Source organism: Mustela nivalis (assembly GCF_964662115.1).
Source record: "Mustela nivalis genome assembly, contig: HAP1_SCAFFOLD_2172, whole genome shotgun sequence".
Lineage (NCBI taxonomy): Eukaryota > Metazoa > Chordata > Mammalia > Carnivora > Mustelidae > Mustela > Mustela nivalis.
In genome coordinates, this window is record NW_028134493.1 from 2,462 (window position 1) to 72,599 (window position 70,138).

Genomic DNA, 70,138 nt, shown 5'->3' on the forward strand with positions numbered 1-70,138 from the left:
TGAGGGTCGCCCTGTGGGCATAAACTCCTTCAGGCTCTCAGAGCGGGCCTGGGGTGGGTCAGCACCTCCTGGGGTGGGGACGGCCCCTGAACGGTGAGGGAGGGAGGGTGCGGGTGCTTGCGGAGGGAAGAGGTCTCCAGGAGCGGGTAATCTAACTCAGCTTCGGGTGAATTTCGGTCAGACTCCACGAAAGTGGGGCTTTTATGATCTCAGAGTCAAGGTCGCGTGAGAGTCAGAGATTGAGAACCTCAAGTTTCTGACATTTACCCTTCAAGCCACCGAGGTTTGGATGTCAGACAGAACAGGATTTCCAAGGGCACCTGAACTTGACTTTTTAAAAGATTTTATCTATTTTATGAGGGAGAGAGAGTGCACGCGTGCACGCACAAGTGGGTGGAGGGGCAGGGGGAGAAGCAGACTCCCCGCTGAGCAGGGAGCCAGAGGTGGGACTCATCCCAGGATCCTGACACAATGGCCTGAGCTGAAGGCAGAGGCTTCACCCACTGAACCGCCCAGGTGCCCCTGCACTTGAGTTTTGACCTTGGCCCCAGATTAGGGAAGGTTCCCCAGGCTGGGAGAAGGTAGGGCACGTGGGCAGCATCGACATGGCTCGTGGGGCAGCCATGCCCAGGGGGTTCTGTGTGTGACAGTCGAGAGACTGATGGTGTCTCAGTGACAGCAAAGTGCCCATCACTCATCATCGTCTCACCTGTGGAGGGGGCGCCATCACTTCCTGCCCTCACTGCGGCCACGGTGAGTCTCTGTCCCTGACGCTGGAAGACCCCTCCAGCTCCTCTCCCTCAGAGACCAGCTCTCCTGAGGAAAGCCCAAGAGCTTTGAAATGTGTAGAATGGCGGAAGGGCGGGATACGCAGCCTGAGTCACCTGTGCGAGGGTGACGGGAAGAGTCTGTGCCCTGCAACCTGCTGGTGTCCCCTAGGCTCTGCTTGCGAGCACAGGGACAGTTTTCCATCTCAGAAGCAGCCCCCTAGACAGACCCTGGGGGTCAGAATGGCGGGCCGTAGGCCAGGAGCTGGGGTCACTCGGAGCAAGGCGGCCTGTGCCACCCGTGCGTCTTGGGGCACAGAAGTGCTCAGACACTCTGGCTCTCCTGGTTACTGTCACCCGCGTCCCCACCTGTGGCATTCCGTGGGGGAAGAACGTGGGCAGCATTCCAACCTAGCCACAGCTGGAAGGCGCCCCTGGAGGTCCCCAAGGTGACAGCCCTCTGTCCCCAAAGCCCAGCCCAAGGAGCAATGCTGCCGTAAATTGCAAGGCTTTTATTGCTGGGAATCCTCTCATCAGACCCCTGGACGGGGCAGGCCTCTGAGATTACTGAGTCGGTGATCAGTTAAGGGACATCCGTGGGGCTCCTGGCAGAGATGGCTCCGTTAACACAAAGGACTGGAGTATATTTTATTCTGCAGAGAGAAAGGCAGGAAACCTGGTGAGGCCTCAAGGGGAACTGGAGGGCGCACTGGACACTCCCCAGGGACCAGCCTGTGGCTTTGTTTGGAGGACAGCTTCGATGGGGGCAGGCAAAGGTGGATTCCCCCCACCTCCTGCACCACAAGAGAACCCCAGGTGTGCCTAGAAGCTTCCTCCAGTGGAGCAGAGTGACGCAGAGGCATCACGGTGGTGGGATGGGGTGGAAAGAGGCTGCTGAGAAGGTCCTGGCAGGCTCAGGTGCACCTACGGGCCCTGGGGGTCTCCGGCTCTGCTTCGTCCTTCTGCCCCCGGACCCTCGCGGCTTGAAGCAGCAGCCTGTTCCCCCTCTTGGGAGAGCCAAGAGAGGACTCACTGTGCTTTTCCACTGGGGGCCTCTCAGGCCTGGGAAGGGCCGGAGGGGGCTTTTGGAAGCTGCCTTCTCCCCTTCCTTCTCCCCCTCCCCTCCCCTCCTCTCCCCTGCCCTCTGCTCTCCTGGCATGTGAGGCATGGAATGGCACTCTGGGACCCCGGGAATGAGGACAAATGAAGGTTTTAGGGGGGAAGGAATAGGGAACTTGAGGAGTTTAAGTAAAGGAACCCATGTTGGGAGACAGGAAGGACCCCGTGCTAACAGTTTATAAAGATCCAGGCTCACGCGCTGGAGAGGCTGGAGTCAGGGAGGCCAGCACTGAGGGCCTGACACTGAGGCCAGGCAATGCCAAGGACACAGGAGGGCCTGCCAGCTCCCAGACCGCTGGCCGGGCAGCACTTGAGCAGCCAGTGCCGGCCAGAAAGCCCTAGGGCTGGGCTGAGTCTTTCCTACACCACCCTCTCTGCTTCCCCATCCATGAAGCTTTTCTCTTTCTGGATCCCCAGGGAAGGGCGATGGTGGAGAAGAAAAATGGGTGGCCCCCCACCCCAGCCCGAGCAGACCCCCAGGTCTGCCAGGGAGACGGACACATAGAGCTGGACCCACCAGCACATTGATAGCATTTGTCCTGTCATCTTCTGTGAATTTCGCATCCACGCACTCCTTCAGGCTTCTGGCATTTTCCAAAATTATAGTCTCGTTTCGGTACTGGGCCACCTGCTGGACATACTCGTCAGGGGTGCCCTTGATGAACAGGGTGACATCGTGCTTCACAGACGAGCAAATTTTACAATCTGGAACACAAAGATAAGCTGACGCTCTGTTGAAGGACCTTCCCCGGGACACATTCCTCCTTTCCTCCCCCCGACAGGCTCAGAACTGCCCTGGGAAGGTATCAGAACCCCTGGAGAACCTGCGGCCCGAGGCGCCCACCTCCGCCTGAGATCAGGAGCAAGGCAGCGCAGAGAAGCAGGAGAGCACCGGCCGGCTTCATGGTGTGGGTGGCAGCTGCTCCCTGCCCCGCCTGGAGCCCTTTTATGCCCACAGAGGAGCAGGGCCGTCCTCTCCCAGGAGGCCCTGCCAGGCCTCTCTCCTGGTTGCAGCCTGGACTTGCCCGGGGGCCACGGAGGGAGGAGGTGTATGTGTAGGCGACACTCTAAGTCCCTGAGTCAACAAAGGACACAAACTTGACCTCTCTTCCCCATCCGAGGGCTCAGTCCAAGTGTCAGCTGACACCAGAGGTTTCAGAACTGCAGTTTCCTAGGTTGACTGGGAAAAGGGGCAAAAGTTTCCCACATCAGGCCTCCCGAATGATGGCCGATGTCAGCCTCTCATTACTTGTGACCTTAGAGACAGTTTGGTCAGAGCTGAGGGATTCTTCAGGAAGCCCAGTGCTTAGCTAATGGTCTCACAGCGAGGAAGCCCCTGCCTGCAGCATCGTCTCTGTCCTTGACCTGCTCAGTGGCCTTCCTTCAGCCAGTCCTTGGGGTCTGTATCTGGAGCCCTGAATCTTCCCCTCCATGCTGACCAAGCCCTGTCACCTGGTTTCTCTGGGGGCGCCTCAGTCTGCCTCAGAAACAGCATTTCCCCTACCAGCCTTTTCTCTTGAGCTTCTCTACACGGTCCACACCGCTCTGTCTCCAGAGGTGCAAGCGAGGAAAAGCCAGGCTCCTTCTCCGGCCTACAGTCCCTGTGTGCCTTGTAGGCCTGGGGCCTTTCCCTGCCGTTCTGTCCCCACTCCCTGGTCACCCTGCTGCTTCTGGACCGGGCCCAGGGCCGGCTGCTTGGTGTTCCAGATTGTACCCCTGCAGCAGGGCCTTGGCTCGAGCTGCCCCTGCTGCCTGCAAGGCTCTTCCTCCAAGAACATGATACGTGGCCTGATGGCTCAGGTCTCTTCAAATGTCACCATATCAGCGAGACTTTGCCACGGGGTTGACCCCTTGGAGCCTGGCCCCGCCCCACTGCCCTCCCCGACTTCATCTCCCTCCCTGGCTCTCCCTGGCACTCATCCATTGTCTTTCACTTTCTCTCAGATCTATAACGAGCTCCGGGAAAGGGGGGGCTCGGCTGGGTGTGGTGCTGCGTCCCCCGGACACGGACACATAGCAGGTGTTTCAAGAATGTTCGCTAGAGGAACGCAAGGCATCCCCTACTTCTGCCGGGCCGATCACCAAGAACGGTTTTGCTTGGGCTCGCTTTGGCAGTGCCTGCCTGGCCTTTCTTTACTCTGAATCATCGGGTCAGAAGAGGTTACTGGAGCCCAGAGCTCAAGGGAGGGCACGCGTTTTTTGACCCCAGTCAGAGCCTTATGCCAAACAGGATTCACATCCGGTAACTGCTCTTGGCGAAGAGGGTGTTGAGTCCCGAGCTCCCCCTGTCAGGTGGAGCCGTGGAACCGTTCCAGTCCTGATGCCCAGAGGCCATGCCTGTGAGGGCATCTCACGAGAGACTCAGGCCATTGCAGATGTCTCTCAGGTTCCTGGGCACCTGTTGGCCTGGGAAGGTGAGCACCATAGGCCCCCGAGTGGACATGCTTGCGGGACCGAATTTCAGTGTGGTGGGGACACCTGGGCAGGGTCTGATACCTTTCACTAGGCTCTTCCTTCAAGTTCTCCCCAGCTCTCGGAGGTGATGAAGCCAGAGTTTGGGGTGCTGGAGTAACACAGGATGCTGATGTCCGTCCAACCCCACTGGGTGCCACAAAACCATCTGAGATCTCTCCAGAGGCGGGGACATTTGCTGAGGTTGGGGGAACTTTCTGGACAAGGTCTTGCAGTATATGCAATCCTTTACTAATGCAAGTGGTTTTTTTTTTTTTTTTTTTTAATTCATTTTTATCCAGAGTAATTCTAGACTTACAGAAAAGCTGCGAAGATTTGTCAAAACCAAGAAGCTGACATTGGTGTACCACTACTGACTAAACTCTAAACTTTATTTGGATTCCACCAATTTGTCCATTAATGTCCTCTCTGTGTTCTAGAATCCAACCCACATCCTAAACACAGCATTGATTGTCATGTCTCCCCACTCTCTCCTGATCTGTGACAATTTCTCAGTCTTCCCTTGTTTGTGGTGGCCATGATGGTCTTGAAGACTGGCCAGGTGTTAGAGAATGTCCACCAAACTGACTTGGCTGCTCTGTTTCTTCTAATTTGGATTGGGGTTCAGACCTTGGGTTTTGAAGGAGACACCAAAGAGGGGAAGTGCCATCACATGTGGCATATGTGACATCAGTATGTCTCACCACTGGTTGTATTGGCCTTGATCGTTTGATTCATGTTGGGTTTGCTAGGTTTCTGCATGGTTTCCTTCTTTCCCTACTCTCTAGAAGTGAGTTACTAAGTCTAGCCTACTCAAAAGGAGGACAGGGCAATGAGCTCTGGTTCCTGAAGAGAGAGTATCTAAGTGTGTTATTTGGAATGCTTCTGTGAGGAGTATCTGTGTCTTCTCCATTTACTTGTTTATTAAATCATTTATTTAATCAGTATGGACTCACAGATACAATTTTATACTTTGGGTTATCATCTAATACTATGTCATTTCTATGGTTGCTTAAATTGTTCCAGATTTGGCCCCTGGGGAGCTTTCCTTCCAGAATTTTCATGGACTGTCTCGCCTTGTTTGTGCCAATAAACCACTTTGCTAGAGTAGAAGGTTGAATTTAACTCTTGAGGGAGTTTAAGCCAATGGTGTGCCCCCTCTGGTTGGCCTCGCCCTCTGGTCTGTAGAGCTCCAGCCCACGGTGGGCATGGGTGAGAAGCTGTACAACTCTGCAACTACTCACCAGTGTTTCTGGATGGGCTGTTAAGCCCAAGCTCCTCTTGGGACCAGGTTCACCTATGAAGGGGATGAGACAGGGCCAAAGCTGGACCCACTGGAAGTCCAGAAGGTGCCCAGGAATTTGCTTCTTTAAGGGCAAGAAGGGAACAGGAGACATGATCTTACGTTAGGAGTGTTATCAGTCCTTGAGGAGCACTGCAATGGCCAGGAGTCCCGAGACTTCCCTGGTAGGGTGTACTTCAGGGCCCAAGAATGGTGCCCATGCATCCCTGGGGCTCAGTCCAGAGCCTGCAGCACTGAAGGTGGTCAAGAGGGTCTAGTTGGGCTCAGCACCCCATAGGTATCTGCAGGACTTCAACGTAGGCACAGGAAAGGCTGGCCGATCTTTTGTCAACCTGTAGTGGCATAGACTTGTCCTTGACACCTCATGTGATTGGGAGTATAATGCACTCGAAGCTAGGATAGGTTGGTGGAATGAGTCGCAGGCCACAGGGGTCAATGCTGGGGCTGGGACAACAGAGCAGTTGGCTCAGGATGGAGTCACTTGGAAATGCCAGCTCTAGTTGGTCTTTGGCAAAGGAAAAAACCACATCCTCTCCAGGAGGCTTTCAGCCCAAGGGCTGAGGGAGCCACACGTGCCAGGTCCTGCCCATAGGCCCTTGGAGCACCTAGGAGGGGTCTGGGCGAGGCTCAGGGAGCTAGTAGTTTATAAAGCCGCAGAAACGCTGCCCTGAGCAGAACATTCTGGTGGCTGACACTATGAAGGGGACACTGCTTATGCTGGCCTTGCTGGTGACCCAGGAGCTGGGCATCGAGATGGGTGAGAGTTGGAAGGAGGGACAGATAGCTTCCCTGCCCCTTGTCCCGCTCTATCTCACTCCTTCATCCCCCATGGTGATCTCCAAGTAGCTTCTAGGGACAAAGTTACGGGGCAGCTGGGAGGTCATTGCCCAGGAGTCCTGCATAAGCCCCCCTGAGGTTTCCAGTCACAGAGTGGAGGGAGAGGTTTGGAGATGGAGGGGTCCGTAGTTGTGCACAAAGTAGGGGATAGTTCGTTGGGGGTAGTGGGGCTTACGGAAGGTCAGAAGCAGGCAGGCTGGTACGTCTCGAGGCAGCAGTCAGGGCCCCTCACGCTGTTCCCTTCTGCTGAGAGTGTCTTGGTTTCTCCATCTGGGATGTGAGCAGTCCTGGGAGTGGGGAAACAGGAGCTTCCTACCCTGGTGATGCTTTCATTGAGGTGTTTTCTGTTTGTGTCTTCAGTGAAATCTTGCCCCATTTTTTATTCTACCTTTGGTTCCCTGGCCATTGGAAAGAGGTATCCGCTGGACGTCAACCTTGATGTAGTAGGTGCTACTGAACCAGAAAAAGAAGCCTTAGAAAAAATCCAGGACTGCTACAATGAGAAGGGACTTGTGGCCAAGGGCTTGGATCTGATTGTCATGGTAATTTACCTTTCCCCTCCCCTCCCCCTCCGCCCCAAGACACGCAGGCAGTGTATTGTAACATCGCACAGACAGACAAAAGGCACAGTCAGGGGCCACAGGATGGATAAGAGCTATGATGCTTGAAAATTCTGCCCTACGGCACACAGAACACGCAGCCGCCCGCCGCCTGCACACCAGCCTCTTCTACCACATGTGTCCCTTTCATGCCAATTGACACACAGCTGGAAAATCAGGCACTGATATCCGTGCAACACAGAAAGTGTGTTGACACGTGATTTTTTCCCCCCTACTTTACAGGAGCCAGCACTGCAGGAGTAGGACTTGATTTCATTTGATTTGATTTTTTGAAGATTTTCTTTATTTATTTGACAGAGAGAGACACTGCCAGAGAGGGAACACAAGCAGGGGGAGTAGGAGAGGGAGAAGCAGGCTCCCCGCTGAGCAGAGAGCCCGATGTGGGGTTCGAACCCAGGACCCTGGGATCATGACCTGAGCCCAAGGCAGACGCTTAAGGTCTGAGCCACCCCAGGCAGGAAGGCAAGGGTCCTTCCTTCCGCTCCCGCAGCTGTGGGAGCGCGCTCAGCTCTGTTCCCGGAATGTTGAAACCCAACCACCTGCCCTTGGACTCTCTTCTTAGGAAGGGGCTCCCTGGCTTGGGAGGCTTCTGGTTTTCGGCCCATTTCACTGCTCTCCTCGATGGCTGTTCTTTGGCTCCGAGTCCCACTTCCATCTGCCTCATCTTGGGGCCTGAAGCCGGGAGGGGGCCCTCGTTGTTTCAGGCCTGGGCCCCTGAGGCAGCCGCTCCCCCGGGCTGGTCAGCGCAGCCCTGAGGAGTGGTCTTTCTCCATCATTGTTCTGGTTGCGTTAGATAGATTTGGATCAGTCTGTGTCTCCCTCGGTCTTTCCCGAAGTGCCGATTCTGCCAAAGGCGAGGTTTGTGAAGAAGCAGAATGTGCTGGGTTCACAGAAGCGCACAGGGCCCAGGAGACCGCTCACTGCCTCGGCATCCACACCCCCTACCCCCCACGGCCCCACACCTGCCACATACCAGGCAGGGGCAGGAGGCCTCGACCCAGCCTCAGCCCCCTTGCTCCTCGCTCAGGCCCAGCCTCCATCACAACCTCCTGAACCTCTGGCCTCCCTCACTGGGGGGTTCAGACTCCCTTCTGACATCTATGTATGGGCCACCAGGGAGTCCTCTTTATCCCGTTCTGACAGATAGCAGCTCCCTTTCCAGCCATCCGTCTGGGGGCCGGATGCTCTTGCTGGGGCTGGAGCTGAGGACGGGCTCACCCAGAGGATGGGCCGTGGGGTGATCCCGGGAGGACGGATCACTCTGCCTGGTGCTCAGGTCTTCTGTACACCCTCGTCTTACTCTCTCCCAGGCTACCATCACCACCAGCAACCAGTGCTTCTCGGAAGCCTTGGCCCCACTGAAGGATGCCGTGGCCTCTTTGGGGAGATGAATCTTTGCCCCGGATGCCCAGTCTGGGCTCTGTTCTTCACACATGAAGCTGGAATCCCGACACCGGTCCTCACCTCTGTCAGTCTCTCTCAGGCTCGCTGTAATAAAGTAACTGCAGCTTAGCTCGGCGTGCCCTGTGTCTGTGTGCTCTGCAGAGAGCGTGCGAGGCCTGGCAGGGGGTCCCGGGACATGGCCAAGGCGGGTGACACATGTGGTCATCAAGAGCGTGGGGACTGGAGTTGGGCCGAATCAGGAGTGGGTGTGAGTGGATTCGTCTTTCTCGGGCGAGTCTCTCATCTGTAAAGGGGATTCTGTGTTCAGACTAAATGACACATATGTAACCCCAGGATTGACCACTCTGGATGGGTCAGAATGTTGCCCACGTAGCCTTTGGCTGAGTCTGGTGCTTGCCCAGTTGCAGAGCGTTTAGCTCCTTAAATGTCACCCTGGTCACTAGAGGGTGGACTCTAGCGTCATAACCTGAGGAGGCTTATTGCAAGCCTCTCTGTCTCTGAGGGGCAGCCGCCCTTTTATGTTTCTTAGGTGGATGTCTCCTGAGAAGCCCAGCCTTTCCTTCTTTCTTTCTTAAAAGATTTTATTTATTTATTTGACAGAGAGAGAGAGATACAAGTAGGCAGAGAGGCAGGCAGAGTGAGGAGGGGAAGCAGGCTCCCTGCTGAGCAGAGAGCCCGATGCGGGGCTCGATCCCAGGACCCCGAGATCATGACCTGAGCCGAAGGCAGAGGCTTAACCCACTGAGCAACCCAGGCACCCCCGTTTATTATAATCTTAATGAAAATACCAAGAGGATTTTTTTTTGAAGAAAAAAGTATTTTTTAAAAATTGTTTTTTACTGAGGTATCATTGACATAAGATCTGTAGTGCTTTACCTACCTTATCAGAGAGGGAGGCAAACCAAAGAGTACTTTATTCTTATAAAATTGACCTTACATTTGCCATATGATCTGGAAACTTCTCTCCAAGTGTACACTCAAGAAAAATAAACTTTATGTTTACATAAAAAACTGAAATGTTGGTAGTAGCTTTGTTCAGATTTCAGTTTATCAAAACAAGGACAACCTAAGTGTCCTTCAAGTGGGGAATAGATAAAGTGTGTCACACTCACACACTGAATACTAGTCAGCAACAAAGGGCACAGACTATTGGTGTGTGCAACGTTTTGGAAGAATCTCGAGGGAATTATGTTGAATAAGAAAAACCGAGCTCAAAAACTACAGTTAAATGGTTTATTTAGATGTCATTTTTATTTGGAAAAATAAACAAGAATAGCTGAATAAAATTTAAAAAAAGTAGAGTACTTGGGGGTAGCAAGCCCTATGGAATACTAAAACATACACATCATGGGCAGATAAATGGACTCTCAAAGGAAGGCCAGACATAATCATGGGTTTTTATCACTTGCAAATAAATGAAGAAATCAGGATTATTTCATAAATGAAATGGTGTTGGATCAATTGATTGAATATTTGGGGAAATAGAACGGTTGGATCTCTTATAACTTGCTTCAAAATCAACTTTAGATAATTTAAAAACTTACATATTTAAAGGGTGAGACAGGGCACCTGGGTGGCTCAGTGGGTTAAGCCACTGCCTTCGGCTCAGGTCATGATCTCAGGGTCCTGGGATCGAGTCCCGTATCGGGCTCTCTGCTCAGCAGGGAGCCTGCTTCCCTCTCTCTCTCTCTCTCTATCTCTCTCTGCCTGCCTCTCCATCTGTTTGTGATATCTCTCTGTCAAATAAATAAATAAAATCTTTAAAAAAATATAAAGAGTGAGTCAGAAAAATACCATCAAAGTCTTAGAAAAGGGGAGCCTGGGTGGCTTAGTTGGTTAAGTGTCTCCCTTCGGCTCAGGTCACGATCACAGCGTTCTGGGATTGAGTCCCGTGTGAGGCTCCCTGCTCATGGGGAGTCTGCTTCCACTCTCCCTCTGCCCTTCCCCTTGCTTATGCTCTCTTTCTCTCTCTCATAAATTCTAAAAGTCTTAGAAAAGTCTTAGGAAAATTATAGAAGAATATTTCTATAACCTCGGAGTAAAGAAGACTTTCCCAAAGATAGGTTTATTTATGTATATTTATAATATACATATATATAAAAATATATATATATATATAAATATATAAATATATATTTATAATATATAAAATTATATATAATATGTTGTTATATATTATATATACACACAGAGTATAATACTTCTATAATAGTTTTTTTTACGTTAAAATTCTACTTAGAATAGAATTGACTCTTTAAAATAAAAGAATAGAATAATAATTAATATTAGGATGGATAACACATGTAGAAATAGAATGTATCATACAGAGCACAAATGTCAGGGGAGAAGAAATAGATGCCCACTGTTCTTATGGTATTTTTAGATCTTCTATATGAAGGGATATAATATTTCATGAATGTTGATTATGATAAGTTAAAGATGTATACTATAAATAAAACCACTTTATCATTTTTATTTTTTCATTTTAATTTATTTTTGAGAAAGAGAAAGGGTGTGCACATCATATGGGGGAAGGACAGAGGGAGAGGGAGAGAGAGAATCTTAAGTAGGTTCCATGCTCCACTCAGGCCTCTGTCTCATGATACTGAGATCATGACCAGAGCCAAAATCAAGAGTCAGACACTTAACTGACTGAGCCACCCAGGTGACCCTAAATAAAACCACTTTAAAAATCATTAAAAATTAAATGAATATGGGACAAAAACCTGAATTGTAAAAATAATTCAAAATTAGGCAGAAAAAGGAATAAAGAAATAAAAAATGGATGGGACAAATGGGAAATAAACAGCAAAGCTATAGATTTAAACTCAATCCCATCAGAAATCACTTTAAATATAAATGGTTCAAATGGTGAGTGGTGTAAGACAGGGGTTCAATTTCATTCTTTTACATTGTGGATATCCAATTTTTTTTAGCACCATTTATTGAAAAGACTATGTTTTCCCCAAGGTATATTCTTGGCTTCCTTGTCAAATATTAGTTGGTCATATATATAAGGATTTATTTCTGGCCTTTCAGTTCTGGTCTGTTGTCTATGTGTCTGTTTTCATGCTAGTGCAATACCATTTTGATTACAGTAGTTTTTAGCATAGTTTGAGATTAAAAAAAAGGATGATGCCCCTGATTTTATTCTTCATTCTCAGGATTTCTATGACTCTTTGGGTCTTTTGTGACTTCAAATTTCAGAATTGTTTTTTCCTATTTCTGTGAAAATGCCAGTGAAATTTTGGCAGGAATTGCATTGAATCTGGAGATGGCTTTGTGTCATATAAATATTTTAACAGTATTAATTCTTCCAGTCTATGAACATGGGCTATCTTTCCGTTTGTTCCTGTCTTCTTCAGTTTCTTTCATCAAAGTCTTACAGTTTTCAGCATACAGATCTTTCACCTCCTCGGTTAGATTTATTTCTAACTTTTTCATTATTTTTGATGTTGTTGTAAATGGGACTGTTTTCTTTATTTTTTGGTTGTTTTGTTGTAAGTGTATAGAAACATATTTGTTTTCTGTGTGTTCACTCAGTATCCTGAAATTTTATGAATTCTTCTTTTTCTAAGTGGCTTTTTAATTTTTATTATTTTTTCATTTTTTAAAAAAATTTAAATTTAGTTACTTAACATGTAATGTATTATTGGTTTCAGAGGGAGAGGTCAGTGATTCATTAGTGCTCATTGCATCGCATGTCCTCCTTAATGTTCATCACCCAGGTACCCATCCCCCCACCCCTCCAGCAACCCTCAGTTTGTTTCCTGTGATTAAGAGTCTCTTATGGTTTGTCTCCCTCTCTGATTTTGTCTTATTTTTTTTCTCTCTTACCCTATGATCCTGTTTTGTTCCTTAAATTCCACATATGAGTAAGATTGTATGATAATTGTCTTTCTCTGGTTGACTTATGTTGCTTAGCATAATACCCTCTAGTTCCATCCACGTCGTTGCAAATGGCAAGCTTTCATTTTTTTTAAGCTTTCATTATTTGATGGCTGCATAGTATTCATGTATATATATATATGTATGTGTGTGTGTGTGTGTGTGTGTGTGTATACCACTTCTTTATCCTTTCATCTATTAATGGACATCTGGACTCTTTCCATAGTTTGGCTATTGTGGACATTGCTGCTATAAACACTGGGGTGCAGGGGCCCCCTTGGATCACTGCATTTGTGACTTTGGGATAAATACCCAGTAGTGCAATTGCTGCATCATAGGGCAGCTCTATTTTTATCTTTTTAAGGAACCTCCATATGGTTTTCCAGAGTGGCTGCACCAGCTTGCATTCCCACCAACAGTGTAAGTATGCTTCCCTTTTTCTGAATCCTAGCCAACATCTGACTTGTTAATTTTAGCCATTTTGACGGGTTCAAGGTGGCATCTCATTGTGGTTTTGATTTGTATTTTCCTGATGCCGAGTGATGTTGAACATTTTTTCATATATCTGTTGGATTTCTGTATATCTTCTTTGAAAAAAATGTCTGTTCATGTCTTCTGCCCATTTCTTGATTGAATTATTTGTTCTTTGGGTGTTGAATTTGATAAGTTCTTTACAGATTTTGGATACTAGCCCTTTATCTGATAAGACATTTGCAAATATCTTCTCCCATTTCATGTGTTGTCTTTTGGTTTTGTTGACTATCTCCTTTGCAGGGCAAAAGCTTTTTATCTTGATAAAGTCCCAGTAGTTCATTTTTGCCTTTGTTTCCCTTGCCTTTGGAGACATGTCTAGCAAGAAGTTGCTGCGGCTGAGGTCACAGATGTTGCTGCTTGTGTCCTCTTCTAGGATTTTGATGGATTCCTGTCTCAAGTTTAGGTCTTGATGTATGACCTGTAATGGTGCAAGAAAGCGGTCTGGTTTTATTCTTCTGCATGTGGCTGTCTAGTTTTCCCCAACACCATTTGTTGAAGAGATTGTCTTTTTTCCCATTGGACATTCTTTCCTGCTTTGTTGAAGATTAGTTGACCATAGAGCTGAGGGTCTATTTCTGGGCTCTCTATTCTGTTCCATTGATATATGTGTCTGTTTCTGTGCCAGTACCATACTGTCCTTTTTTTTTTTTTTAAGATTTTATTTATTTATTTGACAGGTCACAGGTAGGCAGAGAGGCAGGCAGAGAGAGAAAGAGGGGAAAGCAGGCTCTCCACTGAGCAGAGAGCCTGATGCAGGGCTCAATCCCTGGACCCTGAGATCATGACCTGAGCTGAAGGCAGCGGCTTAACCCACTGAGCCACCCAGGCATCCCCATACTGTGTTTTTTTTTTTTTTAAACACATTCTTTAAAAGATTTTATTTATTTATTTATTTATTTATTGGTCAGAGAGAGAGAGAGCACACACGCACAAGCAGGCAGAGGCAGAGAGAGAAGCAGCCTCCCCACAGAGCAAGGAGCCCAATGTGGGACTCTATCCTAGGACCCTGGGATCGTGACCTAAGCCGAAGGCAGCAGCTTAACTGACTGAGCCACCAAAGATTCCCAGTATCATGCTGTTTTGATGATTACAGCTTTTTTTTTTTTTTTTTAAGATTTTGTTTATTTATTTGGCAGTTCACATGTGAGGCAGGCAGAGAGAGGAAGGGAAGCAGGCTCCCTGCTGAGCAGAGAGCCCGAATCGGGGCTCGATCCCAGGACCCTGGGATCATGACCTGAGCCGAAGGCAGAGGCTTGGGGCGCCTGGGTGGTTCAGTGGGTTAAAGCCTCTCTGTTCAGCAGGGAGCCTGCTTCCCTCTCACTCTCTCTGCCTGCCTCTCTGCCTACTTGTGATCTATGTCTGTCAAATAAATGAATAAAATCTTAAAAAAAAAAAAAAAGGCAGATACTTTAACCCACCGAGCCTACCAGGCGACCCTGATTATTACAGCTTTGTAATGGAGCTTGAAGTCTGGAATGCCACCAACCTTGGTTTTCTTTTTCAACATTCCTCTAGCTATTTTGGGTCTTTTCTAGTTCCACACAAATTTTAGGATTATTTGTTCCAGCTCTGTGAAAAGAGTTGATGGTATTTTGACAGGCATTGCATTGAATGTGTAGATTGCTCTAGGTAGCATAGACATTTTCAGAATATTTGTTCTTCCATCCATGAGCATGGAACATTTTCCCATTTCTTGGTGTCTTCCTCAGCTTCTTTCATGAGTGTTCTGTAGCTTTCTGAGTACAGATGCTTTGCCTCTTTGGTTAGGTTTATTCCCAAGTGTCTTTGGTTTTTAGTGCAGTTGTAAATGGGATTGGTTCTTTGATTTCTCCTTTTGCTGCTTCATTATTGGTGTATAGGGAAGCAACAGATTCTGTACGTTTATTTTGTGTCTGGGAACTTTACTGAATTCATGTATCAGTTCTACTAATTTTTTGGTGCAGTCTTTTGGGTTTTCTATACAGAGTATCTTGTCATCTGTGAATAGTGAAAATTTGACTGCTTGCTGATTCAGATTCCTTTAATTTCTTTTTGTTGCACAGTGCTGAAGCTAGGACTCCAGTACTATGTTAAATAGCAATGGTGATGGTGGATATTCTTGTCTTGTTCCTGACCATAGAGGAAAAGCTGCACCTGGCAGCCTTGGCCTGTGGTCTCCCCCAGCTGCCACGGCCCTTTTTGGTGGCCCTGAGCTAAGAGGGACAACATGGCCATTTTGAAATGGAAGCTCCCCACTCCTAGTGATGACAGTGCTATTGTATTGTCCTCACCAGTCCAACAGCATGATTTCTGAGTGAAATATGACACAATAGCAGCTTCCTGACCTTCCTTAAGGTTTAAAAATAATCTTGTGAGTCTATTAGAAATATAGATTCAGCATGTGTTCTTTGTTCTGGAAAAGAAGTAGATCCCATAGTAATCATGGCTTCCTGGCACCTGCTCCTGAGAGCAGGTCCAAACTATGATGCAGATATTATGTCACATTTTCTAGGTGGTTAGACAGGGGCTCGGAGATGATTCGAGTCACAGAGGATTTGAGTGTCAGAAAACTAAGTGGGATCCCCACGCTGACTCCAAATCCCTATTTTCTATACATGATACTATTTCCCTCTTATCTCTGGTCTTCTCCATCTGGAAACATCTCAAGTCTCAGATTTTCTTGTTGTGTGGTCAAGTGGAATGAATTCAGCCAGCCTTTTCACCTCTGCCCTCATGATCATTAGGAGTGGAGGACCTCTGAGTAAGATATGCAAAGATCCCTAGGAATAGAGACATTATTTTTCTGATATTAAAGTTACTAAAATAACTATCTTTTAAAAATTGATCCAGGCTCTGGTATGTTCAGAGTGTGCTGTAAGACAGGTCTGAAATAGTATTTAAAAACACTCAGCTCAGTCTCATCTACAAAGTGAGACAATGCTTGTAAACATTGCTAAACTATTCCCTTACCCACGATTACTTACTTCCCAACCGTCATAGTGTTTATATGGTATGACTATGACTTACATTAGTCAAAATCTGCAGGAAAAGATCTAAGACAGTGTATCCAAGCTTTAGGGGGGCTTCGTGTTTAAATTAGTGTTGTGACAATGAGCTACTCTATTTTATTCTGTAGTATTTTATTAATAGAGTATTTTATACTCTATTTTATTCTGTAGTCCAAGGGAACGGTGCCGGACATCTCTAAGATGTCAGGAGGTTCTAAAATTCTGAATTTAAATTATCTGTGTGTTTCAGAGATTTGGGCAGGAGAAAGGGAGGAGCCCAGCTTCTTTGAACACCTCTGTTACCTCCTTGACCACAGAACAGGTAATTTTCTGCATGCATCATTTTGATTTCTCGGTAGTACTTTTTTTTTAATTTTTACACTTTTAAGATTTTATTTATTTACTTGACAGAAAGAGATCACAAGTAGGCAGAGAGGCAGGCAGAGAGAGAGGGGGAAGCAGGCTCCCTGCTGAGCAGAGAGCCTGACACAGGACTCAATTCCAGGACCCTGAGATCATGACCTGAGCCAAAGGCAGAGGCTTAACCCACTAACCCACTGAGCCACCCAGGAACCCCTCTATTATTGTTATTATATTGTTAAAGGTGTTTTTGTCTCAAGTTCCTTCCTTTAGTAGTAATTAGAATGATAATGGAAATTTTTATCTTTTACCAGCCATGAGCCTGGGTCCTGGGCTCCCAGGGTAGCTGTCCTTTAACATAGGGCCCAAGCACATGTTGTACATCTGCTTCAAGAAGAAAAAGAGAACCAAAAAATGTCATTGCAAACAAAGATAAGAAAAACAAAAGAACCTCTCCTGCTCCCATAAGATTAAAGTCATACTGACTTGTGCATACTGAAGACATAAGAAAAAGTCTGTAACTTTCTGGAATGTTCTTCCTCATGATGATGTGTAACTCTGTATGTAAAACAAAACGCAACGAATATAGAAACCTGCCCCAAATGTTCCTCCCCCGGAGCACTCCCTTCCTTGTGAAGACTATGTCTCCCAGGCAGCTGTCCTTTTTTTTTTTTTTTTTTAAGATTTTATTTATTTCACAGAGAGAGATCACAAGTAGGAAGAGAGGCAGGCAGAGAGAGAGAGAGAGAGAGAGAGAGAGAGAGAGGAGGAAGCAGGCTCCCCACCAGCAGAGAGACCGATGCGGGGCTCGATCCCAGGACTCTGAGATCATGACCTAAGCTGAAGGCAGAGGCGTAACCCACCAAGTCCCCCAGGCTGTCTTGATGTGGGTTTGAATAAAACTCTCTTCCTTTCTCTCTAAAATGTTTAAAAGGGTTTGTTCCTTTAGTGTCAACAATAACTATGTTTTCTTGTTAAGTGAAAAATCAATGTTCCCGGTTCACACCTCCAACAGCACAGAAGGGCGGTTGTTCTGATTCATCCTGGAGCTTCCTTGGAGATCCAGCCTATGTATATATGTTCCAGCAGGAATCCTAGAAGGATGCTCGAAGGTCTGAGAAGCACTCTCCACTCCAAGGATGAGACCAGAAGGTGAAGCTCTTCCCCCTTAGAGCACTACTTTTTGTATCTTAAAATTGCCTTGGAACTGTGGGAAACCATTGCATTTCCTAAAGCCCAAGTCTGAGAAGGTCTGAGAGCAGCGGACCTTGCCAGGAGCCAGGAAGAGCACCGGAGGCAGGGCTGGTGCAGGAAGAGAAGGGGCAGGGTTCTGCGGGTGGTCTGCAGCCAGACGGGTCCCCGGAAGGAGCCGGATGTCTGGGGGAGAGGGGCCCTGCCCACAACCGGTCCATGCCTGTCCCGCCGAACCAAGTGTTCCAGCGAGGAGGCGCCGCCCTGGCCTCTGGGAGTACCTGCAAAAGCAGGGAGGTGCGGGTGTAAGGGCGGGTCGCCCAGTACAGGCAGGTGCAGCATCCAATGGGCTCAGGGCACCACCCTCCCCGAGGGATTCAGCACGTGCAGGGTGGAGCTACGTCCTCTGTGGGCGGACGCGGAGCTGCTCCGGGATGCAGAGGTGGGGCAGGTGATGCGGCTCTGGGAGAGACGATGGGCAGAGATCCTGAGTGGGTAAGTTCGGGCTGTGCGCCCAAGTGGGGTTCCTGGGTGTAGAGTCCGCGAAGGGCGCATGAAGCGAGTTCATCGTGGGCACTCAGATGGGTTTTCTTTTTCCCCCCTCTGCTGCCCCATGTCCGTCAACTGGCCGTATCCCCCAGACCTGGGAGCTCCAGGGCGCCCGCTCACCCAAGCCCTTGTGGGATGGGCTGCGGACATTTCAGAGTTTCCTGTGTTCCCCAGGAAGAGTGCATGTAAAGACAGCACACAGTCCCCAACTTCAGTGGGGTGCCCCTGTCCCCGGGCACAGTGCAGGTAATGGACCTTGGGCAGCACCTTGAGCTCTGCTGGGTGTCCCCTGTCCGCCCCCCCACCCCCCCGCCCCGCACAGGTGTGTCACTATCAAGTCCCAGAGTAGTTCCCCAGCTTCAGCATTTTGCATCCTGTCCCGGGGTTGGTGGTAATGGGCTGTCAGGGTCATGCACAAGGGTCTTCCTGGTTCCTGTCCCTCCCAGGCACAGGTGCGGTGCTAACAAGCCCCCAATTTCAGAGTCCTGCCCCGTGTCCTCGGGGATGGTAGTAATGGGCTGTCAGGATCCTGCAGGAGCGTCCTCCACGTGGGGGCCTGGAAGCTGGAGGAAACCAAATCCCCACTCTAGTTGCATGAGGAACACATGAGTTCAGGTGTTCATTTGGAAGAGTAACTTCGCTTCTCCAAAGAGGACAATGGCACTGGTCGGCTTTAGAATGAAGCCAATTAGTACTTAAGAAACCAGCATGTGTCTCCCCTTCTCCCAGGAGCTGGAGCAGGTGTGCAGGCCTTAGGTCAAAGGTGCCTTTTTATCCCCACCTGACAATACTTCCCCACTCTGGCTCCACGAGACCCAGTTTTGAAATTAGCCTCTGAGTCAGTCATGCAGCTTGTCCCAGGACATCAGCCTTCAGAGAAAGCAGCAGGTACGTTGGGCGCAATGTCACATCCGTGTCAGCACGGGAGGTAAAACTTCTTTAACCCCAAACATTGTGGGCTTTTCTCTGGTCTCTAGTGAAGCCACAAAGTCAGACCAAGCAGCTGTCAGCAGTCTAGAGTGGGTGCCCGAGTTCCTTAGTTGCCCTGCAGGGGGCGCATGGCAGGGGATCCCATTTTCTCTGCTTCATTTCTGGCTTACAAAGGTACTTGGAACATCTCTTTCCTAGACAATCACTTTGATTAGAAAGAGAAGATGAGATTTACCCTGTGTGTGTTTTTAACATATAATTTGTTCTTCATCTAACAATGTTTACTCCATTGGGCCGAGGCTGTGGTGGTGTGGCCGGCATCTAGAGTTAGGTGGCTGTTTGCAGTCAGATAGAGACTTGGATGGTGTCTTGTCATTTGTCAGAGACAAATGTTTCCTAACTGATCAGTCTTTTCGTCCAGAGAGTTACAATGAGGGCAGAGGAGACATTCAAAATAATTCCAAGGAACATTTTATGATTTAAAAGTTAAGCTTGACTTTTGAGTTTCACTCAGTGGATCATCTAGATATCTGGACGTGCTGTATTTTCTCTGTAGTTTCAGGGGTGGTGAAGTCAGAAGGAGAGTGTTTGGGAATTTTCCTGGATAGAAACATGCCTGTGGCTTCAGGAGGCTTGGCCTCAGGAACCCTGGGGTGAATTTCTGGAACTGCTTGCTTGTTGCTGCATGAGTCAGGTTACCCCACAGGTTTTTCCACTCCCTCCTTAGGGAATTGCTGGCAGGAAATGTTGTGCATAAAGCGGAACCCTCCTGCACTGTTGGCGGGAGTGTGGGCTGCTGCAGCCGCTCTGGAACCAAGTGTGGTGGTTCCTCCAAAAGCTACCAATTGAACAACCCTAGGATCCAGCAATCGCACTCCTAGGTATTTACCCAGAGGACACAAAAATGCACATTCAGTGGGGGTTCAAGCACTGTGGTGTTTGTAGCAGCATGAATAACAACAGTAAAACTGTGGAGGGAGTCCCAGTGTCTGTTCACTGGTGAACGGAGAAAGAAGATGTGGGAGACAGATACACAATAGAAAAGGACCCAGATTCCCAAAGAACAAAACCTCTGTCCGCAAGGATGCAGATGGACCTAGAGTGGGCACAGATGACCATAGCGGAGGAGGACAGGCACATGCGGAGGCAGACTCAACTTTAGAGCACAAATGGGGGGTTGCTGGAGGCAGGGGCACGAGGGGAAGGGGTAACTGGGTGGTGGCTGGGGGGAGGGCGCTTGCGATGAGCCCCGGCTGTTGTCTGCAGCTGAGGAATCACGAAATCCTCCCCCTGAAGCAAAGGAATGAACACTGCGTGGAAACAAACCGGATTTGAAGTCCAAGAAGGAAAGAAAAGACCATGTTGTGCTTCATGAAGAGCTAGGTAGAAACGGAGCGTTTTCCGCTCTCCTGTTCTGTAGATGATAGTTTTCAAACACCCCGGGGTGGGCTGCGCTAGTTTGTGGTTGCAGGAGGAGTCCTCGGAGAGCTGCTGTGAAAGGTTCAGATCTCAGAGCGCGTTCACGCTCCATTGATGCGCCGCCTCCTCTCAGTTTGCCCAGGAGGGAAGGTGAGTGCGGAGAAATACGACAGAAGAGGAAAGGAGGCGATCACCATTCAGGAGGGAGCCTTCTGCCGCTCGTGAAAGCCTTGGGCCAGTGTAATTTTGGAAGGGGCGAATCCTGGAGCTTTGCAGCAGACAGGGGAGCTCCAGGTCTGGGGAGAGCTGGCAGGAGTCCCGGAGGAGAGCGGAGTGCATTCTGCAGGAGGCTGTGAGCAGGGCTGGCCCCAGGGGTGGCTGTGTGTCCCCCAGGTGACAGTTGTGACAGGTCAGGGCCATGAGCAGGTTCCTGGCTGAGGACGGGTGAGGCACAGGTGGCAAGCGGCCAAAGCACCTTCTTCTGAGCCACCAGCCTCACCCAACACGCACATCTTCGTCTGTCCCTGTCAGTCTGGTTCAGACCCCTCCGCACTGCCAGCGCAAGACGCTGGTTTGTGCTTCCTTCCTTGCGTGTGGGTGACGTTTCAAAAGTTAGATGGTGGAAATGGCGGGTCGTCGGAACATCCGTTCCTCTTTTATTTCCTGCTCTTCTTTCTTTCTTTCTTTCTTTCTTTTTTTTTTTTTTTTAAAGATTTTATTTATTTATTTGCCAGAGAGAGAGAGAGAGAGAAAGGGAGAGAGAGAGAGCACGAGCAGGCGAGCACACAGGCAGAGAGAGTGGCAGCAGAGGCAGAGAGAGAAGCAGGCTCCCCGCCCAGCAAGGAGTCCGATGTGGCACTCAATCCCAGGACGCTGAGATCATGACCTGAGCCGAAGGCAGCTGCTTAACCAACTGAGCCACCCAGGTGTCCCTCCTGCTCTTCTTTCAATCACTGGAGTGAATCAGACCTGCTAGTGGAAGGGGCGATCTGTGTGTTTTTCTTCCCTGTTTTAATTAAACCATGGGAAAGCAGTCTTCTGAAATAGTCCAAGAATCCTTTGTGGGTGTTCATGCTTTTCTCTTCCATGAACCACTTTCTGATATTAGAAATTATTTTTGAGGTGCGCCTGGGTGGTTCAGTTGTTCAGCATCTGCCTTTGGCTCAGGTCATGATCCCAGGGTCCTGGGATCGAGCCCCACATGGGGCTCCCTGCTCAGCGGGGAGCCTGCTTCTCCCTCTCCCACTCCCAACTGCTGTGTTCCCTCTCTCACTGTGTCTCTGTTAAATAAATAAATAAAACCTTAAAAAAAGAAATTATTTCTAAAGTGAAGTGTAGGCTCAGAGCTGTAATAGGGGGTGGTGCCCTTTGTGAGGGGGAATGTGGGTTGTTCAGGAGCCCGGGGAGTGGCTGGTTGTGCTTGAGGTGGAATATAAGCCCCTCAAGCCCGTTAGCCTTCCTGGAGGGACGCTCACCTGGAGGCCCATCCTGGGCTCTGAAACCTGACCCGGTGAATCACTTGGGACATGAACTGAGGAATTCATGAAGAAACAGAATGAGCCCGGAGGGTGCCTGCATGCTCTGCCCTCGGACAAATCCATGGAGCAAAGGAGCTCATCCCCTGTGAGGCATGTCAGGATCCCTGAGGGTCTGGGCTTTGCTTCCTGGGAAGAGGTTGTGTCCATCCTTATTTGAACCAGTGTGTCTGGTTATGGAGACCCAGACCTTTATGTGGTCATGTCAGTATTTTTTTTTTAAAGATTTTATTTATTTACTTATTTGACAGAGAGTGAGAGATCACAAGTAGGCAGAGAGGCAGGCAGAGAGAGAGGGGGAGCAGGCTCCCTGCTGAGCATAGAGCCTGATGCGGGGCTCAATCCCAGGACCCTGAGATCATGATCTGAGCTGAAGGCAGAGGCTTAACCCACTGAGCCACCCAGGTGCCCCACCACATCATTATTATTCTTATTTAAGCAAGTGATCTAGACATTGACTTTGAAATGCAAATAAATATCAAAAGGAAAGCACAAGGTCAAATCTACGTATGAGGACTGAACGTGTGGTGCCTCTCATAAGTATGGGCAGCGTAGGGCTGCCTGGATGAGAAGGAGCATGGAGTTCTATTTGGATAGAAGCGTGCTGTGCCATGTGGTGTTCTATTCTATCCCTTTCCTCACTTCTCTGAGGGGAAAATAGAGTGGTGACTGGAGCTTGGTTTCTGACTTGAAGGAATGGGAGACTAGAGATTTGAAAGAGCAGGGTTCGTGCTGACGTGCTCCGTGCCCAGTGAGTGAGGGTCTGAAGCTTGGACTTGGAAGCATTGCTGTTCAGGGAGGATGTAGTCCGAGTTTCCCGCACGTAGAGTCACCGGCTGGTCTGCCTAATCGGGGCTGTTCTTGTCTTTTGAAGGGCAGCTTGAAGGTGACTTGAAACCCTAGGGCACTGGAGGAATGATCTGGAAGGGACACCTGGGTGGGCCAGTGTAGACAGATCCGGGGCATTCCAGAGCTAATGAAGAATGTTCCTGAGGCTGGAGTTGGCTTCTCTGTGAGCAGCATTGCGCTGGGGAGGAAGGCAGTCTCTGGGTCTTAGGAGCCTCCGTGTCAGCAGGTTTGAGCCTGGCAGGGAGTCAGATCATAGCTGGGAGACTGTGAGCTGTGGCGGTGCCATCGCTCTGGATGCACAGGCCAACTTGCTCCAGGGACGGGGCTCTGCTCCCCAGCCAGCCCTCCTGCTGCAGATGTGATAGGAAACTTGTTTCCTGTTGGGTTCTCCAGCCCTCGTCTCAGCAGGGGGCTTGGTGGGAAGCAACCCACAGGCAGCATTATGGATTCTGGCCCGGTGTGCTCCTTGCTTCCTGGGATAAGGGCCCCCCCGCAGGTGTCCTCTGCCTGGTGTCTGTGAATTTAGCCGGCAGAAGCACTTCTTCCAGCACCACAGCTCTGAGAAATCCTCCCCTTTCCTGTGCATGTGCAAGAGACCAGTTTTCATTTGGAACTGGAATCTCAGCTCCTGCCGTTAGGTCTCAAGGCCACATGGGACACCAGTCTCCTTGAAGCTGTAATTCTGCATGGGCCCTGATGTGCGAGGCTGAGACCGACCCCGGGTGGCCTGTTCTTGCTGCTGCTGCCCGTTCCTTCCTGAAAACTGTGCAGCACAGCCTGGTTTGTGATGATGTCCCAGGAGAGAGGGGCGGGTGCAGCATTCTGCCCCAGGATAGGAGGATGCCGGACGTCAACCACAGGTGGCTGGTGCAGGGAGGAGGGATGTCTGTTTCCCAGGACCTCGGCCAGAGGGAGATTTGGACCCTGGGACACTTCTCTGCTCAACTTTCTCAGATGAGCACATTTGTGTGCTCACCTGGAATCGAGGAAGGTGTCTGGTTTCAGGTTTCATGTGCAAATGGATTCTTTTATGGCTCATTCCTGATGGTCTTCAGGGTGCGGTAGGGGGACCCCCTTGTTCCAGGCATCCTGGTTGTGCAAGAGCTCTGGTTACGTTTTCCTCCAGGACTCTAGACCAGGAAATCAGAGGCAGTCAGTGGTGAAACCATTTGTGTAGGCATCTGTTTCTCCCCTGCCGAAGTGCACTGGTCACTCTGATAACTGCTCTGGAAATATAAAGCAGGAGACAGGGCTGGGGCGCTCAAGGGGAGGTGGTGGTGGTGTCTGCTGTTCACATAGGGTCCAGGTGGGACTTCACTAGGAAGGTGATGCTTGAGTCAAGGTCTAAAGAAGGTGAGTGACATCACACCAAGAGCCTTCTAAACAGAGGGGAAAGCATATGCAAAGGCCCTGAGGCAGGAGCATACCAGGTGTGTCCCAGAGCAGCAAGAAGGCCCCGTGGCCAGAGGAGACAGCTTAGGACAAGACCTCAGGGAAGTGACAGTAGGGTGACAGAAAGCCATTGCAGGGCTGTGACCCCATGGGATCCTGTTTCACTGGGCCATCCTGGCTACAGTGTTGAGAACAGATGACACAGGGTTGAGGATCGGCAAGGGAGGTCAATGATGAAGCTTTTCCAGGAACTCAGGCAAAAGATGGGCTCTAGTGTGGACCAGACAGGTGGCCTTGGAAGGAGTGGTTGGTCCTATTCTGGGTACCTGCTGAGCTAACAGGATTTGCTGATGGGTTTGATATTGGGAATAGAAGGAGCAATTGAGGTAACTCTGAGCTCTTGTTGGCTGTTCCGAGGGAGGAGAAGGAGGAGGTTCCCGGGGGGAAGGAGGTAGTCTGTGTTCTACCTGCCAAGGAAGGTGCCTTTCACAGTGGACCTGCTGATGTTTGTATCCAGAAGAACTCTGAACTTCTACCCCATCAGCAACTTTCAAGTACAAGGCTCCCCTAATTTTTGAAGTTCATGGTAAGACACTTGGGTTTTTGGAAAGATCTACATTATTACCCAGCTTCAGTCACAGGAAGAAACCTGAAGAGAATTTCCCTCTAATGAAAAAAGTCAAAACGTGGGCATCACGTTCAGCATCTGTTTTGTGGGGAACACTTACAGAGGCGGTATGCACCCCAACCAGCCCCTTCCCGGGCACCAGTCTCCACGTCCAGCCACCAGCACTTTGAATTGTGCCTGTGAGCATCTGCTGTGCTTTATCTCCATTTATTTTGGGCATCTGTTAGGATGTTGTGTCCTGACAACTAAGAGAAGCCAAAGAGAAGGAACTTTTGGAGTCTGAGCACGCTCACTCCTTTTTCTGTGGAAGGGAATGGTAATTCCTTCTTCAGTTTACACCATTTCTGCTGTGGAAGGTTTCCTAGGATTGCTGTACTTTCAGATTGTGGGGGAGCCTGTACCCCATCCTGCAGGGTTAGCTTTCATCTCCATGCTGTGCAGAACATTCCATGACTTACAGATTTTATCCCTCAAACATGCACCTTTGAGCACCTGCACCTGTTTCTCCCAACCATTCCCGAATCTGGCAACCACTAATCCAATCTGTTCTCATTATCTATGTGTTCACTATTTTTTTTTCCCCATGTGGAATGTCCATGAGAGTATCTGGCCTTTGTCTTTCTGTGTCTGAGTGGCTTAGCATGATGCTCCCAAGGTCTGTGTTTCCAGTCTGGTTATTGTAAATAATGCTGCCATGAACATGGGAGTGCATCTCTCTTTTTGAGGGAGTGTTTTAGTGTTCTCCAAATAAATACTCCGTAGAGCAATTACTGGATCATGTGGTACCTGTATTTATTGTTTTAGGAACCTCCATAGTGTTTGTTGCAGTGGCTGCGCTAGTTTCCATTCCCACCAACAGTGCACAGGGTCCCATCGCCTGCATGCCCTTGACCACACCTGGTGTCTGTCTCTGGGATGATTGCTGTTCCAACAGTTGTGAGGTGGTGGCTGATTATGGTTTTATGTTTTCTTAGTGACGATTAGTAATGTTGAACAACTTTTTCTGTATCTGTTAGCCAGATGGATGCCACCTTTGGAACGTATCTATTCACATATTCTCCCTTGTTTTTGTTCAGTTTTCATTTGGATTTGAAAGAGTGTTTTGTATATTTTGGAGATGAGCCTCTTCTCACACGATTTGCAGATATTTTTATCATCGGATAGGTTACCTTTTAAGTGTTTCTTTTATTTTTAAATAACATATAATGTATTATTTGTTTCAGGGGCACAGGTCTGTGAATCATCAGGCTTACACACTTCACAGCACTCACCCATAGCACATACCCTCCCCCATGTCCATCACCCAGCCACCCTATTTCACCCCCCCACCCAGCAACCCTCAGTTTGTTTCCTGAGATTAAGAGTCTCTTATGGTTTGTCCCTCCCTGGTCCCATCTTGTTTCATTTTTCCCTCCCTTCCCCCCACCCCCACCCTGCCTCTCAAATTCCTCATATCAGAGATATCATATGATAATTGTTTTTCTTTGATTGACTTATTTCACTCAGCATAATGCGCTCTAGTTCCATCCACATGGTTGCAAATGGCAAGATTTTGTGTGTGTGTGTGTTTTTTTTTTTAATGGAATTATATATGTATATATACCACCTCTTCTTTATCCATTCATCTCTGTTGATGGACATCTAGGTTCTTTTCATAGTTTGGCTATTGTGGACATTGCTGCTAGAAACATTCGGGTGCACGTGTCCCTTTGGATCTCTACATTTGTATCTTTAGGGTAAATAGCCAGTAGTGCGATTGCTGGGTCGTGGGGTAGCTCTATTTTCAACTTTTTGAGGAACCTCCATCCTGTTTTCCAGAGTGGTTGGACCAGCTTGCATTCCCACCAACAGTGTAGGAGGGTTCCTCTTTCTCCGCATCATCACCAGCATCTGTCGTCTCCTGACTTGTTAATTTTAGCCATTATGACTGGTGTGCAGTGGTATCTCAGTGTGGTTTTGATTTGTATTTCCCTGTTGCCAAGTGATGTTGGGCACTTCTTCATGTGTCTTTTGGCCATTTGGATGTCTTCTTTGCAGAAATGTCTGTTCATGTCCTCTGCCCATTTCTTTTCTTTTTTTTTTTTTTTTAATTCTTAATTCCATTGTAGTTGATGTTAAGACTCTTTTTTTTTTTTTAAGATTTTATTTATTTATTTGACAGATATCACAAGCAGGCAGAGAGGCAGGCAGAGAGAGAGAGAGAGAGAGAGAGAGAGAGAGAGAGAGAGAGAAGGAAGCAGGCTCCCTGCTGAGCAGAGCGCCCGACGTGGGGCTTGATCCCAGGACCCTGAGATCATGACCTGAGCGGAAGGCAGAGGCTTAACCCACTGAGCCACCCAGGTGCCCCTCTCTTCCCATTTCTTGATTGGATTATTTGTTCTTTGGGTGTTGTTTGATAAGTTATTTATAAGTTTTGGATACTAACCCTTTATCTGATAAGTCACTTGCAAGTAAATATCTTTTCTGATTCTGTCAGCTGTCTTTTGGTTTTGTTGACTATTTCCTTTGGTGTGCAAAAAGCTTTTGATTTTGATGAAGTCCCAATGGTTCCTTTTTGCCCTTGCTTCCCTTGCCTTTGGTGATGTTTCTAGGAAGTTGTTGTGGCTTAGGTCAAAGAGGTTGCTGCCTGTCCTCTCCTCAAGGATTTTTGATGGATTCCTGTATCACACTGAGGTCTTTCACCCATTTTGAGTCTATTTTTGTGTGTGGTGTAAGGAAATGGTTCAGTTTCTATCTTCTTCAAAAAATTGTGGCTGTCCAATTTTCCCAACCCATTTGTCGAAGAGACTGTCTTTTTTCCATTGGACATTCTTTCCTGCTTTGTCAAAGATTAGTTGATCATAGAGTTGAGGGTCCATTTCTGGGCTCTCTATTCTGTTCCCCTTTTTTTTTTTTTTTTAAAGATTTTATTTATTTATTTGACAGAGAGAAATCACAAGTAGATGGAGAGGCAGGCAGAGAGAGAGAGAGGGAAGCAGGCTCCCTGCTGAGCAGAGAGCCCGATGCGGGACTCGATCCCAGGACCCTGAGATCATGACCTGAGCCGAAGGCAGCGGCTTAACCCACTGAGCCACCCAGGCGCCCCTCTATTCTGTTCCCTTGATCTGTGTGTCTGTTTTTGTGCCAGTAACTTACTGTCTTGATGATTACAGCATTATAATAGAGCTTGAAGTCTGGAATTGTGAAGCCACCAACTTTGGTTTTCTTTTTCAACATTCCTCTGGCTATTTGGGGTCTTTTCTGGTTCCATATAAATTTTAAGATTATTTGTTCCATTTCTTTGAAAAAAGTTGATGGTATTTTGATAAGGATTACATTAGACATGCAGATTTCTCTAGGAAATGTCTAGGATAGACATTTTCACAATATTTGTTCTTCCAATCCATGAACATGGAATGTTTTCCCATTTCTTTGTGTCTTCCTCAATTTCTTCCGTGAGTACTTTGTAGTTTTCTGAGTACAGATTCTTTGCCTCTTTGGTTAGGTTTATTCCTAGGTATCTTATGGTTTGGGGTGTAATTGTAAATTTGATTGACTCCTTAATTTATTTCTTCTGTCTTGCTGTTGGTGTATAGAAATGCAACTGATTTCTGTGCATTTATTTTATATCCTGACACTTTATTGAATTCATATACAACTTCTAGCAGTTTTGGAGTGGAGTATTCTGGGCTTTCCACATAAAGCATCATATCATCTGCAAAGAGTAAGAGTTTGACTTCTTTGCTGATTTGGACGCCTTTTATTTCTTTTTGTTGTCTGGTTGCTGAGGCTAGGACTTCTAGTACTATGTTGAATAGCAGTGGTGATAATGGACACCCCTGCTGTGTTTCTGACCTTAGCAGAAAAGCTCTCAGTTTTTCCCCATTGAGAATGATATTCACTGTGGGTTTTTCATAGATGGCTTTGATGATATTGAGGTACATACCCTCTATCCCTACACTGTGAAGAGTTTTGATCAAGAAAGGATGCTGTACTTTGTCAAATGCTTTTTTAGTATCTATTGAGAGTATCATATGGTTCTTGTTCTTTCTGTTCCTTTCTTTTTAAAGATTTATTTATGTGACAGAGACACAGTGAGAGAGGGAACAGAAGCAGGGGGAGTAGGAGAGGGAGAGAGAGAAGCAGGCTTCCCACTGAGCAGGGATATGATGCAGGGCTCGATCCCAGGACCCTGGGATCATGACCCAAGCTGAAGGTTTAATGTCTGAGCCATGAGAGGTGCCCCATGTTCTTTCTTCTATTAATGTATTGTGTCACATTGATTGATTTGAGGATGTTGAGCCAAACTTGCAGCCCAGGAATAAATCCCACTTGGTCATGGTGAATAATCCTTTTAATGTACTGTTGGATCCTATTGGCTTGTATTTTGGTGAGGATTTTTGTGTCCATGTTCATCAGGGATTTTGGTCTGTAATTCTCCCTTTTGATCAGGTCTTTGTCCGGTTTCAGGATCGAGGTAATGCTGGCCTCATGGGTTTGGAAGTTTTCCTTCCATTTCTATTTTTTGGAACAGTTTCAGGAGAATGGGTTCTAATTCTTTAAATGTTTGGTAGAATTCCTCTGGGAAGCTGTCTGGCCCTGGGCTCCTGTTTTTTGGGAGATTAAAAAAAAAAGATTTTATTTATTTATTTGACAGATAGAGATCACAAGTAGGCTGAGAGGCAGGCAGAGAGAGAGAGGAGGAAGCAGGCTCCCTGCCGAGCAGAGAGCCCGATGTGGGGCTCGATCCCAGGACCCTGCGATCATGACCGGAACTGAAGGCAGAGGCTTTAACCCACTGAGCCACCGCAGTGCCCCTTTTGGGAGATTTTTGATGACTGCTTCAAATTTCTTACTGGTTATGGGACTGTTCAGGTTTTCTATTTCTTCCTGGTTCAGTTTTGGTAGTTTTATCTGTCTCTAGGAACACATCAATTTCTTTCAGATTGTCAAATTTGCTGGTGCATAGTTGCATATATATATATAATTTATTTATTTATTTTAAAGATTTTATTTATTTATTTGACAGAGAGAGACCACAAGAGAGGGAACACAAGCACAGGGAGTGAGAGAAGGAGAAGCGGCTTCCCACAGAGCAGGGAGCCCGATGTGGGGCTTGATTCCAAGACCCTGGGATCACGACCTGAGCAGAAGGCAGACATTTAATTACTGAGCCACCCAGACACCCCTCAAAACTCCAATCTTTAGGGATGTGGCATCCCTAAACATCCCTAGGTGCAAGTGCAGACTTGCACTTGTCCACTGCAGGGGGTGGGGGTGTCTTGCCACACCTGGACTTGTGGACGTTTGTCCCAGAAGGGCAGTCACACCAATGCATAGGAGCTTAGAGTTTAAAGTGCAGCAAAAAGTCGGTGTCTAGGTTAGCTGCCCTCAGCAGGTGTATTCTGCTGTTCTTGGATGGAATATTATGAATATATATGTTAGATCCATCTGGCCCAAGGTGTCATTCAAATCCACTCTTTCCTTGTTGACTTTCTGTCTGCATGATCTATCTACACCTACATTAGTAGGTGGGGTGCTAAAGTCCTCTGCTAGTAACGTAATATTGTCAGTTTCTTCCTTTCTGCCTGATAATAGTTGGTTTATGCATTCAGGTGCTCCCCTGTTGGGTGCCTGAATATTTACAATTGTTACTCTCTTGCTGGATTGTTCCCTTTATATAAAATTATATAAATTTATGTAGTGTCCTTCTTTGTCTCTTGTCACGGTCTTTGTTTTAAAGTCTATTTTATCTAAGTATTGCTACTTCAGTTTTCTTTTCACTTTTAATAGTGTGGTAATGCTTCTCCACCCCTTCACTTTCACCTGCTTGTGTCTTTAGGTCTACCGCGAGTTTCTTATTAGGCAGTGTATGGATGCATCTTGCTTCTTCATCCATTCAGTCACATTATACGTGTTGATCGGAGCATTCAGTCCACTGTCGCTCAAATTGATTATTGAGAAGTATGTGCTTGGTACCATTTTGTTACTTGTTTTAGGATTGTGTTTGTAGTTCTTCTGTTTCTTTCTTCTCTTGCTCTCCTCCCTTGTGTTTTTATGACTTTCTTTAGTGATTTGCTTGGAATCCTTTTCCCTAATTTTTGTGCTTACCTATTACAGTTTGTTGATTTATGGTTACTGTTAGGTTGTATATACTTAGGTTTGTATATGATTATATTTTATATAATATCTTATGCATGTAACAGTCTATGTTAAGTTGATGGTCGCTTAAGTTTGAACCTATTCTAAAAACACTAAATTTACTCTCCTCAATATTTTATGTGTACGAATGCATAATTTCATCCTTTTATTTTGTGAATTTCTTGACTGATTTTATTTATTTACTTTATATTATTCATGCCCGTTTCATTTGGGTCTTTTGCTGTGGTTTGCCTTGTTCTTTGATTTGGGACATATTTCTCTGTCTTCTCATTTTGTCCAATGCTGTGTTTGTCTATGTGTATCAGGAAAGTCAACTATGTCTTTTGATCTTGGAAGTAGTGGGCTTACGGAGAAGCAGTCCTGCAGTGCCCTGGGGTGCAATGTTTCCTGTTCACTAGAGCCTGGCACTAGAAGGGTATCTCCTATGTCCATTGTGTTCACTGTGGCTGAGCTGCATTTGCTTTCAGTCCAACTGGCTAGTTTTCCACTTTGCCTGTTGTGGCCAGGTTTGGTCCCTGTGCTATTAAGTGTCTGGTCTCAGGCCATGGGTTTGAAATTTGGTGATATAATCAGTCAGACTCTATGCCTGCCCTCAGCCCATCTGTGCTGCCCCTGAGAGGTTTTCACCGGTGGACAGGGCTGTTGGGTCAGATATCTGCCTTCAGTCTGTATGTTGGGGCTATAGTTAAAGTGGTGTGCGACTACACACCTTCCTCTCTCCTGAGGGCAGGAGTCCCTCTGGAGTGGTGCTGCTCCTTTCCCCAGCTGCTTGCAGGCCATGATGTGGCAGGAACCATTTAGGAGTCACTCCAACCGAGAGGCATGGGTTGGATGGAGGCAGATTCAGAGGAGAATGTGGGGTGGGATGCACGGTGTTAGCAAGGTCCTCGCGCGCTGGTTCCTGCAGGTGTCTGCCTACCTACCCTGAGATAAGAGGTGGAGAAAATAACTGGCAGAGAAAAGGTGACTGCCAGCTCTCTTGTTCTTTGAGAAGTCTACAGATCCCTGCCCCTCCAGCACACATTCTGGGATTTGTAAATAAATCTCCTCCAATTATACCCCAGGCCCTTTACAAACTGCTTAATCTCAGAGGGGTTGTTTGTTATGCTGTCTCTTTAAGGGTAGGGACTGTTTCCTATGCCCTCCAGGCCTCCCAAAGCCCAGTCTGCTGATTATTACAGTACCAGGAGGTAAGCCCTGCTGATTGTAAAAACCCTTAGTAAAGTTAAGCCCCACTGGGTTTCAAAGTCAAATGTTGTGGGTACTTCTCTTCCCAGTGCACGTCTGTGGTGTCTGGGGGTTGCCTGCTCTGGGGTCTCTCTCTCTCCCTACCCTGTGCTTGTAGTGTCCCTCTTGTTTGTGGTTCCTGACCATATCTCCACCCCCTTACCCTTTTTGATGTGGTCTCCTGTCTGTGATTAACTGTGGAAAGTCTCTTTTGCCCGTCTTCAGCTCTCTTCTGTGTTACACTTACGCGGTGGTTGTCTAGGTGTGTCCCTGGGACAAGGTGAGCTTAGGATCTCCCTACTCTGCCATTTATCCTAGGTATCTGTTTTAACCATTTTAAGGTGTACAATCAGTGGTATTTGATGCATTCACAATGCTGTGCCCCCATCGCCACTACCTAGTTCCAGAACATTGACATTATCCACAAAATAAAACCCACCACCCATTGGGCACTTCTTCCCCATCATTCCCACGCCCAGTGCCTGGAAACTACTAATATGCTTTCTGTCCTGACGGGTTTGCCTATTCTGGATATCAATCATACAGTATGTGTACCCTTTTATGTCTGCTTCTCTCATTACCATTTTTTCAAGGTTCATCTATTTTCTAGGATATATAACAATTCTCTTTTATGGCGTAATAATATTCCATTTTATGGATATAGGACCATTTGTTTATTCCTTCATCAGCCGATATACATTTGGGTTGTCTTCAGCTTTTGGCCATTGGGAACAGTACTGCTATGAACATTTGTGTGAACATTCTAGTTTGGACACCTGTTTTTTATTTTTATTTATTTTAAAATATTTTTTTTTATTTGACAGAGATCACAAGTAGGGAGAGAGGCAGGCAGAGAGAGAGGAGGAAGCAGGGTCCCTGCGGAGCAGAGAGCCCGATTTGGGGCTCGATCCCAGGACTCTGGGATCATGACCTGAGCCAAAGGCAGAGGCTTTAACCCACTGAGCCACCCAGGCGCCCCACACCTGTTTTTTATTTTTATTTTTGGACAACTGTTTTGAATACTTTTGGGTGTACTCTCAGAAAAGGAACCACTAGGTTCTATGGTAATTCTGTGTTTAACGTTTGAGGAGTGGTCAAACTGTTTTCCTCATTATCTACCAGCAGCAATGTATGAGGGTACCCATTTCTCTACAACCTTACCAATACTTACGATTCCATTTTTTCTTTTCTTTTCTTTTCTTTTTTTTTTTTTAAAGATTTTATTTATTTGAAAGAAAGAGATCACAAGTAGGCAGAGAGGCAGGCAGAGAGAGTGAGAGGGAAGCAGACTCCCTGCTGAGCAGAGAGCCTGATGCGGGGCTCAATCCCAGGACCCTGAGATCATGACCTGAGCAGAAGGCAGAGGCTTAACCCACTGAGCCACCCAGGCACCCCTCCATTTTTTCTTTTATACCATTCTAGTGTTATGAACTGTGAAGTGAAATCTCATGGTTTTGATTTGCATTTCCCTAATGATTAAGGACACTGAGTATCTTTTGCTGTGATTATTGGTTATTTGTGTATCTTCTCTGGAAACATGTCTATTCAAGTCCTTGGCCCATTTTACTTTAAAATTTTTTTGCAACATCTAAGTTTTTGTTGATGAGAGTTTTTAAAAACAAGCACCACCACCATGTGGAGGCTAGGAAATTTGGAAGGGGAGGGAAGGGCAGGGGAAAGGATTCTGCTTTATCGGTGAGAAAGTTCCAGCATGGATTTCCCAAGTCCTCCAGAAACCTGTGGTCCTTGAACACCTGTATGTGTCACTTCCTCGGGATCGTCTTTTTCTGGTGGGGGCCAGGTTGGGCTGTTATTGCTTCTTCTTTTTTTTTTTTTTTTTAAAGATTTTATTTATTTATTTGACAGGCAGAGATCACAAATAGGCAGAGAGGCAGGCAGAGAGAGGTGGGGAAGCAGGCTCCCCACTGAGCAGAGAGCCTGACGTGGGGCTCGATCCCAGGACCCTGGGATCATGACCTGAGCCAAAGGCAGGGGCTTTAACCCACTGAGCCACCCATGTGCCCCTGTGATTGCTTCTTAAGGTTCCAGTCATTAGCATTGCATTTAGTGCACAGAGAAAAGGAAAAATTAAGGAAAACCGAAAAGTGAGGTGAAAGTTAAAATGTCACAGTCTGGCAAAATTGAGTTTCTGCAAAGAACTGAGAGAATAGAAGAGAGACAACATTGAAAGAAAATGGATAAACGCTCTCCAAAAGTGATAAAAAAATGAACCAATAGATTCAGGAAGCACCGTGGGAGGTTCATAACTAGTCTCTAGACTTTTCTAGATTCACAGATGTTAGCTCGCTCAGTGTCTCCATGGAGGAGTGAGGGCCTGGAGGTTCCCGTCTGCCATCTTGTTGACGTTACTCCCTCTCCTTTTCTGCAAAATGCACAGACTCAGATTTTCCCAGATCTTCAGTCCTGATTACATTTTGCTTAACAATTCCTTCTTTAGTTTCTCTCTCTCCTCTTGCGTTTTATCAAAAGCAGCAAGGAGAAAGACAGCCGTGCTTTTAGCACTTTGCTTAGAAATCTCAACTAAACGTTCAGGTGCATCAATTACAAGTTCTACTTTTTGCAAAACACTAGAACACAATTTGAGCAAGTTCTTTGCCACTTCATATCAAGGATAAACTTTCCTCCAATTTTCAGTAGCTGTTCCTCATTCCCATCAGAGACTTCATCCAAAGCGCTCTTGATATCCATGTTTCTATCAACTGTCCCTTCGAGGTTATGGTGGACAGTCCCCAGTTTCTTCATGATCAGTGGCTCCTGACTTCCTGGAACCCAGCTCTTGTACCCCCCAAAGACACAGCAGAATTTAGGGGCATGCATGTTCACGGTCTCAGGGCATGGCAGAGGGTACAGCTGTGAAGGCAGAGAGATTATCCTGCACTAGAGACAGGATGCTAAGTTACTTGCTTGGGCAGTGGGTGTGGAACGGTACAGCCCAATGGCATGGGTTTGATGCTTGGGATTTCCTGACTGACCTTGATCAAATTATTTAATTTCTCTGTGTCTCAGTTTCCCCTTCTGAACATTGACCGTCTGACAGTAAAGACTCTTGACATTATCATTGCTAAGTCCCAGACACAGTCTGAAGCAATGGAAAATTTAAAGATGGAAAGATGAGGCTAAAATCCTGCCTTATAGAGCACACATTCTGGAAATGGGAGGCAGGCTATAAACAAGTAGACAAGAAGGGATTCATAGCAAGTCATATTGTAAGTGCTAAGGAAGAAAGCAGAGTGTAAGGAAGACAGGTATGTGTGGGAACGTGGTGATTTGAATGGCATAGCTGCAGGGATTGAGGACCTGGACAAGTGGCGGAACTGGCAGAGATGTTTGGAAGGAGGGGGACGCAGGCGGAGTGAGCAGCATGAACAAAGGCCCTGAGGTGGGGTGTGGCTGGGGTCCCTACTCATTTCTGAGGCTGTGAAACAAATCACCACAAACCTGCTGGCTGAAAATGCACATTTAATCTCCAAATTCTGGAGGCCAGAAGTCTAAAAGTTATATTCACTGGCCTGAAATCAAGGTGTTTTCAGGGTTGTGCTCCCTCCTGAGGAAGGGGACAATCTGGTTTTCGTTCCTTCCAGCTGCTGGTGGCTGTGGGAATTCCTTGGCTTTGGCCACATCATTTCAATTTCTTCTCCATGGTCACATTGTCTTCTCCTTCCTTTCTGTGACCTGTTTCTATCTCTGTCTTATAAGGACACTTGCAATTGCATTTAGGGTCCACTCAGATAATCTGGGGTAATCTTTTCAATCTTTTGATCACATTGGCAGGGCGCCTGGGTGGCTCAGTGGGTTAAGCCTCTGCCTTCGGCTCAGGTCATGATCTCAGGGTCCTGGGATCGAGCCCCTCATTGGGCTCTCTGCTCAGCAGGGAGCCTGCTTCCTCCTCTCTCTCTGCCTGCCTCTCTGCCTACTTGTGATCTCTGTCTGTCAAATAAATAAAATCTTTAAAAAAAATTTGATCACATTGGCAAAAATCTATTTTGCCATAAAAGGCACACAGGTTCCAGGGATTCATTACCTTTGAGGGATATTTACATGTTTCCAGTTTCTTAAAAATAGAAATCAAGGTGGGGAGTGTGGCTACAGAAGAGTGAGATTTGGGAGGAATAGATTTATCACGGAGAGGTCCCAGAGGAGAGGCCATTGTGAGGACTTGGAAAAGAGAGGGGAACCACTGAGGGTTCTCAGCAGGAGAATGAGATAGTCTAAGAGGATTCCTTAGTTTCTGTGGTAAGACCAGACTATGGGGGGTTAGGATGGAAGCTAGTGAGAGGATGGTACAGTGGAGGGAGAGAGACAGTGGGAGCTGGGCCCACCATGGCAATAGTGGTGATGAGAAGTGGTGGCTCTGGGGTACACTGAAAGGAAATTGGACAGAATATGCCAACCAGCTGCATACAGGAAGAAATAAAAGGAGTCAAGGATGGCAATGAAGTTTTTACTCTGAGCATCTGGAAAGATACAGTTGCTGTGTCCCGAGATCTGAAAGCCAGAGGGAGGACCAATTCTGGAGCAGGAGGCAGTGAAGAGCTCATTGCCCTCAATGTGTTTTGGACACACTGGATTTGACATGTTCATCAGACATCCAAGATGGCGCATTGAGTATCTGATTAGATCTGCAGGTCTGGAGTTGAGGGGGTTGCTCTGAGCTGGAGATGGAAGTCACCCCCACCCCACCCACACACACGCCTATTGGACATGTTTACAGAAACACGGGAGTAGACAGCCAAATACTCATTAAGACAGTGAGACACAAACACACACAGGATACAAACATGTCAGTACACAAAGGCACCCACACATACACACCAAGAAAAATGCTCACAGATACACCTGGGCAAACAGAAAGAACCCCCCCCCGCCAGACACACATGCACCGATGCAGACACATTCAGTGCTACACACAGATACACACTCGAGCACACACACATCAAGGAAGAATATGGAAACATCCACAGAAAGAGACTTCTGGACACAGGGAGAGAAAAATATACAGTCACGCAAGGACAGGCACATCCAGGGAAAGGTACACATGTATGTAATTGCAAAGATAAGTCCATTCACCCAAGGGCTTGCCTACATGGAAATGAACAAATGGTCACACACATATGCAAACATCCACAGAAAGATATAAACACACACATAGAGTCACACAGACCTTTTTAGCTATTTTCATAAAGTTCATGTTCCAAGGAGCTTGCTAGGGCTGTTACAGGCTGTTATAACAAAATGCCACAGACTAGGTGGCAGCAGATAATTATTTTCTCACAATTCTGGGCCTTAGAGTCCGGGATCAATGTGCCGACGGGGTTGGCTTCTGAGGCTTCTCTTTGTGTCTCCACAGGGTCTTCCCTCTATACAAGTCTGTGTCCCAGTTTCTTCCTTTTATAAGTACAATAGTCATATTGAATTAGGGCCCAACCAATAACTTCATTTTAACTTAATTACCTCTGGAAATACCTCCAGATGCAGCCACATTCTTAATGGTGGAGCTTGGGACTCCAAAATATGGATTTTTGGAAGACAATACTCAGTCCTGTCTGTCTGCTTTTTAAATCCCTGTCCTGGCTCTCAATTTGCTCAATGTAAAATGAAATTCTTTTTTGCTTTCTTCTTTCATGACAAAACTTTAAAGAAATTTTTATTTTATTTTTGCAGTGTTCTGAGACTCACTGTTCATGCACCACACCCAGTGCTCCCTGCAATACATGCCCTCAATACCCACCACCAGGCTCACCCATCCCCCCATCTCCCTCCAAAACCTTCAGTTTATTTCTCAGAGTCCACAATCTCCCATGGCTCATCTCCCCCTCTGATTTCTCCTATTCACTTTTCCTTTCCTTTTCCCAATGTCCTCCATGTTATTCCTTATGTTCCACAAGTAAGTGAAACCATATGATAACTGACTTTCTCTGCTTGACTTATTTCACTCAGCGTAATCTCCAGTCTCATCCATGTTGATACAAAAGCTGGGTATTCATCCTTTTTGGTGGGAGGCGTAATATTCCATTATATATATGGACCATATCTTTTTTATCCATTTGTCTGTTGAAGGGCATCTTGGCTCTTTCCACAGTTTGGCAACTGTGGCTATTGCTGCTAGGAACGTTGGGGTACAGGTGGCCCTTCTTTTCACTCCATCTGTTATCTTTGGGGTAAATACTCAGTGGTGCAAATGCAGAGTCTTAGGGTAGCTCTGTTTGGAATTTCTTAAGGAATCTCCACACTGTTTTCCTAAGTGGCTGCACCAACTTGCATTCCCACCAACAGTGTAAGAGGGTTCCTCTTTCTCTGCATCCTCTCCAACACTTCTTGTTTCCTGTCTTGCTAATTTTGGCCATTTTAACTGGTATAAGGTGGTATCTCAATGTGGTTTTGATTTGAATCTCCCTGATGGCTAGTGATGATGAACATTTTTTATGTGTCTGTTGGCCTAAAATGCAATTCTTTGACCAGTAATATAGCACCTAGGGATATATCATGAACAACAAAAAACCAAATACATATGCAACAACATATGTACAAGGATATTCTTCACATATTTAAATAAAATCTGAGCACAAAGAAAAAGTTCATCAAGGGGAGACTGCTTAACTCTGTTACTTTTATGATTCCTAATGTGGAACATTGCAGACATTCTAATGACTACATAGGTTGATGTTACTAATATTGCAAGAACATTCACAATGGATTGAAGCAGTTAAAAAGAACGAGGGTACACATAATATGCCTATATTTATTAATAATATCTTTCAACAGATGAGCACGTTAAATCACTTTCTAAAGGTAGTGTTAAATATTTCTCTAAATTTTGCTATAATGTTCACTGAACTTAAGAAAACCAGTAAAACTTTCCACCCACTCATTTTCCCAGACTAACCTACATATTGATGTTCATCTTCCCTAAGCCACTTTTTAGAGAAATCATGTAGTATCAGCTAGTGGGAAAAACTTGAGCTTTCTATCTTGTAAACCCCATGAAGAATAGTAATTCTCAGGCTTAAGGTCTAAATGAAGTCTCTTTTGGAAGTAAAGCAAGGCTTATTCCAATTCCTCCATGATCCAAGAGGGAGGAAAAGAAATGAGAAGGCATCCCTCTCCCCATCATAGCCACAAATAGGGCCCTTGACACCAGCCCTTAGCTTCCCTCAGGGAACCCAGCCAAACTACCAAAACAATGGGTGTACACTACTGGTCAAAGGTATGCGCACCTGACACTTCCCACTTGGGTTCACCCTCTAGCCTGGTGTGAACCTAATGCTGGTGACATAGTCAGTGATGTAGGATGTCCGATTCCCTCAAGGATGGAGAGAACATGAAGGTTTTGCTGGAGGCTTTGCACAGTTTCTACACTGGACATTCTGGGGTCAGGCCTGGGCCAGACTGGAATGGACAGGTCTTCAAACCAGTGACAGGAGAGCTGAGACTAGACTCCTGGATTTAAAACTTTGGCCTAGGGGCGCCTGGATGAGTTAAAGCCCCTGCCTTCAGCTTGGGTCATGATCCCAGGGTCCTGGGATCGAGCCCTGCGTCGGGCTCTCTGCTCGGTGGGGAGCCTGCTTCCCTCTCTACCTGCCTCTCTGCCCACTTGTGATCTCTGTCTGTCAAATAAATAAATAATCTTAAAAAACAAAAACAAAAACAAAAACAAAAAAACCCCTTTGGCCTATAGTGGAATGAGTAGGCTCATTTTAAAGTGATAGAAGATGGGCCAGTAACAAGGACAAAGATCACTACCAGAGGTGTCAGCAGGAATTTTTCTCTATGGCAAAAATACATGATTTTCCAATTCCTCTGGAAGTTAGAGTTCCAAACTTAACTTTTTGCCCTGAGTCTTGGGACAGTTTCAGAACCAACATGAACTGGATTTTCTTCTTCCAAGTTTGTATTCTGAAATGTGCCCCTGACCAGAAAAATTCCAACCGTAAAATCATTTACTGTAAACATTGCCTGATAGAAAAAGTAAAGAAGGCAGCTTCAGGCTAGTGGAAGGAATGGGTTCAGTATGTCATGGAAAGTGTTTTCCTATCTCCTTACTGATCTCTTTTGGCTCTACTTTCAAGAAAATGGCATTTGTAAAGTTACCACTTCACCTGCCCCTAGATTTCTCCTCTCATTCTCTCCTCATCGGAGTGCTTCTCTCCTTTCTGGAACACTCACCTGTTAGTTCAGCTTTGAAGTAACGTTCTTTAAGAGCTGGCCATAAATCGCTATTGAAACTAAAGGACTAGCCCTCTATTTAAACTTCTCACCTCTACCCACTTCCCATCTAGTCCTTTGAGGTTAGCCACTCCCCTCACCCCACCATGAACTTAATTTATGTGCCAAAAATCTGAGGACTCCTAATGAAAAAGGTTTTATAACTCTCCCAAGAAGGTTATAAGAAAAAGCAGCAACAATGAAGCAACTCTATGTAAGGTTTCCTGGATGGACAGAGCAGGGACTTTATGTCTAAATACAGTTTTAAGTGGTTGCAGACGAGCAGTAATCCCAGAACTTGTCCAAAAATGAAGTTCTGTAATCTCCGGAAAAGAAGGGTACTTTCAAACAAAAAGTACCCTTGGGAAGTCCCATAATGTCTCTTTTCAGGGATGAAGTGACACACAAAGATAACCAACCAAAAAAAGGAAACAAAGCAAATTTAGGAATTAAAAAAATAAATTTACAAGGAGATTCATAAAATCTTGTTACTGGTATTATCACATGCATATTATGAGTTAACTGTGTCTACCACATTACCAAAAGTATTTAACAAATTGAAATTTAAAAGGATTCGCTGGAAAGGGAATTATGAATAGGAGACAAAGCAGAATAAACTATCCAGAATGCAATACAGACACTGAAAGATGGAAATTACAGAGGAGGATTTAAGACTCACGAAGGACAGAATAAAAGACCTACCAACTGGTGTTCACAAAAAGAAAGAATGGGAAAAGGGCAATATATAAAGGAAAGGAAAATTTGCTGAGTAGAGGAAGATAACACTTCACAGATTCAAGTTGCTCAGCAAATCCCTCGCTAGAGAAAATTTGAAGAGTTTTACACCCTAAAACATGCAAAAACTGTAGAAAACACATTTGGTTACTGAATCCAGGAAGAGGTAAGTGAAGTTACACCAAACTGAGGATCCAAACGCAGGATTCTAAGGGGGGAAAAATCTAATATCCTGGTCTCTGCACTCCCCCTTTAAAATCTTGCATTTTTCTCTTTTTAAAAAGGATTTTTATTTACTTATTTGACAGAGAGGTAGAGAGCACAAGTAGGTATAGCAGCAGGGAGGGGGAGAAGCGGGCTCTCCGTGGGGCAAGGAGCCAGATGCAGGACTCCATCCAGGACCCTGGGATCACGACCTGAGCTGAAAGGCAGCCACCTAACCAACTCAGCCACCTGGGTGCCCCTAAAATCTTGCATTTTTCTATATAACTTGTATTTTAATATCAAAAAGGCCTTTGCTCTAAAACAACATTGACTAAAAGATATGCAATTCTTAGAGAAGGAAATATTAAAGCCAACAAACACATGAAAAGATTCTCTTATCAACAATAAAAGAAATGCAAACCTAAGCCACATAGAGTCACAATTTCACACTTAGCAGATCGGCAAAATTTGAACATTTCACAAAATCCAATACTGGACGTAATAACTAGCAACCAAAATAATTATAAACCACGGAAAGAGTGCAAATTGGTACAATTTTAGAAAACAACTTATTGTATAATGAAGACAGGGAGGGGAATATACTTTGCACTAGCAAATCTTGTTACCTTGTGTAAGCCTTGAGGAGAATCTAGTTGATGCCAGGGTTTTTACCAACTACTCTTGCTACAGGAATTAAATACCACAGCCACGAGATCTATACCAAGCTGGAAGCATTGTCTAATGAATCTTACGCACTTAAGTACTTGACATATACAAGAAAATTCATAGTCACACTACAATTTAAAAATAAACATAATTAAAATGAAATGAACAGGGGCGCCTGGGAAGCGCAGTGGGTTAAGCATCTGCTTTCGTGTTGATCCCAGCGTCCCTGGATGGAGCGCATGGGGCTCCTTGCTCAGTGGCGAGCCTGCTTCTCCTTCTGCCTGCCGCTCTCCCTACTTGTACTCTCTCCCTCTAACAAATAAAATCTAAAAATAAAAAATGAAGAGTTATAAGTAAAAGTGAACTTAAAGTAAAGGAAACAGCCCCAATATATACCTGCTGTAGACTGCTTTGTCCTACGTACATCTACCTCCAGCGGGCGTTGGGGGTGGGGGGCAAGGACAGCGATTCTGGGGACAGTAGTGGGTCAAGCTCTATGGGTTCCAGGACTGAAGGCCTTTTTCCTTAAAGCGCTCACGTGAAGCCGCCGTTTCTGAGTCCTTCGAGGACCTGTAAACAGGACAGTGGCAGTCAGTGTCACAGCCCTGACGCGACCGCACAAATTTCCAAGTGTCGTCTGTTCGCTGGCAACTGTTGCCATGACAGCCCGGACACAGGGCATTTTAGGAACCACAGACCTGGGCAAGCCAGCGCCAAACACTCAGAGCCCACCCGAGCTGGCCAGAGCAGTCCAGGATTTCACTTGAGACCTTCCACTGTAGACCGCAGCTCTCCGCAAGGCTGCCCACCTCCGGGCAGGAGGGCGGTCGCGAGGGCCGAACCGCGAACCGCAGGACTTTCCACGGCCGCATCCTTTTCTGGGAAGGGGAGTTTTGTGCTTCGCGCGCCACTGTACTTCAGAAGCATGCAGAGGGCGGTCCCGCTGGCCTCTCGACACTTGGTGTGCGCGTTCAAGCGGAGCAGCTCCGCCGCAAAGCGCGCAGGCAGTGGCATGCTGCGGCTTTCTCGCGGGGCGCCCAAAGCGCGCGCGAACGCGCAGCCTTCTGGGAAGTGTGGTTTTATGGGGCAACGCGCGAGTCACAGGTAACTTGCTGCTGACGCGGAGGAAGCTGGGAAATGCTGTTCCGGTGTGGGCTGTGGGATCCGTCCTCCGTTCGCCTCGCGGTAATCTCAGGCAGGCGGCGGGATCCTCACCGGGCGGTGCAGTTCTTTCCACGGCAGCGGCCGTGGTCCGCTCTCCGCGTCGAGTACAAGGAGGTGCGGGCTCTGGATCCCCGGGCCCGGCCTTCGGGGCCAGGGAGGGCCCGCAGGGACTCAGGCAAGTGTGGGTCCTGGCAGTGCGACCGGGCGTCGGACGCGGACGCCACTACCTCCTGCTGCTGAGTCTACACTGCTGGGTGAGCCCCGGCAGGGCCTTAGCTTTCTGGGCGTGTCAGCTCTGTACAAGGGGTGCTGCAAGAAGGAAACGGGCGAGTGATTGAGCATCCTACGCACTGAGAGAAAACGCCCTTTGCAATGGTTTTGGGCAGTCCAGTGGTAAAGTGACGCTTCCCACTTATGCAGCCTTCAACGCTTTGGTTCAGCATCGCTGGGTTTGTTTTCTCATCGTTTAGAAAAGAAATGTGGAATAATGTGAATGTCTTGCATAGTTGTGAAGACTGAATGAGTTCTTAACATTGTTACTGTTGTTTTGTGAGTCTAAAAAAAGTACGAAGTAGCGGATTTACATGCCTGTAGCAGCTGGGGAATGGCTATCCCATGCCAAGGAACACTCTGCTAGTTTAGGGAAAGAATGAAGCCCTAGAAAGTGATTCCCAGTGTTTACTTGTAGATGTGTCACAGTGCTGTGAGATACACCTCATTTTACATGGGTCCTTTTTTGTGTTCTTTTTTTTTCTTTTTTGTGTTCTTGATCTGCTTTCTGAGGACACTACTCTTCTTTAAGACGGGAGGCTGGAAAGAGGACTGTGTTGACAAGTCATGTTCCAGGTAAGTCGGTGATGTCCGCATATCTTCCTGAACCATCTTACCAGAACTCTTGAGTGTTTGCTTTGCTTACGAGCTCCTAACTAACAAAGTCCTTTTAGGGACCGGATTTGTGTTTCCTTTCATTGTAGCAAAGAATGGAGCCCAGAGAACTCCCAAGTACTCTCTTCTCTCAGTGCTCCTCTTCTCTACCATTTTTGTTTAAAGTCTCTGTAGTCTTGAGCAAAACTTTTTCAGTTGTAAGTCAAGAGATGTTTGGAGTCATCGTGATTCTTTCCCTTCTCTTATAACTGACCTTCAGACAGTCTAGTTGGATCTAAAACACACACAGGATATCCACAGACCCTGACCAATGGTTACACATCACACCCACCACCACTGCTACCATCCTGTCATTGCTCAGCTTAAAACTCTAAAAGTGACCCTAACTCAGATGCCAGAGTACTACAGTGACTTAAAAAGCTTTGTGCACTGGGGCGCCTGGGTGGCTTAGTGGGTTAAAGCCTTTGCCTTTGGCTCAGGTCATGATCCCAGGGTCCTGGGATCGAGACCCCGCATCAGGCTCTCTGCTTGGCAGGGAGCCTGCTTCCTCCTCTCTCTCTCTGCCTGCCTCTCTGCCTACTTGTGATCTCTCTCAAATAAATAAAATCTTAAAAAAAAAAAAAAAAAGCTTTGTGCACTTAGGCTTTTATCCCTTTGATCTCATCTTACTTCTCTTGTCTCCTTGTTCCCTGTGAGCTCTAGCCACTGGCTACAGCTTCCAGGCCTTGGAAATTGCTGTGCCATCTGCTTGGAATCCTCTTTCCCCAGATATGTACAGGCTTGCCTTCTTACCTCCTTCCTATCTCTGCTCAGTGGTTACTTACTAGTAAAGCTTCCCTGAACACTCAGTTAGCTTTTCTAATAATTACTTCTCCTCACTGCTTGATTTCCATAGGGATTATCACTCACTAGAGAATACACGCTTTGTTTACTAAATGCATATACTCATTATTTGTCTCCTCGGAGGGATTTTTTTGTTTTGTTTTGTTTTTTCGTTGACTGTTTTCAGTACTTAGAGTGGTATCAGGTACAAAACAGAGGCTAAGTAGATAGCCGTTGAGTGAATAAGCTTTGAAAAAATGAAATGGTAGGGTAGAATCATGGAGTGTCAGGTGAAACCTGCATGGAAGGTATTAGTGGCATATGTGCACATTGGGCAGAGTCTGGTTTCATGGGAATATTAGATAACTAGAATTGAAAAACTTTTTTTTTTTTTTTTTTTTTAAGATTTAAAAAACTTATTTGACAGAGATCACAAGTAGGCAAAGAGCCAGGCAGAGAGGGGGGGGAAGCAGGCTCCCCACTGAGCAGAGAGCCCGATGTGGGGCTCGATCCCAGGATTAGAGATCATGACCTGAGCCGGAGGCAGAGGCTTAACCCACTGAGCCACCCACGTGCCCTGAAAAACTTAAAAAAAAAAAAAAAGATTTTATTTATTTATGTGACACAGAGAGAGAGACAGAGAGTACAAAAAGGGGGAGCCGCAGACTCTCTGCTGAGCAGGGAACCCAATGTGGGGCTCAATCCCAGGACCCTGGGATCACAACCTGAGTCCAAGGCAGACACTTAACTGAGCCACCCAGGCCCCCCGAAAAACTGCTTTTTTAAAGTAAAAGCTAAAGTGAACTAATTGCCAAAATCATTCATTGATTCATTTATTCATTCATGATTCATTTTAATTTAAAGAGAGCACATGCAAGCAAGAGTGGAGAGGAGGGGTAGAGGGACAGAGAGAATCTCCAGCAGACTCCCCATTGAGCATGGAACCTGACACAGGGCTTGATCCCAGGATCCTGAGATCATGATCTGAGCCAAAATGAGGAGTTCTATGCTTAACTGAATGAGTCACCTTGATTCATTTTATAAACATATGAAGTACCTGTTAGGAAGAACTGTACATGGATCCAAGTGTACAGTGACATGTGCTATCTAGTTTAATACTAAGAGAACTTTCTGCAGTGGTGGAAATGTTCTGTGTACTGTCCAGTACGGTAGCCATCAGCCCCCTGTAACTATTGAGTGCTTGAAGTATGACTAAAGTGACCCAGAGACAGAATTTTAAGTTTTACTTAACTTTTAATTTTTAATAATTTAAACTTACAGAGCCAAATGTGGCTAATGGCTGTATTGAGCAGTACAGAGCTGGTAGGAAAGAAAGAAAGAAAGTAGAAAACATTAAGATGGGCGCTGGAACAAAATCCTCAGTGCTAAGAGGGACAAAGATGACTGAACATCCTAGGCTGCTCAGGCAGTTGAAGTGGGAGAGAACGTTGAAGGATTCCTGGGGAAGCAGGGCTGGGACTGGTTTTGGTGGCCCATGGGACCAGGGAGGCAGAGGTAAGTGAAGTTACACCAAACTGAGGAACACCTTGAGCACAGGTACACAGGGCAGACAGAGACTTTCAGGGAACTGTAGACATTTTCTAAAGTGGTGGTTCTCAAACAGGGGTGACTTTGTCCCCCTTAGCCCTATTCATAGGGACATTTGATAATGTCTGGAGACATTTTTGGTTGTCAGAGCCTGGGGGGGGTGTCATCATGCACTAAAATAAAGTTCTCAGACACCGATCTGAGTGGCCGTTTAGGACTGCCTCTGCAAGGGAGACAATAGCTATGTGCAGCTGAATTCTGCACAGAGCTTTTATTTATTTATTTTTTATCAGAAAAGCAAGGACAAGTGCATCAAAGGGTGGGAGAGGAGTACAGAGGGATGGCAACTATCTTGAAGCCATAAAGCAGGCTTGCATCCTCCCCTACGGGCCAACACGCAGGGAGGCAGTCATGGGATAAGGGAGAAGCAGGATGTTTTCTGCTAGCAATCGCCAGGTGCAGGAAGGCGGCTGAGGGCTATGTTCTTCCATAGCTCTAAACCTGTGCCTGCCCCAGGGGATCATGGGATCCTGTTCATTAGCGTTCAGTAGCCTGAGACTGGGGAACTGCTGACACTTGCTTCCACAATCACCCCTTACGGTGTACAATTCATTTTCTAAGAATAATTCTAAGGGGGCAGAGAGGAATTACTACTAGTATCTAATGGGTAGAGGCTAGGGATGCTACTTACTAGTCTGCAATGCACAGGACAGCTCCCACGACAAAGAATTATCCAGCTTAAAATATCAGTAGTGCCAAGGTTGTGAAACCCTCATCTAAATAAAGAACAGGGGTGCCTGGGTGGCTCAGTGGGTTAAAGCCTCTGCCTTCGGCTCAGGTCATGATCCCGGAGTCCTGGGATCGAGCCCCAAATCAGGCTCTCAGCTCAGTGGGGAACCTGCTTCCTCCTCTCTCTCTGCCTGCCTCTCTGCGGGCTTGTGATCTCTGTCAAATAAATAAAATCTTAAAAAAGAAAGAAGGAAAGAAAGAACAAAGGGTATCTGTTAATAAGATTATGTGAGTTTTCTTTTGTAGACTTAATACAATGACGTTCATTAATGTGTGTTCAAAACTTAAAATATGAAATATCTTGGGTGCCTGGGTGGCTCAGTTAATTAAGTGAGTGCCTTCCGCTCAGATTATGATCCTGGAGTCCCAGGATTGAGTTCTGTGTCGGGCTCCCTGCTCCATAGGGAGTCTGCTTCTCCCTCTGACCTTCTCCCCTCTCATGCTCTCTCTCAAATAAATAAGTAAAATCTTAAAAAAAAAAAAAAAAAAGGAATATCTTTGCATTAGTGGAATAAAACACAAGTATCTGTGCATTAATTTAGTATTGATTTTTTGTAAGATTTATGTATTTATTTTAGAAAGAGTGTGTGGGTGCGGAGAGGGGGCAAAGGGAGAGAGAGAGAGAGAGAATCCCAAGCAGACTCACCACTAAGCATGGAGCCTGACATGGGGTTTTCAGTCTCACCATCCTAAGATCATGTCCTGAGTTGAAATTTTTGAATGCTAGATTGACTGAGTAACCTAGGTGCCCCTGGTATTGATTTTTAAATTTGGTTTATCAAGTGGGGTTTGTAAGAGCCAATCATTTAAAACCATTGTGGAGGGGTGCCTGGGTGGCTCAGTGGGTTAAAGCCTCTGCTTTCAGCTCAGGTCATGATCCCAGGGTTCTGGGATGGAGCCTCACATCACAGAGAGCCTGTTTCCCCTGCATCGCCCCTGCCTCTCTGCCTACTGTGACCTCTGTCAAAAAAATAAAATCTAAAAAACAAAAAAACAAAACAACCCCAAAACACTGTGGAAAGTAGGAAAAGATGGGAAAGTTTTTGATTCATATAAGGCTAGCATAACCCTAATACCTGGGTAAGAATAAATATAAATGAAAAAGGAATTTTCCCTGGTTCCAAAAGGGAAAGAGATCCTTCCCTCCTCCCTTTTATAGAGTATTTCCTTTGAGAAAAACCTGTAATTTTAAGTCCTTTCCCTGTCCCTTTGAGATGCCTGTGAATCTTTTTCAAAGCTAAATAAGCCTCTATCAATTTTTCAAGTCAGTAAAGTCTTCCCTTTTTCTTTCCTTCCTTCCTTTGAGAGAGCACAACCAGCGGGAGCAGCAGTGGGAGAGGGCGAAACAGGCTCCTCACCAAGCAGGGAGCCCGACATGGGGCTCCATCCCAGTGCTCTGGGATCATGACCTGAGCCAAAGGCAGATGCTTAACTGACAAAAGCCACCCAGGTGCTCCAGTAAAGCCTTTCTTAAGGCCTTGCAGCCATCTCTTTGAAATGAGAACATGAAGGAAAATGTACCTCTATCTCCCTGTCTGTGTGGGTGTTTAGCTTAGGCTCCTGGATCCAAGTTCTAACTACCTGCTGTCATAAAGCTAGGGGAAGTTTTATTTTTCTTGGGGTAAAAGCAATTAACACAGTTGGCCACTCCAATTACCAGGTGAATTTAGGATGAACTATGATGCAAATGATGCTGCCAAATTGAGGACAAATTATTTATTTTGAAAACATCTATGTTATAGATTATACATGCCTAACTTTATTACAGAGTGAGATTTTTTTCTGTCCTTGCAATCTCATTGGTGATTGCCTATGAAGTGTGTTATAGTCTGCTGTGATGCTTATTCAGGAGTAAAACTGTTGTTTTCTGAATTGTGGAGAGGATTTTTTGCTTGGCAGATGTGATTTTTAACTATTTCCCCAATACCTGACAAAGGTAAGTTACCTCTTTAAAACCAAAGACCAGTATCACTAATGAACATACATGCAAAATATCCAAATAGAATATTGAATCAGCCACTCTTAAAATGAAAACTTTGTCACAGCCAAACCATGTCCATTTCACCAGTGAAAGTAGTAGGAATGTCATTTTAAATGCATAATTTATGTATTTGACACAGAGATCACAAGTAGGCAGAGCAGCAGGCAGGGAAGCAGGCTCGCTGCTGAGCAGAGAGCCCGATGGGGGGCTTAATCCCAGGAACCCGAGATCATGACCTGAGCCGAAGGCAGAGGCTTTAACCCACTGAGCCACCCAGGTGGCCCAAAATGCCTTCATTTTTTGCTCTAATTTGACTAACAAACTATCACTAAACATTTGAGCTTTTTCTAAAGTTCTGCTCCTTTAAAAAGTATCATGAGTGAATACTGTTTCCTTAGAATATTTTCCTTGAAATGTGTCCTCTAATTCTTTGCCCTTATTTACAGTCCAATTCATGAACTGCCTATGGCATAAACTATTCTTTAGTCTTCTTGCCCAGCGGTGTCAAATTATTTTAATTATAGATTATCAATAACAGGGCTTAATTATATACTATAAATGGTTTTTGTTTATAAATTAGTTATGTATATTTCTATCTTTCAAGGAAGTCTTTTTCTGAATTTATTGGATTTTTTAAACCTTCGTGGATCATTTTTATTTACCTATCAAGTAAGCAACAAAAAACATAACTAAGCACTTGACTATATGCTGTCAAATGTTGAATGCTGATTTAAAACAATTTTAGAATTCTTTTCCATTTGACAAGAATTAAACTCTCCTGAAGCAAAGCTCTTATATATATCTTTTTTTTTTTTTTAAGATTTTATTTATTTGCCAGAAAGACAGCGAGAGAGGGACTATAAGCAGAGGGAGTGAGAGGGGGAGAAGCAGGCCTCCCGCTGAGCAGGGAGCCTGATATAGGGCTTGATCAGGACCCTGGGATCATGACCTGAGCTGAAGGCAGACGCTTAACGACTGAGCCACCCAGGCACACCTTCATCTCTTACTCTTACTGTAAAACAATGCCAAACATATAATTATATAATTACTATTTAAGTTAGATCAGATTCCTAGTCATTGCCACAACTAAATCTTGTTCCCTTTTTTCTACAGCCAGGGTAATTTTACCCCTTTACCAGTGAGGGAAGTGGCCTTGGCTATGACTGAGCCTAAATACGTTTGCTATTTCAGGTGACATTTAGTGATGTGGCCATAGACTTCTCGTATGAAGAGTGGGGATGGCTAGATTCTGCTCAGAGGGATTTATACAAGGATGTGATGGTCCAGAATTATGAGAACCTGGTTTCTCTAGGTAAGCACATCTCCCTCTTCACCCTAGTTTTTCACAATTCTTCACCCCAGAATTGCTGGGGATTCTCCTAAGTAAATGGCTGAGATTTTGTTTCATGTTCCCGAAGAGGTGTAAGGCTCTGTTGTGCCCTCCATGAAGTTTATCTTCCCCTTTCAATGACCATCCTTCAAAACTGCCTTTGGTTCCTTTTATCCATAAAAACCACAGTTTAAACAGGTTCTATATTTTTCCTATAAGCAGGTCTTTCCATACCTAAGCCATATGTGATCACCTTACTGGAGGATGGGAAAGAACCTTGGATGGTGGAGAAAAAAGGTATGTTTCTAGATAAGTCATGGAGAATCAGGCAAAAGAGGTCTTTGTTAAACATGCTTATAGAAAGTTGGAGGCATTTAGGGTATTTTAAGGATACTGTCTTCAGAGATCCCAATGATAACAAATTGAGGGATCCTTAGCTTAGATTTTATTTATTTATTTATCCATTCATTCATTTTTAGCTTAGATTTTAAAACAGTCATTCTTCCATCCCAAATTATCTTTCTGTATTAAGTTATCTAATCAAAAGTGAAGGTTTTGCCATCATAATAATTCAAATTGTTATTTTATTTAAAAAAAAAATAAAGCAAGTTCTCTTTAAGACCACCTACGGAAAAATATACCACTGGTTTTTGGTGAAGAAAGGTTGTCAGTAGGATGGGAAATCACTTTGCCCATAATGCTGAGCTTCAAAGGTCAAATGTGAACGCAACTGTTAGAGGAAGTAAAGAATGTATAAAAAGGTTTCTAGGAACAATATTTTCTAGTGTCCAGTAACATGATATCATACAGATCTTAAAGCCTAAATCTTAATGATTTTGTTCATTATTAACCTTTTGTTTTTTTAAAGGATTTATTTATTTATTTGACCGAGATCACAAGGAGGCAGAGAGGCAGGCAGAGAGCCCGATGCAGGGCTCGATCCCAGGACGCTGGGATCATTACCTGAGCCGAAGGCAGAGGCTTTAACCCACTGAGGCACCCAGGCGCCCCACTATTAACTTTTTAATGTACTACTATAAATTATGCATTTTAAGCATACTAATCTGACAGCAAGTTGAGATTAACTGAAAGTTGGAGAACCAAGGCTGTGAGACAAAATGTGGTCTTTCACAAAAATGTAGGTACAAAATAGAATGTTGGCTTGGAATCCAGAAGACTTTGTGCATTTTTTCCTGACAATTTCACTTTTATTCCACATACTGATTGCCTGTTTTTTTTTTTATTTTAAAGATTTTATTTATTTATTTGATGGAGAGAGATCACAAGCAGGCAGAGAGGCAGGCAGAGAGAGAGAGAGAGAGGGAAGCAGGCTTCCTGCTGAGCAGAGAGCCCAATGTGGGACTTGATCTCAGGACCCCGAGATCATGACCTGAGCCGAAGGCAGCGGCTTAACCCACTGAGCCACCCAGGCACCCCCTGATTGCCTGTTTTTAACTGATTTCCCTTATTACACTCCATTTCCATCTTTGCAAGCTAGCTCTAGTCTCTGCTCCATTTGAACTTCGTTCAGAAATCACTGAATGAGAATTCAGTCCTGTGCTTTCTGGGGGTAGAGATGTGCTCTGTTCCTTATCTCTTATTCCTACCATAGTAGTTTCTTTTCAAGAAGTACAGAAAAAGTGTTTTGCTTTCTTGATATATTTCAGATTGGGAATCAAGATGGGAAAACAAGGAATTAGTAACAAAGGAGGATATTTATGATGAAGATTCACCCCAAATGGAAATAATAGAAAAAATGATAAAACACAGTCATGAATTTTCCAATTTTAACAAGGACTGGGAATATATAGAGAAGACGGAAGAGAAGCATGAAAACCAGGTAGAACATTTCAGACCAGTGACCCTCACCTTTAGAGAAGGTCCTGCTGGGGAAAATGTTTACAATTACAATACATTGAGCAGCATCTTCTCTTTAAAGTCTATTCTTTCTGAACCACAGAGAATTTCTGCTGAAGGGAAATCACGTAAACATGATATATGTAAGAAGAGCTTGCCAAAAGAATCTGTTATAAAAAATGAGGAGATCAATGGTGGGAAGAAACTTTTGGATTCTAAAGGAAGTGTGTCAGCCTTCAGCCAGAGCAAATCTCTTACCCTTAATCAGACTTCTAATAGAGAGAAAATCTATACATGCAATGAATGTGGGAAAGCCTTTGGCAAACAATCAATCCTTAATCGCCACTGGCGAATTCATACAGGAGAGAAACCATATGAATGTCATGAATGTGGGAAGACTTTTAGCCATGGCTCATCCCTAACTCGACATCAGATAAGTCACAGTGGAGAGAAACCTTACAAATGTATTGAGTGTGGGAAGGCCTTTAGCCATGTGTCTTCACTTACTAATCATCAGCGTACTCACACTGGAGAGAAGCCATATGAATGTATGAACTGTGGAAAGTCGTTTAGTCGTGTTTCACATCTTATTGAACATCTGAGAATTCATACTCAAGAAAAACTCTATGAGTGTCGAATATGTGAGAAAGCCTTCATTCATAGGTCATCTCTCATTCACCATCAGAAAACTCACACTGGAGAGAAACCTTATGAATGCAGTGAATGTGGAAAAGCCTTTTGCTGTAGCTCCCACCTTACTCGACATCAAAGAATCCACACTATAGAGAAACAATTCGAATGCAGTAAATGTCTGAAAGTCTTCAGCAGCCTGTCATTTCTTATTCAGCATCAGAGTATTCATAATGAAGAAAAGCCTTTTGAATGTCAGAAATGCAGGAAGTCCTTCAACCAGCCAGAATCACTGAATATGCATTTAAGAAATCACACCAGATTGAAACCTTATGAATGCAATATATGTGGGAAAGCCTTCAGTCACAGGTCGTCCCTGCTTCAGCATCACAGAATTCATACTGGAGAGAAGCCCTATGAATGTATTAAATGTGGGAAGACCTTCAGCTGTAGTTCGAACCTTACTGTACATCAGAGAATTCATACTGGAGAAAAGCCATATAAATGTAACGAGTGTGGGAAAGCTTTTAGCAAAGGCTCAAATCTTACTGCCCATCAGAGAATACATAATGGAGAGAAACCCAGTAGTGCAATAAGTGTAGAAAAGCCTTTAGGCCATATGAATGATTATACATGTGAGAAATCACATGAGAGAGAAACTATAGGAACAGAATATTTGTCATAATATGCTTTAGCCATAGATCTTTCCTGAAAATTTTTACTGGGAAAAAAAGTCTCATGAATGTAGTGAATATGGGAAGGCCTTTAGCAGGGGAACAAGCCTACTGTCCACACCTCACACTGTGGAGAGACCATTTATTGACTATGAAGGCAGTAATTCATAGGCAATAAATGTGAGAAAGCCCTTAGACAGTATTAATCCCTTAATGGACGTAAGTCCACACTGGAAAAAAACGTATATATGTAACATGGGGAAGACATTAGGGAATATGAATTTCTTACTGAGTATACACAAGAGGAAAGGAATAGGAATATAAAAATGGTGGGAAATCCTTCTGTTAAGGTGTATCCCTTATTCTGTATCAATGCACACTGGAGAGAGCTTGTATGAGGAATGTAGCAAACTGTCCACTATGAGTTCTTACCTTGCTAGACATCAGAAGATTAACCCGAGAACAGCCTGACGGATGTAGGAATTCTGTGTAAATCTTTCTTTGCAATGATGCTGTTTGTAAGCAGTTCTACAGGAGAGCAAACAAGTAGATTATAAATGAATATGCCTTTCTTACAGCAGTAGCATGCCATTTTACTCAAGTCCTACACAGAAGTTTCTTTAGCTAATGGGCATGTGAAGATAGTCACCCAGTGGATCCAGAAAATGTTTTAAAGTTAAAAATTAAAGCTGCAGAAGAAGCAAAAGTTGGTGTGAATAAAGTTTTTGGTCTCTAATAAAATCAGTTTGTATATAATGAACTCTTTCACTGTGACACTGGTATTTCTTACCAGATTTTCGACTTCCCTTTTGAAGAATTAAGCCTTACTATAGCTTTTGGGGGAGACTAGCTAAGCTGGAGAAAAATGGCCTGATCTCTGTGCTAAGAATATCATTATTTTGGTGTCAGTTTCACACATTTTAATTTTTACAAGTGCAGTGAGAACATAACCAAGAAACAACAAACTAGCAGGAGAGATCAGAGCAAGCTTAATGGTGGATATGGTTTGCAATCCGAATACTAAGGGGTGAGCACTAACTGCATAGCTGTGTGTGGGCCACGTACTCTGGGAGTCACTCTACGCCAAGTACACAAGCCTGTTCCCTCACGTTTGCTGCATCTAGACGCCACGATCCAGTGTCTAGTGTCAGATCCCGTGACACTGCGCTATCACTGCTGGCAGCATTACTGGTAACAGCAACAGTCCTTACTCCATGCTAGGTCATAGTTATGAGCGTTTACATTGAAATTAATAGTCCAGAGCTGTCCCCATTACTTTTCCTCCAGCCTGCCTATCAGTTTTGAAAACATTTACTTGTAAGTCTTCTTGAAATAAGACAGTTTTTATTTTCTCTACCAAACACTGAGAGATACTCATGGTATGTACAGATGCTGGCTCAAATACTTTTACATAAATAGTCTGACTGGCCCCGTGGTTTCCTGTCTTGTGACTAGACAGGTGATATGTAGTAATCGTCAGAACAGTCCAGACACTTGGAAATAAATCTGAAAATAACAGTCCAGACACTTATACCGCTTATATTTCAGGTTATGTTTTCTATGGCATCTGATATAAGTAAATTATTTTAAAAAGGAGTATTGTATCACTGACATAATTCTGATGTGGAATGAGTGATAAGGTTTCCAACTTAAGACAAAATATTCTGCTCTAGTACGTGAGCTACCTTAACTGAAAACCAAGAGGTGGAAATAGTTTGGAATGGGGTGGTGATTTTTTAAAAAGAGATTTATCTTTCCTTTGATTTAATTTTATTTATGAGATTCTAAGGAATGTTGAAGGATCTTTGAGAGACCAAGGAAGCACAGAATGGTACCAAACAAGGATTAAGAACCATTGTGATTATGGACAGATTGGCCACTGAATATATCCAGTTATAGGGTAATGGCAAGCTTTCTGTTTCTCCCACTCTGTGCTTCCCCTGCTCTTCCAAGCACTGGTACCATAAAGACCAAGAATTACTTCAACCCCTAGGTTTTATCTGCTTCCACTAAGCATAGTTTTAGGTTATTTTGTTAGTCTGTTATGAGAGGATTCATCCAAATATTCATACTTTGTCAATTAAGCATGAGCATGCACATGGTAACATTTTACAATGATACTGAACTAGGAAAAGAAAGCCAAGGTTAAATATAGTGAAGGACTTAGAGCAGTAAGAGTATGTTACCTTATTGGAAGGTTGGGCTAAGATCATGTTACAATGTCACTGATGGAGAATCATACTCAGTCACTTCTGTTAACCACTTCTTGAGCATCTACTGTGAGTCAGATGAATAAGACACACTCTACCCTTCAAGAGCTTGACTCTGTGTGTCTGTGTGCATATGGGTGTGCATATGTGTGTGTGTGAAGAGTATATGCCCAGAAGTCATGTTACCTGGATATAAATCCAAGTTGCATGTATACTGTCTCTATATGACTTTGGACAAATTACTTCACCATCTACTCTAACACCTCACAGGATTATTATGAAGCTAAATGAGTTAATTGGTATAAAATGTTTATAGTGCCTGACACCTCAAAGCATTCAGTGAGTATTAGCTATTAATTTCATCATTATCATCATCTTCACATGGCTGCTTCATTATTCTGGTCTGTTACATCTAGTGAGTCTTCCTAATCACCTCTTATCTACTTACCGTTTCACTTTTTGGAGGTTCTTACAAGACACACCTATTTTCTTCCAACAAGTCCTCCTTTGGCGTTTGAGCCATTTTCAGGGGAAGTATATTTATTTCTCCATATATTCCAAGGAGACACAAAGAGCGCCAGATAGGAGAAGATGAGAAAACCCACCTGGGCTGCAGGAAGGAGGAAGGGTGCTCTAAAGATGTGTTTTGGAGAAAAGGCAGAATGAAGGAGGCATCATGGAGGAGAGGTGAGGCTTTACCCAGTGAAATCCGAAGCCCAAAAACAGCCTTCCGTACCACCTCTCAGTACAAGTCTTCTGTGCTGAGTGCAGCTGCCCTCGCGGTCAAGTTAAGACCAAGTTATTGAAGGTCATCGATGCCTGTAAAGTGAGAGTAGCTTCATTAGTTTGGGTTAGTCAGATGTGATTAGAACCTATTGTGCAGTCACTGGTACAGATCCCGAAAGAACCAAGGCACGCACCACTGGGCACTTCCTAGGAGTCTATCTCTGTGCTGGGCATCAAAGGGAAGTCAGACACCTTAAATAGGATTTTAAGTAGTTGTGTTGGGGGAGAAATTGCTGATGAAGAAGCCACTGACGAAAGAATGACAAGGCTGTGTGCCTTCAGAGTCGCAAAAGTAAGAGCTCTGGCATTAAAGGCGAATAGGAAGAGGACTGCAATTGTAAGCAATATTGTTAGCGGCAGCAGCTGAGCCTCAGGGTTGGCCGTGCCCCTCAACTGTGTGCTGTAACCTGAACTTTCAGCTAAGGGTTTTAGATGCAGCATTCAAACAACTAAATGTCTCCAGTTCTGCACCCACATTCCTGGGGCTGAATCAGCCTGTTGAGACTGGCAGCTGCCTTCTACACAGTCCTACTTGAGAAAGAGAACACAGGTTTGGTTACAGAACACTGTACTAAACACTGTAATAAATGAGTGTTGCAATGAAGTGAGTCCAGTGGATTTTTTCCTTATGTTTATACAAAAGTACATACCTTAATTGAAAAATACTTTATTGCTCAATATAATCTGAGCTTCTGTAAGTCATAATCTTTTTGCTGGTGGAGGAGGGGGTCTTTTGTTGATGGCTGCTGACTGATCAGGGTGGCAGTTGCTGAAGGCTGGGGTGGCTGTGGCAGTTTCTTAAAATAAGACAGCAATGAAGTTTGCTGCATCGGTTGACTTTTCCTTTCAAGAATGATTTCTCTGTCATGAAGTGCCATTTGATAGCATTTTACCCATTTAAAAACTGGGGTCAATCTTCCTAAACTTTGTTGCTACTTTATCAACTAACTTAGGTAACATTCTAAGTGCTCTGCTGTCATTTCAGCAATCTTCACCATCTCCCCCAGGAGTAGACCCCATTTTAAGAATCCATGTTCTTTGCTCATCTGTAAAGAGCAGCTCCTCATCCCTTCGGCTAAATGAGATCGCAGCAATTCAGTCACATCCTCAGCCTCCGCTTGTAATTCGAGTTCTCTTGCTCTTTCTGCCACATCTGCAGTAATTTCCTCTACTCAAGTCTTAAATCCCTCAAAGTTGGATCAACTTTTTCCAAACTCCTGTTCATGTTGATAATTTGACCTCTTTCCATGAATCATGGACGGCATCTAGAAGGATGAATTCTTTCCAGATTTTTATTGATTTTGCCCAGATCCATCAGAGGAATCACTATCTATGGCAGCTATAGCCTTATAAAATGGTTTTCTCAAAAAGACTTGAAAGGCAAAGTTACTTCTTGATTCATGGGCTGCAAAATTGATCTGTTAGCAGTCATTAAAACATTAATCTCATTGTATATTTCTCTACCGGAGCTCTCAGATGACCAGCATTGTCAATTAGACTATATATTTTAGAAAAGAATCTTTTTTTTTTCTGAGCACTAGGTCTTAACAGTGGGCCTAAAACATTCAATAAGCCAAGCTGTAAGCAGATGTGTTGTCATCCAGGCTCTGTTCTTTCATTCACAGAGCACAGGCAGAACAGAATTAGCATAATTCTTAAGGGTCCTTGGGTTTTCAGAATGGTCAGTGGACACTGGTCTCCACTTAAAGTCATCAGCTCCGTTTGCCCCTAAGCAGAGTTGGCACGTACTTTGAGGCTTTAAGCCAGGCACTGGCTTCTCTCTAGCTATGAAAGTCCTAGATGACAACTTTCCCAATGGAAGGTGTTTCATCTACATTGAAAATCTGTTGTTTAGTGTAGCCACCTACAATGAATTGTTTTAGTTAGATCTTCCGGAGAACGTGCCGCAGCTCCTATCATCAGCACTCTCGGCTTTACCTTGTATTTTTCCGTTCGAGAGATGGCTTCTTAAACTGCATGAATCAACCTCTGCTAGTTTCCAGCTTCTCTTCTGCAGCTTCCTCACCTCTGGCAGCCTACCTTGAACTGAAGAGTTAGGGCCTTGCTCTGGATTAGGCTTTGGTTTATGGGAATGTCGTGGCTGGTGTTCACACATTTGTGTGTTCACTGGAGTAGCACTTTTAATTTTCCTCAAGAACTTTGTCTTTGCCTTCACAACTTGGCTGTCTGGTGCAAGAGGCCTAGCTTTCAGCCTCTTTTGGCTTTTGAATGCCTTGCTCGCTAAGCTGAATCATTTCTAGCTTTTGATTTAAAGTGAGAGATGTGTGACTCTTCCTTTTGCTTGAACACTTATAGATAGGCCATTGTAGGGTTATCATCTGGCCTAGTTTCAACGTTGTGTCTCAGGAAATAAGGAGGCCTGAGGAGAAGAGAGAGATGGGGGAATGGGAGGTTAGTGGAACAGTCTGAACACACTATTAAGTTCATGGTCTTATACGAGTGCAGTTCCTGGCATCCCACACAATGAAACCGTGACATCAAAAAGATCACTGATCACAGATCACCACAACAAATATAATAATAAAGAAAAGGTTTTAATATTTTAAGAATTACCAGAATGTGACAGAGACACAAAACAAGCAAATGCTATTGGAAACACAATGTCAACAGATTTGTTTGATGCAACATTGCCACAAACCTTCATCACTTTGTAAAAAATGCAAATCACAATAAAGTGAAGTACAAGAAAATGAGGTATGCCTATATAAGCGGGGGGAAGTCCCTTTATCTCTCAAGCTTTGATTTCTACATCAAAATAAAATTAATTCTTGTTTTTCTAGGTGGTTGTGAGAATTAAAAAGAAAATATTCATAAAGCAAACAACAGAGTGCTTGGCACATATGCGATGCTTGGTGTGTTTTTCTAACTTTTATTAATCCTCCCGCTGACTACAAGGTGAATGTCACCTTGTCATTTCCCTGGAGTTGTCAGCACTCTGAGACTCAGTTCTAGCAAGCTTCCCAGAGTCACACATCTCAACAACATAGGCTAGATTTGAACACCCAGTAACTGGCCCCATGACAATATTGTGTCTCAGAAGATTAAGGTTTCTTTTGGCAACGACACAGGTCCTCTTATGCCTCTTTGAACAAAAAATATTCCCTTTGGCATGCTGTTCCTTCAGCCTAGAATGTCTCTTTATCTCCCTTATTACCAAGTTCATCTGCAGAGGGACTAACGCCCACCTTACAAAGTTCCCTTTTGTTGTCACCCAGGCTTCCTCAGACACCAATGGAGGAAATGAGGACTCAAAAAGCTGTAAGACATACAGAAAATCAAGAGCAAAAAGGCAGGAATTCCTCCTTTCCTGTAATTACTTTTAATGTAAGTGGATTAAATTCTCCAATAAAAGATTGGCAGAATGGACTTAAAAATGATCCAAGCAAATGCTGTCTACAAGTGAGTCACAGTAGATCCAAAGACATAAATCTGTTAAAAGACAGAGTGGAAAAGCTCTTTTATGCAAATAGTAATCAGAACAGAGCTGTGGTGCCTCCAATATTAATATCAGACAAAACAGACTTTAAATCTGAAAGGTTACAAATGACAAGGTTATTATATACTAATAAAGTATTCATAGGAAAAAGATACAACAACACCAGTGATATATAAAGGAATAAAGGAATCGAACAACGTAACAAACCAGCTATATCTAAGACAAATAACAATATTCCACCTCCAAACTGCAAAATACACATTCTTCTCAATTGTACTCAGCAAATTTTTCATGATGGATTTATTTATTAGCCCATAAAACAAGTATCAATAGATTTAACAGATATACAAAGCAACTTCCTTGACCACAACAGGAGGTAGTTAAAAATTAATAAGGCAAAGTGGACAAACATGCAGAAATTAAACTATGCACTCTTAAACAATTGCTATGGCCTGAATGTGTCCTCCCCAAGTTCCTATGTTGAAGTCCTACTACCCACTGTGACAGTATTAAAAGATGGGTCTTTTGAGAGGTGCTTAGGTCACAATGGTGGAACCCTCATGAATGGGATTAGTGCTCTTTTTTTTTTTTTCTTTTTAAAGATTTTATTTATTAGGGCGCCTGGATGGCTCAGTGGGTTAAAGCCTCTGCCTTCGGCTCAGGTCATGATCTCAGGGTCCTGGGATTGAGCCCCGCATCAGGCTCTCTGCTCAACGGGGAGCCTGCTTCCTTCTCTTTCTCTGCCTGCCTCTCTGCCCACTTGTGATCTCTGTCAAATAAATAAATAAAATCTTAAAAAAAATAAAAAGATTTTATTTATTTATTTGACAGAGATCACAAGTGGGCAGAGAAGCAGGCAGGGAGACAGGAGGAACCCACTGAGCCACCCAGGCGCCCCAGGGATTAGTGCTCTTATAAAAGATCCCACAGAACTCTTTAGCCCCTTCTGCCCTGTGAGGATACAAAAGCAGTCTGCAACCTCAAAGAGAGCCTGACAATGCTGGCACCCTGATCTCAGACTTCCACCCTCAAGAACTATGAAAAATAAATTTATGCTGCTTATAAGCTACTGGGTAGCTTATCTCTGGTATTTTGTTATAGCAGCCTATATGGACTAAGAAAACAATCACTGGGCCAAAGACTAAATCACAAATCAGAAAATATTAATCAGGAAAGACTAATGAAAACACAGCATACTAAAATGGCATATAGAAAAAAACAGAGCTAAAAGGGAAACTTACAACATAAATTGCCTACATGAGAAGATATCTTGAATCAATAACATAACTTTACACCCTCAGGAACTAAAAAAAAAGAACAAATTAAACAAAAATGTATAGAAGAAGGAAATAATAAAGAAAACAAAGTTGAGATAAATCAAATAAAAAATAGAAAGACACAGAGAAAATCAATGAAACCACAAGTTGGCTCTTTGAAAAGAGCAACAAAATTGTCAGACCTTTACCTGACAAAGAGAAAAAAGAAAACACAAATAACTAAAACCACAATTGAATATGGAGATATTACTACCAACCTTACAGAGGTAAAAAAGATAAGACAATATTAAGAACAACCGTAGGGGTGCCTGTGTTGCTCACCTGGTTATGTCTACCTAATTTTGGCTCAAACTCATGATCTCAAGCGCCTTGTCAGGTCCCATGCTGGGCGTGGAGCCTGCTTAAGATTCTCTCTCTCTCCTTCAATCCCTCCCCCAACATTCGTGTATGCTCTCTCAAAAAAACAAAAACACCCAACTGTACACCTACAAATTATTTTTTTCTCCAAAGTTTTACTTAAATTCCAGTCAGTTAACATAGAGTGTAATATTAGTACACCAACAAATTAGATAACGAAACAGAAATGGACAAAATCCTTGCAACACAGAACTTACCTAAGTTGACTCAAAGAAATAGAATATTTCAACAGATCTACAAAAAGTAAGGAGACTGAATCAATAATCGAAAACCCCCCAACAAAGAAAGTCCTAGACCAGATACTGTACAAGTGAATTCCACTAAACATTTAATGAAGAATGAACAGGAATCCTTCTCAGGCTTCCAAAAAATTAAGAGGAAGAAACACTCCCTAACTTATTCTATGAGGCCAACATTATTCGGATACCAAATCACAATGAAAAGAAAATTACAGGTCAATGTTCTTTGTGAATATAGATGCAAAAGTCCTCAACAAAATATTAGCAAATAGAAACCAACAGTGTATTAAATTGTTCACCATGACCAAGTAGAATTTACTCCAGGAATCCAAGAGTGAGAAGGAAATCAACCAATGTAATCCACCCCATTATTAAAATGAAAAGACTCACATAATCATCTTAATTTATGTAGAAACGGTATTTAACAAAATCCAGTAACTTTCATGATAAAAATGCTCAGAAAACTAGGAACAGAGGGGGAATTCCTCAACATGATAAAGGTATATATGGAAAAAACTACAGTTAACATTATCTTCAGTGGTTAAAGACTGAAAGCTTTTCCTCTGAAGTCAGAAAAAGACAGAAGACTTGCTTTCACAGTTACTGTTCAGCACTGTACTTGAAGTTCTATCCCAGAGCTATAAGGCAAGAAAAGAAAATAAAGGACATCCACAATGGAGAAGAAATTGTAAAACTATGTTTTTGCAGCTGACATGATCCTATATTTAAAAGGATTCACAAAAAAAAAAAAATCATAAAACCCAGTAAGGCCAATGATAAAAACCACTGTGTATCTATGGAACAGAAATGAACAATCCAAATAGGAAAGGAGGAAATTCCTTCCGTTTTCAGTAGTAACACAAGGGGAAAATATTTAGTAATAAATCTAACCAAGGTGAAATATTTGTATGCTGAAAACTAAAACACACTGCTAGAGAAAATTAAAGATGACCTAAAATAAATGGAAAGATTGCCCATGTTCAAAAGAAAACAGAAAGACTTAACATTGTTAAGATGTCAGTATACCCAAAGAGATACACAGATTCAATGCAATTAAAATTCCAACAACTTTTTTTTTCCCCAGAAGTAGGAAAGCTAATCCCTAAATTCATAAGGGCCTCAAATAGCCAAAACAATGCTAGGAATAAAGTTGGAAGACTCACGTTACCCAACTTCACAATTTGTTACAGTGCTACATTAGTTGTAATAGTATGGCAGTGACATAAGGACAGACATACAGACCAATGGAATAGAAGAGAGAGCCTAGAAATAAACCCTCACATATACAGTCAATTAATTTTCAACAAGGACGCCAAGACCATTTAAGGGGAAGAATGCAACATTTCCAACTCATTTTATTGAATTGCCCTAATACTAAAATCAGACACAGATACCCCAAGAAAGAAAAACAAAACAAACTAAAAACCAGTATCCCTTATGAAAAAGGATGCGAACATACTGGAAAGACTAGCAACAGACATTTCTCCAAAGAAGATATATAAATGGGTAATAAACACATGAAAAATGGTCAACATAATTGGTCATCAGAAATGCAAATCAAAACCACAGTGGGATCACTGTGGAGATGGCTGTAACAGGGAAATTTTAAGAAGGAAAAATAAATTTCTGTGACACTGTGGAGAAAATGAATGCTTTGTGAAATGCTTATGGGAATGTAAAATAGGACAGCCCTTGTGGAAACCAGTATTTTGATTCTTCAAGAGGTTAAATATAGAACTACCATATTTTTCAGCAGTTCCACTTCAAAAGAATTGAAAGCAGGAACTCAAACAGGTAACTGATAACCAATATTTATGGCGACAGCATTATTCACAAGAGCCAAAAATGATGAAAAACAATCAAATATCCATCAACACATGAACTGATAAACAAAATGTGGCATATACATACAATGGAATATTATTCAGCCTTGAAAGGAATAGAATTCTGATACATACTACAATGTTTATGAACCTCGGAAACATTACATAAGTGAGATAAGCCATACACAAAAGGATAAATGTACGATTCCATTTATATGGGGCACCTAGAGTAGGGAAATTCATAAAGACATAAAGTAGAATAAGAAAGTAGAATAAGGGGGTGCCTGGGTGGCTCAGCTGGTTAAGCATCTGCCTTCACCTTGGGTCGTGATCCCAGGATCCTGGGATCGAGCCCTGCATCGGGCTCTCTGCTCAGCAGGGAGCCTGCTTCCCCCTCTCTCTCTGACTGCCTCTCTATTTGTGATCTCTCTCTCTCTCTCTCAAATAAATAAATAAAATAAAGTAAAAAGAAAGTAGAATAAGAAGGTACTGCTGGCAGGGTGGAAGGAGGAGCTATTGCTTAATTGAACAGTTACTGTTTGCAATGATGAAAAATTTCTAGAAATGGATGGTGCTGAGGGATGCACAGCAGTGTGACTGTACTTAATACTACCATACATTTAAAAATTGTTAAAATGGTAAACTTTTTATTATATATATCCTACAATAAAAAGAACAAAAACCTCAATACATAATACATAGCCTTCTTATTCTAGGGAAATTGGATGTTATGTCTTTGTTTCTAACATAAGGAAGACAAAAGGGAGAAACCCATGCAAATTATCCAAATCTCATATAAGATAATATCTATTTCATGGTAATTTTTAGAGTGCTACAAACCACACCTTCTAGCTTTTGTCTCTTGGAACTGAGCTATCTTATCTCTGTTGGAACCCACCAGTCAACAAGTTAATGGAAATTATACACTAAGACTGGAATGGCACATGTCATGAAAAGACAGGGCAATGTCTGTAAGTACTCACCAATTACACTGAGAAGAACCTGATTTTTTGGAAGGGTGCGGGTCCTGACATGTAAACAAACTGCTTAATTATTTGTGGTTTTATTTCTCCTTTAAAAATTATTTTTGTAAGAATAACAGTCCCATACAGGATTACTCATTGATAATTAGTCAATAGTTATGTGAGAAAAAAAAAAAAAACATTCGTTGATGACTGTAGGTTGCTAATTATATAATGACTTACATTCTGGAACTGCCATAGAACATACAAATCCATTTCCTCATTGTAAATCTTAGGAGAATTGAGACACTGAAAGGCCCACGGCATAGATACAGGAAATGCTCAGAAAATATGTGAATTCTTACAATAATGGAGTAATCAGTAGTTTGCAGTGTGGCTCTTGGACCAGCAACATCAGCACCCTAAAACCTGGGATAAGCGCAGATTGTCAGGACATTGTCCCTGGCAGAGAGGAACACCTGAACAAAGGCCTAGTAGCTGGAGAGGCTGGGTTACAGGGAGGGAAAGAAGTTCCATTGTGTTAAGGTAGTTTGGGGGATTGGGGGAACATAAATCAAAGCAGAGACGGGAGAGGGTGGAGCCCAAGGTATCTTTCCTGACATATTAGGGGTTTGGATTTCATCCTAAGAGCAACACGGAATGTGGAAAGAAAGGAGCACCTTCTTCATGCCCCTGGGACAAACTGGGTCATTAATAAGGGAAAAAATGCTGGGTAAGGGACCACCTCTAGAAGGCACCCTTGTAGGAATCCAGCCTCTACAGCAGGGTCTACTAGTTTTCCCACAGAAGCAAAGGCCCAGAGCTATTTTAAAATTGTTCAGATTCTCTGTGGTGGCACTTTCTTGTTGTTGTTTTGTTTTACAAACCTTTTGAGGACCCTCAACCTATGCTTCCAGGCTGAAGGTGGACTCCCTAGAAGTACCAGGATGGAGAGAGTGCTGAGGGTCTCGGTTCTGTAAGCCATTTAGCTACACTTCCACATATCAGACACAACAGACACCCAAAGCAAACAGAAGGAAGTATGCACAGATGACTAGTACTCATGACTATTCAAAGGCTGTATGTTTTGAAAAATTTCCTTTTACTAAAACGTGAAAGCTAATCAGCGATTTAGCCCCCGGGAGACATACCAGAAGACAAATTCACAGATGCCTAAATGCAGAGAATTGAGAGCAGGCCCTTCTGAGGACCCCACCTTTCACAGGCAGTGCTAAAGTTGTCAGTTTACATTTGTTTATGTAATTTTTGCCAGAATACCAGTCTCCCCACTGAAATATTTGTAAGAGTGCAAAAATATTCACAAATCATATCTGACATCTACTTAAAAGTAAATGGTGATATACAGAAACAAGAGAATATAACCTAAATCAGAAGAAAAACCAATCACTTAAAATAGGAATAGAATAAAAGTAAAAGTAGAAGACATTAAAACAGAATAATGTATTCCATATGTCTTAGAAGCAAGGAGAAAGACTAAACATGTTAAGTAGGAAAATGAAACACCTAAGGAAGACCCCAGTCTAACTAGAAGAGATGAAAGCTAACATTTACGGCGTGAAATACAGTGGATGGGACTAAGGGCAAAGAAAAGTTGCAGGAACTCTTGCAGAAGAAAAGTTGAGGAACCTGGGTGATGTAGCAGTAGAAACTATTTGAAAGGAAACTGAGAGAAAAAAAAAATTATCAATGAGCAGTGAGACAACTTCAATGGAATTAAAACACTGAAGGCACTGAAAGAGAGGTAGAGGGACAGAAAATCATTGGAAGAAATAATGCCTGAAACATTTCCAAATTGTTGGAAACTATGAACCTACAGAATGAGGAAGTATAAGAAAATTTCACCAAGGCTGGAGCTTGGGAAGATGGTGGACTAGGTGGGTGCTAAGCTCACCCTGTCCCATGTTTTCGACGAGACAGCATCCACGTGCAAGTCACTAAGCCACAGAGTGATGTGAAGACTGGCAGAACAAATACCACAAGTAAATACAGACAAGAAGCTGCATCTGAAAGGTTAGGAAGGTCAGAAAAACACAGGGAGGCTGTCTAAAGGAACTGTGTTTTCGGAGAGGGTGGAGAAACAGGCCCTCACCCCAGGGAGCTCACATGAGGAAGACTCTAAGCCCCAGAGCATTTGGCTTCAAAAACCAGAAGGGCAGGTGCCTGGGTGGCTCGGTTGGTTGGGTGACTACCTTTGGCTCAGGTCATGATCCTGAAATCCCAGAGTCAGGGTCCCACATCCGGCTCCCTGCTTGGCCAGGAGTCTGCTTCTCCCTCTGCCCTCCCCTCTCACATGCACTCTCTCTCTCTAATGAATAAATACAATCTTAAAATAAATAAACAAGCAAACAAATAAAAACCAGAGGGGCTGATTTCTGTGAGTTTGTAAAATCAGTGGGACTTGAAACCTGGAAATTGGAGGTCAGCTGACTCAGCACTAGAGGAGCCAGGAAGAAAAGTGATAGCTGGGTCCCTGCCCTTAAAAAAACAACAGACTGCATTGAGAAGCAAAGTTAAAATGGCAGTTCATACAACACTAGGGGCAAACAGGATACAGATCTGTTCATACTGATTTCAGAGACTGTTGGGGGACTTCTCCAAAAACAAGGGAGCTAGCAGATGCCATTGTCCTCCACACCTCCCACCCCTGCATAAGCACCGAGCCACCTGCGGGGTTAGGGCTGCACAGACCCTTGCTACCTAACCCACTAGCAGTGTGCCACACCCATGAGTTCTCTTGAGGACTTGCCCATTCCAAGCCTGCCAGCCTAGGCCCTGGGCTCAGGGCAAATTTGTAAAAGCCTCAAACGCCCAGCCTAGCCATGGAGAACACACCTGCCACCATGCATGCCACATACATCTGCCGTGCCACACCCAGTTGTGTGCCCCCAGCCACACCTCCCAAGCCAGCACTGCAAGCTCTGCCTAGCCAGACACCCACAGGTGCCATTGCACACCCTGCCTGGTCACTCCCACCAGCCACCTTCACGGGCCACGACCAGCCACACACTCCCCATCATCAGCGGGCACTGTGCCCAGCCACCAAGTGCCCAGCTGCTGCCACGCACTACACCTAGCCACCAAGACACCCCAACCACCGCACTGCGCAGAGCAGCCTGCTCCAGCCAATGTTGTGTGCTGTGCTCAGCCTTGTGCCCCCAGCCACCTCAGGGCCTCAGGAGATCCTAGATCCTAGGACTAGTGGCCTAGGGCCAATCTAGCTAATATGGCCACCTTGCTCCTGAGTTCCCAGGTGGGCCCTACTCCCAGGAGCTGGCCTTCCTGGGTCTCACTAACACCACAGAGAACAAGCATAGCCAACAACAGGCAGAGTCAGTGTGGACAACAGCACTGAAAGGAAAAGTAACTCCGACACAGCAGCAGGACGTAAGCAACACACATCAGAGACTCTCCTGAAGGGCCAAGGTTCTGAACAAGGAGACATCACATGACAGGGCACTCCAGGACCTCTTCATAGAGTCACTACTTTTAAGAGCTTTTTTTTTTTTTTTTTAAGCTGACTTATCTTAACACGCAGAAACAGACATAGAGAAGCAAATTGAGGAGATAGAAAAATCTATCTCTGATGAAAGAACAGGACATGGCTACAGCCAGAGATCTAAGCAAAAAGATATTAAGTAACATGCCTGACAGAGAACTTAAAGCAATGATTATAAGGATACTCACTGGACTTAAGAAAAGAGTGGAAGACATGCATGAGACCCTTAATACAGACACAAGGAATAAAACAGTGAGATAAAGGATACGATAAATGAAATGAGAGAAACACTTTTTTTTAAAAGACTTTATTTACTTATTTGAGAGACAGAGAGAGAGCGCGCACGCGCACAGAGGGAGAGAGAGAAGCAGACTCCCTGCTGAGCAGAGAGTGGGGTGTGGGGCTTGACTCCTGAGATCATGACCTGAGCTGAAGGCAGACGCTTAACTGAACCATCCAGGTGCCCCATGAGAGACACACTTGATGTAATGAACAGCAAGACGGAAGAAGCAGAGGAATTGAATTACTGAACTAGAAGGCAGAGTAATGGAAAGTAATCAAGCTGAATAGAAAAGAGAAAAAAATAATGCAAAGCGAGAACAGACTTAGGGAACTCAGTTGCTCTATCAAACACAGTATTTGTATTACAAAAGTCCCAGAAGAAGAAGAAAAAGAAGAAGAAGAAGAGAGAAAGGAGAGCAGAAAATCTATTCGAAGAAATCATAGTTGAAAACTTCTTTAATCTGGGGAAGGAAATAATCTCCAGATCCAGGAGGCACAGAGAACCCCAACAAAATCAACAAAAGGAGATGCACAACAAGACATACTGTGAAATTAAATGCACTGTTAAAGAAAAAAAATGTGATAGTGATAAAGAAAAAAAAAAAAAGGGAGTCAATAATTTACAAAGGAAACCCCATAAAGCTAGCAGGGGAGTTTTTCAGAAAAACTTTGCAAGCCAGAAGAAAGTGGCAGGATATATTCAAAGTGCTGAATGGGAAAAACCTGCAGCCAAGAAATACTCTATCCAGCATGGCTATCATTCAGTATAGAAGGAAGATAAAAAGCTTCCCCCAAACTAGGGGAGTTTATGAACACCAAGTTAGCTCTGCAAGAAATATTAAAAGGGATGCTTTTAGGGAAAGGGCAGACCAAAAGTGACAGTATTGAGGTAAAAAACACAAAAACAGTAAAAATTAATATTTCTGTAAAAAATAAGTCAGGGAAATCACCAAAAACAGGTTTTAAATATAATAATATATATCTAAAACATGAGGAGGGGAGGAGAAAATAGGTTTGAACTTAAATGACCATCAACTTAATATAGACTATTATATTCAGAAGAGGTTATATAAAAACCTGGTGGTAACCATGTACCAAAAAGCACTAATAAATATGCAAAGAATAAAGAGAAAGAAATCCAAATATATCATTCAAGAAAATCAGCAAAACATGAAAGAGCAAAAGACAAAAAGGATCAGAGAAAAACTACAGGAACAACCACAAAACAAGTAATAAAATAGTAGTAAATATATATCCACCAATAATTATTCTGAATGTAAATGGACTAAATACGCCAATCAAAAGTTACAGGGTGAAAGAATGGATATAAAAACAAGACCCATCTATATGCTGCCTACAAGAGACTCGTTTTAGACCGAAAGATACCTGCAGATTGAAAGCGATAGGACAGAGGGATGCCTGCGTGGCTCAGTTGGTTAAGCCTCTGACACTTAAAATTTTTTACTTAAATTCAATTTAGGTAACGTACAGTGTATTATTAGTTTCAGGGGTAGAGTGTAGAGATTCAT

General features: G+C 44.4%; 3 protein-coding genes and 2 long non-coding RNA genes across 12 annotated transcripts; 2 read left to right on the top strand and 3 right to left on the bottom strand.

Moving 5' to 3' along the window:
- Nucleotides 1-1,264: 1,264 nt before the first annotated feature.
- On the bottom strand, nt 1,265-2,856 carry LOC309858316 (major allergen I polypeptide chain 1-like). The gene is made up of 3 exons (XM_082750994.1): nt 2,731-2,856; nt 2,404-2,591; nt 1,265-1,420 (listed from the first exon to the last, which is right to left on the bottom strand). The coding sequence occupies exons 1-3, from the start codon at nt 2,789-2,791 to the stop codon at nt 1,391-1,393; spliced, it is 279 nt and encodes a 92-aa protein (XP_082607120.1). The 5' UTR covers nt 2,792-2,856; the 3' UTR covers nt 1,265-1,390.
- A 3,458-nt stretch (nt 2,857-6,314) lies between these two features.
- LOC309858317 (major allergen I polypeptide chain 2-like) lies at nt 6,315-8,609 on the top strand. The gene is made up of 3 exons (XM_082750995.1): nt 6,315-6,397; nt 6,838-7,019; nt 8,408-8,609. The coding sequence occupies exons 1-3, from the start codon at nt 6,337-6,339 to the stop codon at nt 8,486-8,488; spliced, it is 324 nt and encodes a 107-aa protein (XP_082607121.1). The 5' UTR covers nt 6,315-6,336; the 3' UTR covers nt 8,489-8,609.
- A 31,883-nt stretch (nt 8,610-40,492) lies between these two features.
- On the bottom strand, nt 40,493-42,981 carry LOC309858320. Its single transcript, XR_014308150.1, has 2 exons — nt 42,658-42,981; nt 40,493-42,529 (listed from the first exon to the last, which is right to left on the bottom strand). It is a non-coding gene; the product is annotated as an uncharacterized lncRNA (long non-coding RNA).
- A 49-nt stretch (nt 42,982-43,030) lies between these two features.
- LOC309858318 (uncharacterized protein) lies at nt 43,031-54,399 on the top strand. Of its 6 annotated transcripts, none has more exons than XM_082751001.1 (5): nt 43,031-43,063; nt 43,907-43,969; nt 50,340-50,460; nt 50,701-50,775; nt 52,146-54,399. In XM_082751001.1, the coding sequence occupies exons 2-5, from the start codon at nt 43,961-43,963 to the stop codon at nt 53,648-53,650; spliced, it is 1,710 nt and encodes a 569-aa protein (XP_082607127.1). In that variant the 5' UTR covers nt 43,031-43,063; nt 43,907-43,960; the 3' UTR covers nt 53,651-54,399. The 6 variants fall into 6 exon arrangements, with proteins under 6 accessions (XP_082607127.1, XP_082607124.1, XP_082607126.1 ...); XM_082750998.1 differs by having other exon boundaries at nt 43,036-43,063; nt 50,698-50,775; XM_082751000.1 differs by having other exon boundaries at nt 43,051-43,298.
- LOC309858319 lies at nt 52,120-59,023 on the bottom strand. 3 transcript variants are annotated; one of them, XR_014308147.1, is made up of 3 exons: nt 57,286-59,023; nt 56,455-56,668; nt 52,120-54,124 (listed from the first exon to the last, which is right to left on the bottom strand). It is a non-coding gene; the product is annotated as an uncharacterized lncRNA (long non-coding RNA). The 3 variants fall into 3 exon arrangements; XR_014308148.1 differs by having other exon boundaries at nt 53,988-54,124; nt 56,549-56,668; XR_014308149.1 differs by lacking the exon at nt 57,286-59,023 and adding an exon at nt 57,111-57,168 and having other exon boundaries at nt 53,988-54,124; nt 56,549-56,668.
- Nucleotides 59,024-70,138: the final 11,115 nt, after the last annotated feature.

Bases quoted from the DNA above. Each gene is read 5' to 3' on its own strand.
- LOC309858316 (XM_082750994.1), bottom strand. From the start codon at position 2,791: ATGAAGCCGGCCGGTGCTCTCCTGCTTCTCTGCGCTGCCTTGCTCCTG. The intron at 2,592-2,730 runs GTGGGCGCCTCG...TTTGTGTTCCAG, and splicing joins GCTCCTGATCTCAGGCGGAG to ATTGTAAAATTTGCTCGTCT. The intron at 1,421-2,403 runs GTGGGTCCAGCT...TTCTCTCTGCAG, and splicing joins CAAATGCTATCAATGTGCTG to AATAAAATATACTCCAGTCC.
- LOC309858317 (XM_082750995.1), top strand. From the start codon at position 6,337: ATGAAGGGGACACTGCTTATGCTGGCCTTGCTGGTGACCCAGGAGCTG. The intron at 6,398-6,837 runs GTGAGAGTTGGA...TTGTGTCTTCAG, and splicing joins GGAGCTGGGCATCGAGATGG to TGAAATCTTGCCCCATTTTT. The intron at 7,020-8,407 runs GTAATTTACCTT...ACTCTCTCCCAG, and splicing joins GCTTGGATCTGATTGTCATG to GCTACCATCACCACCAGCAA.
- LOC309858318 (XM_082750998.1), top strand. The intron at 50,461-50,697 runs GTAAGCACATCT...TTTTCCTATAAG, and splicing joins TGAGAACCTGGTTTCTCTAG to CAGGTCTTTCCATACCTAAG. The intron at 50,776-52,145 runs GTATGTTTCTAG...GATATATTTCAG, and splicing joins TTGGATGGTGGAGAAAAAAG to ATTGGGAATCAAGATGGGAA.